The sequence below is a fragment of the Colius striatus genome, chromosome 30 (assembly GCF_028858725.1).
Source record: "Colius striatus isolate bColStr4 chromosome 30, bColStr4.1.hap1, whole genome shotgun sequence".
NCBI classification, from domain to species: Eukaryota; Metazoa; Chordata; class Aves; order Coliiformes; family Coliidae; genus Colius; species Colius striatus.
The window spans coordinates 107,901-179,989 of record NC_084788.1 but is presented as its reverse complement, the minus strand read 5'-3'; the positions used below and the strand labels follow the sequence as shown (position 1 = coordinate 179,989).

The 72,089-nt window shown below is 41.6% G+C and overlaps 2 protein-coding genes across 6 annotated transcripts; one reads left to right on the top strand and one right to left on the bottom strand.

The window, feature by feature from the left end:
- Window positions 1–12,278: 12,278 nt before the first annotated feature.
- On the bottom strand, window positions 12,279–38,809 carry PRRC1 (proline rich coiled-coil 1). Of its 5 annotated transcripts, XM_062016460.1 has the most exons (10): window positions 37,898–38,558; window positions 34,920–34,953; window positions 31,483–31,593; window positions 28,375–28,761; window positions 27,046–27,203; window positions 22,706–22,808; window positions 20,980–21,143; window positions 19,578–19,681; window positions 16,379–16,481; window positions 12,279–13,733 (listed from the first exon to the last, which is right to left on the bottom strand). In XM_062016460.1, the coding sequence occupies exons 3-10, from the start codon at window positions 31,571–31,573 to the stop codon at window positions 13,524–13,526; spliced, it is 1,320 nt and encodes a 439-aa protein (XP_061872444.1). In that variant the 5' UTR covers window positions 31,574–31,593; window positions 34,920–34,953; window positions 37,898–38,558; the 3' UTR covers window positions 12,279–13,523. The 5 variants fall into 5 exon arrangements, with proteins under 5 accessions (XP_061872444.1, XP_061872445.1, XP_061872443.1 ...); XM_062016461.1 differs by lacking the exons at window positions 34,920–34,953; window positions 37,898–38,558 and adding an exon at window positions 38,735–38,809; XM_062016459.1 differs by lacking the exons at window positions 34,920–34,953; window positions 37,898–38,558 and adding an exon at window positions 38,565–38,656.
- An 11,841-nt stretch (window positions 38,810–50,650) lies between these two features.
- PHAX (phosphorylated adaptor for RNA export) lies at window positions 50,651–66,656 on the top strand. The gene is made up of 5 exons (XM_062016467.1): window positions 50,651–50,820; window positions 54,967–55,586; window positions 59,700–59,820; window positions 61,612–61,695; window positions 63,398–66,656. Exons 1-5 carry the CDS (start codon window positions 50,716–50,718, stop codon window positions 63,665–63,667), a joined length of 1,200 nt encoding a protein of 399 aa, XP_061872451.1. The 5' UTR covers window positions 50,651–50,715; the 3' UTR covers window positions 63,668–66,656.
- Window positions 66,657–72,089: the final 5,433 nt, after the last annotated feature.

Here is a 72,089-nt window from a genome sequence, read left to right as displayed (position 1 = left end):
ACAGCACTGATATACTAAATATATTTGCCTTTTTTATACGTATTTCTTAAAAATGCTGAAACTTTTCCATCTAGTTTAAAATCGAAGAAAATAACATCTCTGTTGCATAAGAAAGAAAAGAGTTTTGCAGTTTTTTTCATATTATTTGACTCACTGACAAAGTGCTGTCAACATTGTGAGGCTGACATTGCCATAGCAGTTTGGAGTCAGAGTTGGAAAAGAGAGAAGCAATACTGATAAATACAGCTAGTGGAAGCAATGGGCATGAATTTTAGCTGCTACAGCCTGTATTTTAGACCTTTCAGTAAAGAAGACCTATTTCTAATATATTCTCCAGCAGCTTGAAACAATGGTCTAAATACTCAGTTGTAGATTAGTTATACTTCCCTGATTTTATATGCATTTAAACCACCTTACAGTTGACACAGTGGTACTTTGGAGTGTATTAAATCTGAAATACTAAGCACTATTAAAAACAGCTGGTTTCAATTAATTAGTTTTAAAATACCTGTCTATTACTGTTAATCAAATGTGTTTTGATTTCCTTGGAACAACAGGCTAAAAAATGCTCCCAAAAGTAAAAATAAAAAACATGCAAGGAGAAAAAAAGGAAGTCTTCCTTTTCTAAGGCCTTGAAAAGAGATGAATGTTTCAACTAAAGAACCATTTACAGAAAAAGATTCCTTTAAAGAAGGAAGGATAAAAGACTGGGAGATTTCCTGTATCATCTAGGGGGAAAGATCTCTTTTATTTACTTAATCTGATGGGGTTTTTTTTCATTTAGCTATAAAGCAAAACTGATTAAATTCTACTCCTAAGATGTCCGTGGCCAGATTGAAACTATCCGTCCAAATACTTTCCGTATGTTTGTGTCTCTTTTGGCCAAATCTTACTCTCAGAGTGTTACCAAACAATTTAAGAGAAACATTCAACTGGATTTTACTACATTCCCCTCAAAGTGCAAAAGTTGCGTTTAGAAGTTGTTGATCCCAGTTGCAAGCTACAGCAGAGGGCACAGAAGAATTACGTTCAAGGTATTGTTTCAGGGGCAGCACTTCCTGTGGGAAACAGTTCTCAAAGCCCATCAAAATTTTAGGCAGAAGTTACTGCACTGAAAGAAGCCACATGTCCTTTTTCACCATCACCAAGATCTTCTGTTCACCTTCATGACTGGCCAGGAGATCTCGGATTTTTAAAGCATAGTTAGCATTTATTTTTCTCACGGCAGTCATTTTACCTCTGTACTGCTGGTTAATGAAATTCATTAATTCCTCACAGGGCTAGACCCCGTGGTCCCCTGACATCCAGTGCCATCATGTGGACGTGTGAACTGTTACTATCTGGTTGCTCAGGAGTATTGAGGAGTGCCTGCCCGAAGGCCTGGTGCTTTGATTCTGTAGACATAGAGATCCTTAGGAATGATATTTGTGTATGATATATCTCCCACATGTATCTTTATCACTAGCAAAGATCTAGGGAGAAAAGAGTATGTTCACTTAAAAACCTGAACTTGCAATAATGAAACCAACTGGAGGGGAGCGGGTGTGTGGAGAGGGGGAAAGTTCATACTAGTAAGACGCTTGGAACTTCAGATCTTCCTTGGATATTAAGATCAAGATTTATGTTAGAGATTGGTTCAGCTAGCTGACATATCCTCCCTCTAGGTTTAACTACAAAAATTCTTTCTTGAACGAAAATGGGAGTGCCTTTTGCTGTAATGATTTTATATGGTGTGAAAGCAGCATCCTCTGGAATTTACTGGGTACTACACTTTTCAGTGACTTTCCTCAAGGATAAGGCTACAGATTCCTTCCTCAATAAGGAAAAAAAAAAAGATTTTATCTTTCTTTCCACTATAAATATATGCATACTGTGATGGGTTTCTGTGGAGCTACTTTTTGCTTAGTAACAGTGGGATGAGGTTGCAGTGTTGGTCCCAATAAGCAGTTCTCAAAACATCCCCTGACTCCAAGTTTGGATCCACCTCTGGCCCAACTGGGCCAATCTGCACCTCTGCCATCACTATTTAAGAAGGGAAATCTGCAGTGTGTAGGGGGACATGGAAGGGTGGGACAAGATGGAAGGGACCACACAGACCCCACAGTCAGAGGAGGATGGAAGCAGCAGTGCTGGACCAGAGACCCCCTTTGCAGCCCATGGCAAGAGAACAGCTGTGTCTCCGCAGCCCACAGAGGTCCCAGAAAATAACCACGATTTGCCCTGTTCTTCTAATTAACTAGCGAACTTATTATGCTCAAGTCTGTAATGCTGGGAAAAAATAAATCTGAAATTCCTGCTGCAATGTTTTCTGCTTCCGCAATCACATATGCCTGTTACACAGAACATACGCAGAAAGAAAAGCAGTAATTCTATATTTGTCTTACTGTATCTCTCCTCAGACATGAGATCATTAACAGTATCTCCTATGTCAGAAGTAACTACGTAAACAGGTCATCATCCAACTTATCAGCATCTTAATCGAACCAGTGCAACACTTCAAGGCACTTTCTTGCTGTGCCAAAGCCATATGTCTGTGCTAGTCTGCTTTAACAGAGGAAAAGTACAGCAAAGTCAGCTGTCCTCATCTGCAGAATCCTTCCTTCTTGTGGAGCTCAAGGCACCATGAAAGGCTGGGTGTTATACTTTAGAGCTGCACTCACAATACAATCCCTTCTACACAGCTGTTACTGACTGGGAGGGGAAAAAAAAGGCAAAGCCATCAAATGACAATTTTTATTTACCCTCCTTAAACAAATATATGTTTATATACTATAAACCTATAAAATATCTAATACTTACTACGCATATCTGTGCTCACTTATGCATACTACAGGCATGGCTCAGAGTGGCTGGAAGGCTGGCTGGCAGAAAAGGACCTGGGGGTGTTGGTCAAAACAGTGAGCAGAACATGAGCCAGCAGTGTGCCCAGCTGGCCAAGAAGGCCAATGGCAGCTGGGCCTGGATCAGAAACAGTGTGACCAGCAGGGCCAAGGAGGTGATTGGCCCCTCATACTCAGCACTGGTGAGGCCACATCTTGAATACTGTGTTCAATTTTGGCCCCCTCACTACAAGAACAACATTGAAGTACTGGAATCTGTCCAGAGATGAGCAATGAAGCTGGTGAAGCGACTGCAGAACAAGTCTGATGAGGGTCAGCTGAGGGAGCTGGGGATGTTTAACCTAGAGAAGAAGTGGCTGAGAAGAGACATGATCACTCTCTGCAACCACCTGAAGGGGAGCTGTAGTGAGGTGGTGCTCACAGCTCGAGCTGGTTTCCCCAAGTTTCTGTAGGGTGGGCAACTATAGTTTCTTCACCTGGTGGGCCACTTTAAACCAGGCCTGTAACTGATAGGTTACCAGGGCTGTCAGTGGTGAAGCTGTACGCCTCTGCAAAATAACATCAACATCCACACAAAAGCAGACACTGTAAAACCTGCCCTTGGCTTTGGCTGGAGCAGAACATGGCAGATTTATGGAAGGATTCACACTAAGCAGAGACACACCAGGTAAACATAGCTGCTCTGGCAAAGGGGTCTGACACAACCTGTGATTCCCCATGCTTTCTTGGCATTGGTATCCCTGGCATTGGTAATTACAGGACTGCTTTCAGAACGGAACAAAACGTCTTCCTTTTAGAGGAGTACACAGAAAAAAATATACTGTAAGGGATCACATATCCAAAATTAAAATGCCAAATGCTTTCAGTCCGATACATGCCATGTGCTACCCAAAAAATTAACTGAGAGTACTGAGCTAAGGCAGTCCTATGAACAGTGCTAAATGCACAGGAAGAAGGAAGGAAGCTAACAAAGCATTTGTTCCATGGGAACTTGCCATCACTAAGTCTTTAATGTGTTAGGGTCCTCAAACACAACAGGATGGCTATAAACACATAGACAGGTACAACTTCTATTTGTTCTGATACTTTTCAAAGCAACAGTCACATATAGACACCTAGGTAGAGTGTACAAAACCTTATGGTTACAGATGACCATGATGTTTTCTGCCTCTGAGCAGTTTTCCTACAGTGCTTACTGCACTGAAGATGTGTTGAATATGCAGTTACATCTTTTACCAATAAAAGTTTTCCCCTCTCTGTACCAACCTAAGTAAAATAAAACAATAGGCACTGAAACTATATTAGTGTGCTTGTTATATTCATACCATTCTACTAGAAGTTTGCTAGAATTTCCCCTACAAGTAGCAATTTTCTGAGTAGGTGCTTTGAATGGTTTCCAAAAAAATCAGCAAATTTTTTTTAAAATTAAAATTTAAAGGTAATTTAAAAAAACTAAATTTAAAGGTAATTAGGCAACTCCACAGTTAGAAGGATGTTGTATCAGCAAGATGCAAGATGTTCAACACCGACCGGAGAGGTCTGCATTCCTAACCAGTGTTTATTTAGCTCCTTTTAAATGCCAGATGAGGTCAGCTAGCATTAACTAGAAGAGTGGTTTTGATCACAGCCAGTAGAAAATCAGATTAATTTCTGACGCAGCATATGAACTGCTCCTCCGTTCCCAAAACTACGAGACATATGCAAGCTTAAGTTTCTGAGGATTCCACTCAACTTTTCTATCCCTGGATTCAAACCCAGTTTGGTTTGGTTTTGCCACAACTCAAAAGCCAAAACAAACTGCAAAGAAAACATTTCTTCCTCTTTAGTTGATTGTACGAGACCAATGGTTTGGCATTACTCAGTTCCGCAGAACTCTGAAAAGTATCTTATGATGGTCTGTCTTTAAATGAAGTCAAATCAAAATCATGATAATATAAGACTACCTCTTCAGCCTGCATGAACTGCTGTGTTTCCACTTACGTTAATAAAACAATACTGATTAAAACCAGCAAAGGATTGTGAGTTTGACCAAAACTAGTCATGTTTTACTCAACAGAAATGTGAGCGAGCTGTGGCCTTCCACATCAGGAAAACAAAGTAAACTGTGGGTAATACGAACAGGCTGCACTAAGAGGTAACTAAGATTAGCAAAGTAAATGAAACAGATCACTCAAAAAAGTCACAAAGGTCTTCTGTGGGCAAAATGACACAACTTTCCCTTTCATAGTAGAAGAAGATTTACAACTAGATATTAATAAAGAAAAGATGGCACTGTTTTTGCTTCTTTTGTCTAAAACTGTATGCAATCACACATGACTTCATGCAAGTATTGTGCAGACTTTGCTAGTACTGCTTCATACACACCAGATAACAGCTAGTCATTATTGTGTTTCAGTGTACCAATCAAATGTGGAAATGCATATGTTCAACCCAGTATCTCCTCCCCAGTATCAAGACAGTCCAGCAAGAATAAGTAAGAAAAGCAAAGTCACTGATGCAGTAGCTTTCAAAGTTATTTTGGATAATTGTAGTGGTAAGAGAAGACATGGTGACATCACTATCAAGAGTGGCTGGATTTTGTACCAGCTCTGACTCCCATGATTCCACTGCCATTTACTTCAGACTCTAAGTCCCCCAAATACAGCTTCAATTCCTCATCCTTTTACACCATTTTAATCTATACCATCTTAAATTAGGCTTATATCCTTCTTTAACTTTGTGCTACATACTTCAGGTGTTTTGCAGCCTTCTATGGCAAAAGTACTGCTACCACCACAGATAGGTTCCTATACAGTTACTGGAAACCAGAAACAACCCTCAAAATCCACCTGAAGTCAGCCATGGCATCTGCAAGCATCAGCTTTTTTTTTTTTTTTTTCTTGCTTGCACTTAAAAACCCAGAAAGCAAGAAAAAACTGGGAGCTCACTCCCAAGCTTATGGTAGTTCAAAGTTACTCACTAATTTGTTTGTCAATGGTGGTAAAAGAACCTGCCCTCATAGATTCACAGGATTTGCAGCACTTCAAACAAATGAAACAAAAACATTTTATCCCTCGTGATAATTCTATTTTCTTAGATTTATTAAGACTAAACTTTATATAGCCAGCATCACTGATATGCAATGTCAAAAAAAATAAGCTGTGAAGATACAAAGGACTGCACCCTCACAGGACAGAGAGTTTATAATGCTTACATTGTAATGCTTACAACCTTCTAAGTACTGGGATGTGCATTTTTATAAATACTCCGAGATCTACAGATGGAAAGAACCACATAATGACACAACTATTAACTACAGTAGTTCTCATCACATAGAAACAAATACTAACCTGTCCTTTCCTCTTCAGACACAAGTTTGTGAATTTTGTTTTGGTTTTTTAATACACTTCATCAAAGAACAAATTGCAGTATCTACCTTGCATGTGCATAACTATACTCATTAATCCCACAGTAACATCTTGGGTTCACTGCTGATTGCTGGATAGCCATTTGGCCTGTCTGGGAAGACTTTCTAAACTTGTTGTTCTGCAAGGTACTGGGTTTTACCTCTCATTGGATAACATAGCTATTTCAGAATCTGCTATTGGTCAAAACAATCTACATTATACAAAATAGAATTTCCTGCACTCTTCCAGTTCATGGAATAATCAAAACTTATTTGGGACTGTTGTTTCTGCTACTGTATTAATTAGATCATGAAAACAATCCATAATTACTATCCATTCATGTGTGGTGTACTGTAAAAGCAGACAGAACAGCTCTCCATTTGATACCTGAGGTAAAATTAAATTAGGATGCTTCTCATTGTGGTTAAATGTTGTTCTTTACACAGCCTGTCCCAAGCTGGTAAATACAGCCAGTCAAGACAAATATAGACACTCAGCTGCATAAGACATTAAGGCATGAACATACAGATAGCTGAACTAAGTCTTCTCCAAGAGTTTTTGATGGAATACTGGGAAAATTGAGGGAGGAATTTGACTCAGTAGTTCGATGTATTATTCACAACAAAGCTACCACATTAGTTAATCTTGTTTGATCTTTATCAAATACATGCTGCTTGCACTGATCTCGCAGAAACAGATTTTTTAAAGTTTGAAAGTCTTGACACATACTTTCTAGCACAAGATCTTTTTTTAAAAAACCCTCAAAACTCACATTCACTCCTGTTGCAGAGTATACTTTTACAGAAGGTATGTTTTTGTGATTAATACCAAAAACCCCACACATAACACATAATTCTATGTCATTTTATATTAAATAAAGCCAACATGGCCTCAGAACACCAACTCATCTGCTGTCTCCTTTATTATATGAGGTTGCAGCAAAGTCCATGACTGGACCCACACTTGTATAATGCAAAGAAAGTTGTAAATCACTTTCTCAACACAACTGATTTTAAATTTGCCTGTAATCTTTTTTTAAAGCTACATCTACTTTGATTCCAGGTCATGACAAATGAATCCATTAGCTCAGAAGCAGCAATTGAGTATTTTTTGATCTGTTATTCCTCTGCAGAAATGTGTATTCACAACTGAATTGCCAGGTCATGGTCTGGCTGCTTTCCAAAGTCAGCTAGCTGGAATATTTAAAGCTTTGAGAGAATTCTGCACAATGAGATGATAAATCAAATCAACTGGCATTTTTTCCTTTTAGGAACTGTAGCTCTTTACACCATTACTTTTATGTGAATAGTTTTTCCTAATTGTGTAACTATGGATGGAACATAGCCATAAAGGCAAAGCCAAATGGCCCTGACATTCAGGATGTCACAATGTGAGTTCTTGATAGATTACAGACTGACTTAATTGTTGAAATTAAAATCCATGCTGGCAAATTAACCCAAGTTTGAAGCTATTTTATTCTGGTTTTGAAGTCTGCTAACAACTTTTGATGTGATACAGAATGCTCTCATTTGCTACTCTTTCCAGTGTCTGCCAACAGTAGAACACAAAGAAAGTCTTACTTGTTTTTAAATTTGCTGTTCAAATATTAACAGCTTTAATTATTAACGAGATCCATGGTCTAATTCTGTACTTCAGAATGACAACTGTTCAGCGATAAACTTACTTTGCATCTGCAAAGTTTACATCACATCATACTTCTATGCAAAAAACAGCTAATTTTACTAATATCCTTAATTTTTACAAAAGTTCTTTTCAAAAGTTTACACTTCTAGAAGTTCTTCAAAAACCTCTCACTTGACAAACACTCATTGAAAAGCCTTATGCCTAATGCAAGGGTAAACATCAAAGGCAACTTGTAAACTTCATTAAACACAGATATTCAATCACAATGATGCTTAAACCTCTCTACCGAAAGATTTGCATGTATGTGTTGGTGCTCTTCTAAAGCTGGCCAAAATCAGCAGCAGCAGACACAACAAAGTTACTGCGATCTGATTTCTCAACTACCTCTACCATCTCCTGCATCCAAGGCATTGAATAACAGACAATTAAGCTGTTGTACCTTCACTCCTCACAGCCATTCCTGCTTTTCTGGCACTCACCTGATTGCTTTCATAACCTTTCACACTTCATTCTCTGCCATCTTCCGCCATTTCTCACTGTCTCTTCCCTAAACTGAGAAGGCATGGTAGCTAGCATATTTGTTCAAGAAGGTACTTACACACATTAAGGAGCTGAAAAGAATAAGTAATTTGCTCTTATTCATGGCTGCTGTATCTTCAGTTAAATGAAATCAATTGCAATAGGACTGAATTTGACCCTGGCATATATTTGGAACACTTATGTCATGTTAACCTTTGCTATTCTGTGTTGTATATTCTTAAGGCAGGGCACTGTAGCAATACAAAGCTGGAAACACAGCTTACACAGACACACTTTTGCCATCTGTACCTTCACACAATTAACAAGTGCTTAAAAAAAGCAGAGCTAAGGATTTCATCACAGTCCAAAACTATACAGAGCCCAAATACAAATACATCCCTGTGATTTTGCTCTGCACTATCTACAATAAAGCTCATCTCTGCTGCACTCAATGCACTTTGTTTCACAGGTACATCTGTAACTGTTAAGCACTGTTTTCAGGCATAGTACTACTGAGACAAGTATGTGGCTTCTTTTTGCAAAGCTTCCAACTTGCACCTCTGTTGTTTAACTTCTAATCAAGCTACAGGTATTGACAAAAATACAGAATATCAATTCCTTTTGGTACAGAACAGATGCGAGACGGTGGATCCTGTGTGGAAGAAGCAGTCCATCAAGCAGGATTGTGACCCTGCATTTCAGGTGAGCTGACTTTGGTCTCTTCAAAGACCTGCTTGGAGGGATCTCATGGGATAACATCCTAGATGGTAGAAGTACACAAGAGAGCTGGTTGATTTTCAAGCACCACTTCCTCCAAGCCCAGGATCAGTGTGTCCCCACATGTAGGAAAAGTGGGAAAAGGAGGCAGAAGGCCTCCATGGATGGGTCTCTGAAAAACTTCCCTTCTCAGTTTTGGCCTCCCAACTTTCCAGTCACAGAGTCAGGTCCAACTTTCACAGTTCATTCATTGTGCTACTGGAACCTCTCCGTTCATTCAGTCTCATCACTGCATAGGAGTATTTGTGGGAATATTCCTTAGCTGAGCCATACTTCTACATTTTCTGTTTAGTTTCTTGTAACATTATCCTCTTGTGGAGGATTACTTCTTGTGAAGTTGGACCAAATGGGAAGACTACATCTATTAAATACAAATACCTGAATTTCCCATGTCCATTGACAATAAAAACTACACAAGACTCCCACAACAATCGGGAAAGTTTGATAGTGGCCACTAGGAGTAACCTGTCACAGAAAGTACATGTGTCATAAAATGTCTTTTTAACAGGACAGTTGTTGACATAGCAGTTACTTTCTCTTTCCATAAAACCAATTATAATTTAAAAGCTAGAAAAACACCTTTAGCTTCTCTCTACTTACTTGTCCAAACAAAAATTCTTTACACCGACTTAGAGGTGGCATCACATACACACAATAAAAGAATGTCAGAAGCTTTTATACTTATCAGCTGCTGCCAGCTCTCATGTCTTTAAACAATCCATTAAGTCTTGAAACTATTTTTCAGACTCAGAAGAAAAATCCAATGTCCTTCCTACATAGAAAATCCTTGTGCTGATTTTTCTTAGGATTGATACACTTCTTCTTAGCCTGAAGTTCAATCTGAATTTTTCACAGCTCTGCTGAATACTGCTTTCCTTAACAGCTGAAATCCTGCCACTGCGCAATGCACAAATTACCTCAATGCATACCAACGCATTTAAACATTCTACACGAGAGGGGCTGCACAAAGGTGGCAGGTGTTGCTCCTCAGGGTACCAGGCAACAGCAGAGCTATAACCAACATTTTGAAGATTGTCTCTATTTAAAGATCATGTAGATCTGCTTCAATTTAATGCAAAGTGGAAGAATTTGGCTGCATCTATCTGAAACACTCTTTAAAGAATGGTATTGTAGTGGACAAATATACATCCTGGCATGCACACAGGTATGTGGTTTTTCATAAGGACACCTTTGTCACTCATGGTCTAGAGATTAGGCAGGGCTGAGAAGCACTGGTGCAGTCATGTCACATTCCAGCCTCAAGAAACTGATCACCATGCTGGCAGTGAATGAAAGTACAGTACAGTTATAAACATGTGTAGCAAAAACACCACCAACATCATAGCAGAACACCCAATTATTACTACATTTTGGCTTACCTACAGATGCAGACCATCTCTGGCAGCCTGCTCCCTGCTGGTAATGGTGCTTTTATGTTTAACTGCAGCAACACAGAAACTATAATAGAAGCAAGTCAGGCCAAATCGTGTTTTTTTACGAAGTTATCTATGAACATGTACTTCCGTGCTCAGGCAAGTACCTCCAAAACATCACAAAAGTACTGAACCCAGGAAAGGCCATGGTCAGGAAAAAATTGCTTTCAGTACTACTTGCTCAAAAGGTACAGTAAACAAAACAATTCACACAGCACTTTGAAATGCAGAAATAAATCATGGAAATTGATACAGTTGTTCTCCCTTCCTTCTAGATGTATCCTCAGGATCACTTTCAGCAATCCTCAATATCCTTCATCTTCAAATGTAGGAGCTTTCCTGACATTTTGGTTTTTACATTCACATTTGAGCAAACTTACCAATACACAAAAGCAGCAGAAAGGGTTTCTGCAGCTGCATCTACAGTGATGGCTAGTAGGCAAGATGTCTCTTTACATGTCCAAATGTGTTCTGTTACCCACTTTTCCAAGTTGATTACAATCTAAGTTCAAGACAGGATGTCAGTGTCCTACGTGTTGAGCTTCCTCCTATTACTGCTCATAAGGCAATCCAGCAGATGGTAAAAAGACAAATGTTGACTTTGTCCAGAATTCATCCATGCCAACCACAACTCAGATCCTGAAAAGGGCTTTCACTTAGATAGGAAGCAATTTCAAATTTTATTATCGGCACAGCATAGTGCAGATATTTTTTTCTTTCCCTGGCCTCTCAGGGAAGAAGATGAACCCCTGTGTTTTATGTGAAGACGTTACTTTTTATACATAAAAATACAACGCTCAGTAAAAGGAGGGAACTAATCAAAAGCTGAAAAGCTGAGACATTTTAATTCTTTGGTGATCAGTGAAAACTATATCCAACCACTTTCATCGAGCCACAGATTTTGAACGGAGAGACTGTTTCATTTCATATCCCAGCACTCAGGCAGGAGGAGAAATTACAGAGAGAGAAGAACAGGCAGTCTCTGCCATTTTGGCATGAAGCAAGCAAATTTCTGCAGGAGAATGAAGACCTAAAAATTCTCTAAGGTAGGCCAAGGCAGCCTTGGAGTATGCCACATTAGCCACATCATAAGACAGCTGGAATGCTGAGCCAATGTCACCACAATGAAATACATGCTGCAAAATCGGAAGCTGCCTTCAGCCTGCACTCTTAGTTGCTCAAAAAAGCAGTGAAGGCCACAGCCAGGAAAGGCAGAAAGAAAATGGAAACTCCTCTTCAGTTTAAACTCATGCCAGGGCACATAAACCTACTGATGAATTCATATCCTCTTCCTTTGCACCATGGAGGATGCTGTAAGCAGGGGATAAAGGGCAGATTATACACTGCAGATTATAACTGCAATAAAAGCAAAGACATCTTTACTGAACAATGGCAAACAGAAACCCATATATCATTCTTTTAGTTTATGACACAAAGAAGTGCTCCCAATGAGAGACGTCAAGACTGCAAGTTCTGTATCTCTTGATTTTTTCCAGACAAGAGGGGCATTTAACTATTTGCCAAATTAGTAACTTGACCATGTAAATATCATTTTAATAAACAGATCTCCATCAGTTGTATTAGAAAATAAACCTTTAAAACAGACACAATCCTCTAGGCAAAACATTTATTCAACTAATTTACAGAGTAAGCCAATTAAGGCAAAATATATTACTTGGAAATAAACAAGTTTTCACCAGGTACAAATATGAGCTGGCTTAACAGTACATTGTATACAAAAATGTCCTTTGAAAGTATCTAAGAAAGGTAAAAGCAGAGCAATATAAGCTGAAAAACTGGTTCTTTAAGGCAAACAAAAAGTATTTGTTTATTCTCCATTTCTTAAAAAGAGTATTATTATCAAAATATTTCTTTCACAATTACTTTTATATTTCTAAATAAAGATTAAAGATTGTGTAAGCATGGATAGGCAGGGCATTTATAACCATGAAAAAAATCAGACACTGCTGAAGACTTACACGAGAAACAGTGAGCTCATGAAATCAAGAAGGCATGTGAGACTTAAAAATCTTTAAAAACCCAGTATAACACTGCAAATGATACACATCTTGCCATTTTCCACATTAAATTGATGACAGTCATATCTGGATAGAAGAAATTACCTAATTCCATAGAAAAAAATAGGAGGTTTGGAAGCACTGGAGTATTACATTGCTGAAACTGCTGAGATAATTTCATGTGTATGTTTGTACCTGATTTAAAACTTGACATTTGTGTAGTGTTTTAACTGGACATCAATTTCACTGCTGTTACATGAAACCAGGAAAGATGCAGTGTGGAAAATGAAATTTCAGAATTATTTCGCTTCAACTTGAAGGGGCATAGATTTGTGCTCTTCTTCAGTATCTCACTGCTACATGTTGTGAAAGCAACTCAGTGTCACTCCTCACAACTTCTGCACAGACACCAAACCTATGAGGTGTTACCACCTAAGCACAGGCCACAAGAAAACATCCAAAGAGAAGGCAGTCTCTCTGGATTGAAATGCATATATAACATACCTGTTACGCTGTCAACACATTTTTATTACTAATATAATAGAAATAACTAAACAATGAACTCCTTTAAAAAGGTATACTAACTAAATTATCTTTGCAAATGCCTAGTAAGGTGTCAAATAATAGCACATTCCATTTTACAAACTGCAATGCTATTGTTTCCAGTTATAAATATGATTGTTCTGATTTCCTGTTTTATGAATTTTACTGGAAATAACACAGTAGTTAAAAACTGGAATTGCTCATTTCCACTATTGGAAATTACCTTCACTTCTTAAAAAGTAAAATATAGTTTACAATGAGATTACAAATGTGTTGTATCCACTGAGAATTAGAATATGTAGTTTTCACTTCAATTCTAGAATTAAACCCCAATACTCCTTAGTGTCATGGACCAGCCTTCTGTTAAACGGTCCTGGGTGGTAAGTGCTGTTTATACATTCCTGCTAGAGCCTTCGCTGCACTGTAGATCATTTGTCGACGGGACATGCCAGTGAATACCATGTGCCAATCAGTCCTGTTGACGTTCAGCAGACTCTTCTCAAGCACTTCACCCACTGTCACCAACAGGCCTGACCATCTCAGATTGTAGTCCTGAGGAGTTAGACTCTTAGCCTGTGTAACAGTTGGAGAAGTGGTAATTAGGTTTGAGATGAGAAGTTTTGTTTTGATCCTCACCATCACCAACTTTCCTAAACAATCAACCATTCTTACATCAAAAAGATTACCTGGCAAATTAAAGGGTACCAGAATCCAAATTTCAGACTGCCCCATAATTTGCCCAGCCAATTAAACTTTTTGGATTTGTATGTATCATGATCCAAATAACATCTGAACAGTATAAAACTAATACAACGCTTAAGAGAGTAAAGACTCTGCCATTACCAGAAGTAGTTATCTCTTTTCAAGTAGCCAACAGATGGAATCAATAACAACACATTTAATACAGAGACTCTGACCCTCTAAAGAGTTTAAAAATGGTTAAAGCATCTGAAGAAGGCAAGTAGCCCAATACAAGAAGAAATTTGAGCCTGGCACAAATAAGGACTGAGATAACAGAGGGACTACATAATGTAATTCCCTGAAGCTGGAAGTGGAAGTGAAATAGTGGGGGGAAGTTTATCTGGTCTGACGCTCATCTGAGGTGACCACCTCTGATCATCGTCGCATACAATGAGGGACTGAAGACTGTTAGCCTCAGTATTGCTGAGTATTACTCAGTTCTTCAGAGCATCGCGTATGGGGCCCAATTTTTCATACACATTTCACTTTTGACAAATATTTGACTTAGTCAAAATACATGGACTAACAATTTCATTTGCTTCCAGTACATATACAGAAGACTAGAGTTCCTTAGTGTGTTCCAGTCTTTCTACAAATAATATCTTGCAACAAAATTAGAATATGCCAGCTGCTCCAATTTGAAAATAACTTGTTATTTTCATTACATAGAAGTATATTATATTATGTACTTAAAGAAGTACATAAAAGACAGATTTCTTAAACAAAGAAACAGGAAATTTTCCTTATTAGTCAGACTATTTGGCAGTAAGAAAGTGGAGTGGATGCAGCTGCAAGTAGGGACTGATGACAGTATCTCCATTATGATCCACAATAGCACAGAACTTCATAAAGTAATTAATTGGTATTTTTACTGCTACAAATCAGCAAAGTTCAAATAATAAAACCTATAAATTGCAAAATAGAGACTACTTTGTAAAATAAAAATTAAAGGTATCTTCTGTGCTTTATGTTTAAAAAGCTTATTTTAGGTCATATGAGAGCTCCACAGAGAAAATGACAATTACTAAATTCATAACTTCACATTGCCATACTTAATTTCATAGCACCATAGAATAGTTTAGGTTGGATAGGACCTTCAAAGATCATCTGTTCAGTGATGCTGTATATGCTTAATTAGGGTTGGTTTTTTTTTTCTGTAGCTTCATTTCTTTCTCCAATCATTTTGAAAAGCATTCTTGAAAACTACAAAGAGAGCGCAACATTCCTCCTTTTGCCACTCATCAGCTTTTCAAATTTGTAAGAATTACGAAAAATAAAGACTAAAAATTCTATTAATATTGTACACTGTATTGGAATTTATACTACCAAAAATTTTTTAAAAGTTTAACAGTTACTGTTTGTTTTGAGAAAACAATCCCCTGAGGACATAAACCCCAAACGGTTTTGTTTTGAAACTCTTCATGGACACATTTATTCAAAAAGAATTTTCAGACCAGAGGTAACTAACGTACGACTCATATGTGCTATCAGGCAACATTCAGTGACAGGAGTTTGGAGTAATTCCCAGTGCATGTCCAAAGCAATGTAAACAATCTCATGAAAAACTTCAGTGGTGATATTTAAGAACTGCATAGTACTGTGCTATTTTCAATGGGATGAACCATGATATTTCCAAGATTTAAATCTTTCCATCTCAGAAATTTTACATCTTTATCAGAAAAGCACAGCAAGAAGACAAAATCAGTCTTGCCTTTTAGGTTAAGAGTCTGTGTGTTCATGGTTCAATCACAAATCTGAGTAAGGACCATCCTCAACGTTAGGAATGAGTTTTCAGAATACTACTAAGTACAATATGCTGTCTGTTTGATGGTAATTTACAACGTTATGTATCGAGGCTTTGTAAGTTTTCTTAAAAATGGAAGGGTAAGATCTGAGTTTACAAACTTGTAACTAAATGAAGTGGAACCTGCTTCACTGAACTGCTAGTTGTACATGTGTGCATACAGACACTTCACTATTGGACAGTTTTGTTGGCACTAGATTAAACTCCAACACAACTGTTAAGTATGTTAATGAAAGGCAACCAAGCCTTCAGGTGGACAAGAGTGCTTCCTGCACTACTTTGGTGTAAAGATTGATGAAGGTTCATTTTGAGTCACTGAAACACTTACAATGATATCTCAGTGATAAAAGATAGATTTCCTTTTCAGATAGTACTTTTTTTGTGGTTACTTTATTTTTGGAATATTTCGTCTTTGATAATAGAAAAGTAAAACTAGTGCTTCCAAGAGCCATGTATTGCAGAATGAGACTCCTGATCAGGAACTGCTTTGTCACAAACATTTAAAACTTTTTTGGCAATACATCATCATGATTCAAAAAAGTTTTTATCCTCATTTAATAACTTAAAAATATTCAAATGGAGTTACCATCAGTAAATGCCACTGTAAATGAAATTAAAACATAAATCTTATGTCTCAACTGTTAATCCAACACTGGCGAAATGGAACACTTACCTGCTGAACATACTGCAAAGGTACCGGTGTTGCTTGGGTAAAAGCTTCCAGATGAATTCCATGAATTGGATCCTCTATAATCAGGCATCCAATGTCAAACCACCTGCAGTAATGTGCAAATTAGTTTGAGTATCGAGTATCACTCAGTTGAAAAACAACATGCCAGCGGTTGAACTATGACCATTTAAAAAACTGTACTACAAATGTAGTAAAAATGAGTTTCAAAGTGTTCAAGCATTTTTCAACTAAAATTTGTGTATAACAATTTTTATGCATATAAAATCATACAGCATGTAAATTATGCATGTAAATTAGATGAAATACTGAAAAAATACATGAAATGCATGAAAATCACAGATCAAAGAAAGAAAGCTTGTCAGATGGGCATGTTTGCAGATACATTCTTTTGGCCATATTTATTATGCTACAGTTTTCATACAGTCTTCGAAATAATGTTTCTCATTAAAATAATCTTCCCTAACAATTAAAAAAAATAATCTGTTGTGGTGGTTTGACCCTGGCTGGATGTCAGGTGCTCACCATGCCGCTCCATCAATCCCCTCCTCAGCAAGCCAGGGAGGGGAGAAAATAAGATGAGAGTCTCCTGGGTTGAGATAACAGCAGTTTAATAAAGAAGCAGCAAAGCCTCGTACACAAGAAGTGAAGCAAAAGCAGATAAAGCTGTTACTCTCTACTTCCCATCAGCAGTGATGTCCGGCCACCTCCCGAAAAACAGGGCTTCAGTAGATTAACGGTTGCTTTTGGATGGCCAAAAATGAATCTTGCCCCTAACTCTTCCTGCTCCTCTCCCCTAGTTTATGTTACTGAGTTGACGTCATATGGTAGGGAATATCGTCTTGGTCAGCCTGGGTCAGCTGTCCTGGCTATAATCCCTCCCAAGATCGTGCCCACCCACAGCTATTGGTGAAGGTGGGGGAAGGAATGCTGGAGGGACAGCCCTGATTCTGTGCAAGTAGTAGTCATAATATTGATACCAACAGTAAGCAAGCACTGCAAGAGCTGCTGTGGAAAATCACTACCATCCCAGATCTGTACTTTGCAAAAGAGATGGTACGTACTGTAGCAGACACAGTACAGGCTGGTGAAGGGGTATCGGAAATGGTTACCTATCTAGCCTGCAAAAACTTTTAATCACTTCTCCTTAACAACAAACTAACATCATTGACATGACAGAAATAAAATCAAGGGCAATGCATCATCACTACCTCAGTGTATTCACTTCCTGTAACAGTTTTACAGTTGAGTTGCTAAAGGAGAAACAAACTCCAGGGAAAGCAGAAACAAAAAAATCAAAGCTAATAAAAGACTTAAAAAGGAAAACATTACTGTAGTTTTTGTTTCATATATATACTACATACATGTCTACATATAAACTGTATTTAATTCTTTGAAGTGTGAGAAGCAAGGATGTTGCTACAAAAAGAGATGCAAGACTCCAGTTTTAACAGACAACTCGCTGGGACACATAAGCTTCACCTAAAAGCTCAGTGGAGCAGGACAGGATGAAGTACTTCATTTGCACCATCTTTGTAGCAGAGAAGAGAGCCCTGGAATCCTCTGGGATAGAGAATTACCTCACTTCCAACTATGCTGAGAAAGCTTCATGGTTAAAGATAACTTGTTCCCACTTAATAAAGAAGCTAAAGTGTGAATTACATGTAAAAAAGAGTTTGCCCCCTTTTCTGCAAATAGTATTCAGGACATGCAATTGGAAGGGGATGTAATGTCCTTCAGCTGTCTGACGAACAACTGACAAGTTTAGCTCTGAGTGATCTGTTAAGTGCAGAGCTCTTAGCATCGACCGGTGATTGCTTGGAAACTCCATTTCTTCAGACATGGATAACTACGGTAACCAATATCAGCAAAACATCTGCTGCATTCTTCAAATTAGAACTGCAACACCACAATGCTTACTTAAGAATCAAAAATATATAAATTACTAGCACCATGACTTAATTTTGTTGCAGAAAAAAACAAGGGCCAAAAACAGTTAATGCAAGGAAGCTTACAATTTGCCTATTGAACAAAACTTAAAAGCATTGCACCGTTACTCTTCCCTTCTACTGCAACTAATAATAAAGCTCATTATATTCTTGGGGCCTGTAAGGTGTGGAAAGATGAGCTACCTTTCCTTTTGATAACCTTGCAGTCCTGGCTGAGCTCTTTCCTGTCAAGTACTTCAAGCAATGTCTTCAGATTTAGGAATGAGTAAATTCAAACAATGAGAGCACTTGAAAACAGAGATCTCATATTCACAGTTACGCCTTTGTGGAAATACAACAAAATACCTAAATCAGACTAGATGGAAATAAATCCTAAACAAAAATTAAAAGACTCTCTAATCTTATTTACTTTAGAAAACTCACCATCTATCTTCCACTAAGGATACTAAATGGACATTTAAAAATGGAGTACAGTGTTTGTCAATAAAATAAAGTCCATCACATGAACAAAAATGCAAACATTAGGAAAAAACTTTGCACTAAGCAAAACATAACACTGTCCTTAATGTTTTGGAAATTAATTACAAAGCTACCTCAAAAAGCATATTGTGAATCAAATTGTAGTCTATTTGTGCTGCACAGACTTTGGTTTTTTATTCAAACTAAAAGTAGGAAGTACACTCTTGGTGAAAGGCAAACGGATAATACATTCTCTGACAAAACCATATTACTAAAAATGACAGAATATCTCCCCATACAACTTCAGAGAAAAAGGAGAGTCTGCAGACAAAGAGAGAGTAAAACTATTTGCCAAATTGTAACTTTTACAGATCCTTCATTTTGTCATTTCATCGAATCACAGAATTGTTTCAGTTAGAAAAGACCTTTAAAATCATAAAGTCCAACCATTAACCTCACACTGCCCATCAGTAAACCATGTCCCTCAGCACTTCATCTATACGTTTTTTTAAGTGTCTCCAGCATAACTGCACTGAAGTTTCACACTGTGAATTCTGAAAAACCTGGCAAGGATTGCGTATATTAAAGTCATGAGATGTCTGGACACAAAGTTGAGCATCATCACCAAAATAAAGTCATGACAAAGTAATACCAAAGCCAGACACTCTCCTTTCTCTGCTGAGAGAGATACTGTCAGCAGCTCTTAATAGGCCCCTTCAAGCCAACAAAGAATATAACTCTCCCACACCTCCCCAGAACACATTTGAAGTACTCACTTGTCAGGAAGTAACTCCTCAATGAAGTTTTCTACTGATACAGCAGGCTGTTTTTCATGTATTACTCCCGTCCGACGCAAGCTGTCTATCCTTTCTTGGGCTCCCTAAGAGGAAACATAAGCTGTTATACAAACGTTCTCTGTGAGTCCTAACATAGTGCAATGCTTACAGATGAATGCAAGAAGAACTCTCAAACATACCTTTCAAGTTAAACAGAAAATATAAGAGATTTTAGAGAAACAAAAATCAAAATTCATGAAAAGTCAAAATGGAATTCAAAAACAGTATCAAAAGCTGTCACAAAACTAATTAAATATTCTTAATTACTTTTCCATGAAAAAGAACTAGATTAACGTGCAAAGGATTTCTAACCAGTAATTGTACCAAGTTCACTATTAGTTAAAACATCAGTATATATTTCTGTTACTCACACTAACATTTTTGCAGCTGAAGACTTGTCAGGTTTAGATCCTTTTAAGAGCTTTGGATTGATGTTGTAAGACCAAGGAAAATAATCTCTTTGTTGTAGTACCTACCCAACTAAGATGTAGGAATCATTAACTCCAACCTGTTACGACTCTGAAGTTGTAACAGAAGTAAATACTATTACCACTACAGAGGGAAAGGAACATACACACTATGCTCCTTTACCTCAATATAAAATTGTATCAGGTACCATACTGCTAGGGGGACAGGCTTTACTCAGTTGTGAATACTGCCACAGCAGGTAGGAGAAAATACTTTTTTCTTAAGGAGGAAATTATTTGTTTCCATTTGAGAAACAAGATATCAAACAGTTGTTTTCAGGGTTTCCAGTTACTGGCCAAGGAGGTGGTTGCACCTAGATAGATCAGATGATCATGTATAGTTCTAAAATCTGGTGAAAAAACTTTTTGCTAACCCGTCCTCTGGGCTGTAACAGCTGTTTACAAGGCAATACAGTGAATTCTTATTAACATTTCTGGGCAGGAAGATCCATGAAAAACAATGACTGAACTATCTCTGATGTAAAGAATTAGTGGGGTGACAACTCAGTCTCAAAGTCTTTTAATTTCTAACATTCCCAAAATGGTGTGCTAGTTTGGACTGAGAATAAATGCCCAATATACTTGGAAACTGCCGTAATATCACCATGTATGGTAGATGTAATGGCAATTGAGGAAAATACAATAACATATTCTTGATTTGCTGAGAATGTGCTTTGCAAAAACCCAAAGACTGATTCAACAAGAACATTTAAATGGATCTAATGATCAAGGTGGCAACAAAAAAAGAAACATTTACCTGTCCTACAAATTGACCTTCCCTTTATGGAAAATCAGATTCTTCTGGGTGAATGTTTCCTCTCTCTCTCTCTCTCTCTGCATTGGATATACTTTAGTACTGCTATGTACCAACTTACTTTTAAACCTGCAGCATAGCCCACAGGTTGGGGCGCGATATTAGACTGTGCAGCCTCTCCAGTAACAACAGCCATTCCAAAGACTTCTTGAAAGGCATCTCGAATTGCTGCGACTTTTACTTCTTTATTAGAAGTAACCACTATGTCCAGTTCTCCCCCAGTTTCTGTAAAATACATATACAAAAGCACACATTTATTCTCATTCCTATTCTATACTAGTTCAAAAACACTGTACATCTCAGTTGGTTTTCTCATGCCCTGTACAAAAGTTCTTTCGTGAAGCAGAAGAAATTTGAGTTAGGAAGTAAAAGTTCAATGAATAACTGAGTAATGTAAGGATAGAAATCAGGCAACAGGACTGACTGATTCACCAGAAGGCTACGCTGCCATTCGGCAGGATCTCAACCGGCTTGAGAGTTGGGCAGAGTGGAACCTCATGAGGTTGAACAAGGGCAAGTGCAGAATCCTGCATCTGGGGAGGAACAATCCCATGCACCAGTACAGGCTGGGGATTGACCTGCTGGAAAGCAGCTCTGCAGAGAGATACCTGGGAGTCCTGGTCGATAACTAAACATGAGCCAGCAATGTGCCCTCATGGCCAAGAAGGCCAATGGTATTTTGGGATGCATCACAAAGAGTGTGGCCAGCAATTCAAGGGAGGTTCTGCTCTCCCTCTCCTCTGCCCTGGTGAAGCCTCATCTGGAGTACTGTGTCCTGTTCTGGGCTCCCCAGCAGAAGAGGAACAGAGAACTTCTGGAGAGAGTCCAGCGCAGGGCCACCAAGATGATCAGGGGACGGGAGCATCTTTCTTATCGGGTAACTTACATGGGAGCTGGGGCTGTTTAGTCTAGAGAAGAGGAGACTTTGGGGTGATCTCATTAATATCTACAAACATCTATATGGTGATGTCAGGAGGTTTGGGCATCACTTTTTTTCTGTTCTATCTAGTGACAAGACAAGGGGTAGTGGAAAGAAGCTGGAATGCAAAAAGGTCTATTTAAACACACGGAAAAACTATTTCACTGTTCAGGTGAGGGAGCCCTGGCCCCAGCTGCCCAGGGGAGACTGTGGAGTCTCCTTCTCTGGATGTTTTCAAAACCTGCCTGGATGCATTCCTGTGTGACCTGATCTAGGTGGACTTGGTTTAGCAGGAGGGTTGGACTAGATGATCTCTGAAGGTCCCTTCCAACCCCTACCATTCTGTGAGTCTACGATTCTATGACTGCAATAGAAACCTTAAATACAGTTTGACAAATTGCACATAATCAATATTTACTGTAGCGTTGCATTGCATCCTGTTGTTCCTCTAAAATACTTTCTCAGCTGGTTGGTTTCCTCACCAATTCCCTATCCCACTATCTCCTCATTAGTTAGCTGCTGGGGTATTTTCCCTTAAATGTGGAACAATTAACTACTACTCAGTAATTAGGTCATTTTCCACTTTACTCCATGTATTTTTGATTGGATTGGTACAATAGTACAGTAATATGGTTAGTTGGATCACAGAGTAAGTCCAGATGAAAAACAGCTCAGACAAACAAAATGCAAATACAACCAATAGTTTCTTCTCAGCCTTATAAGTTTCCTGGCCAGGTTCATCTACATGCAGACCAAAGGCAGTATTGGCACAACTAGGGAACGCTGCTACCAGACTGCTGGAAGAAAATACACAACAATGTCTCTAACATTGACATGTATTACTAAATGGTTCGGCACAAATACTTACTGATATATGGAACCATGCCAGGATCCAGCGTTGTGATCATGGTCTCCACTGAATGTTTGGTTTTATCAAGAACAGATTTTACCATGGGATTTTCAGCTACACCCTAAATTTAAACAAGTAACATTTCCATATTATCTTCTGGATTGTTATTTTTCCCCAAAAAACTCAGAATGTTACAACTAAAAGTCAATCACACAAAACTCAAAGGTGTTTTAATTATCACATTTATACTTTGCAACTATTGTTTTATCTCATTCTTCAGCTATAGGATACAACTATCAAGTGCATGACAAAAGCTCAAACATCATGTTGACCATTCTCCTCTGTACTAACACAAAAATGATTCCATCAGTGATTGTGGGCAACACACTTGATCTAGTCCTAGTCTGGGACCAGAAGCCTTAAGCATTTTATCAAAGTTGTAGTTTTCCAATGTGAATTATAGGTATCATCAGACTATATAGCTAGATTTAGACATTGGTAGCTGAAGCTGAAGAGTGTCTCTTTTCCAGCCTTCTTACGGAAAATAGGAACTATTTTTGAATGGTCAGTTACTAACAGATATTTCTAAAGAAACTTAGCTGAATGTCCTCCATTTATAGATTCTTAACATTACTGGAAAAATATTCTACATTCTGCAGCCAAATCATAGATGGCACTGCTGACAGACTTGAAAGTTCATTAAATATAAACACAAACATTGTCTTATGTCTTGCAAATAGTCTTAATCGTCTATCTCATCAAAAGCTTATTTAAATTTCAGATAAGACCACAGACTGAAAGAATTAAAACATAAATGCTGAATCCTTCAAAGATAAAGCACTGGAAACTATTTTACTCGAACCCTTTATAAAATCTCTTTAGTAAACAGACTACTTTTATTCTCATACTAAAACTCTGTATGTCTGTATTTGTTTCAATTACAAGAATTACACTGGACAGCACGCTGCAGCTAGTTTTCCAAAAAGTGCTTGCTTCATACACCTACACAGTATTTCGGAAAACTGCAGAATTACACAAGTTTTAACTATCTCAGAACAACTTTTTCTCAGTAAAGATTCTTTCCCATAAATTATGGAATAGTTTGGGTTGGAAGGGACCTCAAAGACCACCTAGTTCCAATTTCTATGCCATGGGCAGTGATACATTCCACTGTATCAGGCTGCTCAAAGGGGCCATTCAATCACTGAATGCTTTGTATTTCTTTGCAGCAAGTCTAATAAAGAAAATAAAACCAATCCACAGTTCTACAGCTATTGAGATATCTATTATATGGCTACTAGTAATGACTATCTTAGTTTGTTGCTGGGTTCAGGTACTCTTCTCTCCACTATGCTGAATACTAAGCCTTACTGTACCATTCAGTAAAGAAATAAAAAAACCCCTCACTCTAGCACAATTAAGCTTTTTGAAGCCAGAGCCCACTGTAGCCACTTATTTCTCATGAATGTAACACAAGACTTCTGAATGGTAGCATTCACTCAGTACCACATATGCTCTTGTATCTACGGTATGCCATTAAGAACAGGGAAGTTTACATTACTTCCTCTGTTCTCTCCAAATGTAAAGCTTGTCTGTTGTTTTAACAAAAAGTGAGTGAATGCTGTGAGACCCTCAGGAACATTTTAAGTAGAAATTTCCAGTTCTAGTATCTTTCCAGTACTGCAAAGCCAAACTTCTCCTATCACCAGCCTCACTGCCTAACAAACACAAAGTCATTATACATCTTCTGCACATAATCCAAATCACTGTAATGGACAATCTTCCACATTGGCAGAGCTCAATCACAAATCCTTTGAAAATTGAGGTCCTGGCTGTCTTCATTGCACAAACAGTCAAACATGTAAGCTGTCAGGTGCAATAATCACAGTAGTATCCAACATTCTCTCTGATATATTATGGACCAACCAGTCTCAAAACTGCTATGAGACTACTTAGCCATCTTTGGCAAATCAAAGGAAATGAAACAGTTTCATTTGATTCTAGACCAGTAATTTGTCTATTTTAGATAGTCCCAGTCTTAGATATTACCTAGCTTAAAGGGAATCTGAAAGAAAAGTGTATGATTTTTTTAAGAATACTGGAGGAAAAACCATAGTTCAAACTATTTCAAGAACAGAAATAAAGATAACTGCTGCAACTATCATGTAAGCTCTTCAATGGGGAGTCCAAGATGGATGTCTGTTATAATAACCAGTTAGTGTCCCCGATTCTGATCTTTAAAAAACACTGAGTCTGATGTATTCTTACATACATTAAAGTCTTGGTGGCTTCAACTAATTAATGATTCCTCATTCTTCCACCTAGGAAATTCTCACAAAAAGGTCACTGAATACACAGAGCACATGGAACACTACATACTTAAAAAAAAAAAAAACCAACTAGATTTTGTTCTTAAAGTCAATGATACAGATCTTCTTCACAGATAGAAATAGACATTCTATGGATCCTACTGGTATAAAGGCAACAGTAATGTGGATGACACTTTTCAACTAACTTGCAATTGCAGGGTCTGGTGTTTTCAAAAGCGGTACATGATCACATTACAAGAAAAATGTTCTCTTCTGGAACCTTGTCATCTATTACAAATATTAAGAGCAATATAACAACTGCCAGAAGGACATTAAAAGGAGGAAAGACGATGTGATTTTACGATCATGAGAAGACAAGTCTCCTTGAAAATGGCAGTATGACAACTTTGTTCTCACCCTACTGATGGAGGATTAATATCACTCTTTCATATTGTACAATGCTCTGGTTTAGCAAGGAGCAGCTTTTGACTTAGTAACAGGGGGAGCGGGTTGCAGTGAAGACCCGGTAAAGAGTTTGTGGACTCTCCCCCGGCTCCTGGGTTCAGACCCACCTCCGGCCTGGCTGGGCCAATCTGGCGCCTCTGCCATCACTATTTAGGGGATGGGAATTTGAAGCACTGGCAGGAGGTGTATGAGTGATACAAGATGGAGGCGACCACGCAGACCCTTCAGCCAGAGAAGGAGGAAGGAAAGAGAAGCAATAGACCAGAGACCCATCCGCAAGCCGAGGCGAGAATGCAAGCTGTGCCCCTGAAACCTATGGAGATCCATGGCAGGACCGAGAGTTACCAGCAGCTCCATGTGAGTGAGCCCGGACGGGCGAGGGACTGTGTGGGGAGAAGGCCATGGCCCAGGCTGTGTTGGAGAGCCTGCACACTGCAGAGCAGCCCGACACGAGAGGCAAAGAGGAGCTGCAGCCTTTGGAATAAGTGCATGTTGGAGCAGCCCATGCAAGTCTGCCATGCATGTGAGTTACCCCACGGACTTGCAGGGAGGACTCTGGCATGGAGTTCACCCGTCCTGAGGAGAGACAAACGGCAGAAGCTCTCGCGAACAGATTAACTGACTCCCCCCCCAAACCGTTCAAGGGGGGAGGAGGTAAAAACACCGGGATCAGGGCTCTGAGCCCAGGAAGAGGGGAGGTGTGGCAAGAAGGTGTTCTTAAAAAGGCTGGTCGGACTCTTCATTGTTGTATTACTCTGTGTTGTTTTATTTTGGTTATGTTTTGGGTTTTGGGGGTATGGTTTTAGTTGATGTTGCATTAAATTATTTTCTGTTTTCTTTCCCCAAACCGAGTGGCCTGATCTGTTTTGTCCTGAACCTTAAGCGGCAATTAAGCTCTCCCTGTCCTTGGGCAAGTCTCAGCCTCTTCGGTACTCGAGGCTAATCGTGGTCTTTGTTCCCTGATGGGCCTAAACCATGACATATAATTGTCAATACTCCACAAGGAGTAAATTTTCTGTACTATATTCTCTGTGTCTTCTAAGAGAACAGAAAAATCCTACAAAATATCTTAAGACATCTTGTAGGTAAACTGTTCTTTGATTGAAGAATTATGTATTTGTGCCTCTTGAAGAGACTTGTTTTTGGTTTTAAAACAGGCAGGTCTTGCCTCAGTTTATTAGGAAACTATAAAAAAATGAGATATGCAGAGAATTGTGGTGAGGTACAACAGTATATTCAGTAACTGAAGTAAAAATTAGCTTTCAGGTCCTAAAGAAGTTCTAAAGTTTCACTTGACTGAAGAACATGTGATAGAATCTGTTAGGTATGTGTATACCTTCCTGTCACAAGCACTTATGTTACCCTAGAATACCAGCATTTGTGTAGTCCTCCCTCTTCTATACAGAGGAAAAGCAAATGCATTGCTTCAGCAAACACCAGTATTAAAAACAGCCACCTTGCACATAAGGACAGAGAAAAGACAGGATTTATACAGCAACATGCACTTAAAATATAAAGTATCTCTTACTGTAGTCAGTAACAAGTAGCAATGCCTCAAGAAGGGTAACAGACAAAACCCCATACCTTTATAAAGCCCCACAGACCTCCAGCAGGTGCTCCACCTTGGGCAGTAGATAGTCTGGGGTCTTCAGACTCTTCAGGAAAAGTGATTGCAGAACCAGTTCCAGCAGCCAAAGGTGATGAGAAAGTTGCTTGTTGAGTAATAGGATCTGCCAAAACACCTATGAAGAGGGGAAAATAAAACACAAGTGTTCATTTATTTTAATATGTTTCACTTGTTATACTGTAGCAACATGTAATTGTTTAATGGGAAAATGGGCAGGAAGGACAAAAGAATACTGGGCTGACACACTTCATTTCTTTAAGGCTCCCTTGTCAAAGGTTAGAATATATAACAGAGTGCCTGTACATTATGTATAAAATTAAACAATGAGTTTTAATTAGTAGGTTAGTTTAACAGCAGTGTTTTTTCATTGTATTCAAATTTTCAGAATAAGCCCTCAGTAGAGGAAAAAGAAGAATGGATGTTCTTCTCTGAACAAAAAGATAGGAATGTGCTCATACGCAATTAAAGACAGTGGAGTAGGAAATTTTCTAACCCTGAGTGCTGGAAATTAGTAGCAATAGAAAAGAAGCAAGTAAATTAATAGCTTTACATATCTGAATGGAAAACAAAAGAATCCCAAACAGTAGAAAATTTAAACATAAGCTTTTGCTCCATTTCCCAAGTCTATTTTTAACAGATATTCCAGTGCTAGCCCTAATCAAGAGTTATTTTTATTTTACAACTGATAGGTCTCTTTAGACATTTTTCCTAATTCAGACTACTTAGAAGAAGTATCACTAATAACAGTAAAATCCTGGCCCAACATTAAGAGCCAAGTTTCCATGCCACTAGCAGAAAATTACATCAGTTCAGCAACTACAGCAATTGCTTGCATGGGAGGTACGTATTTTTAGCTGTCCTAATGCAATCCAGTGGCTGGAAACAAGAAAATAGAAGCTAGTGTCATGTGATGGACAGCTAGTGGTAACTTTTCAGAACAAAACCCTGAAAATCTGAGATAATTCTGTGGAATAATAGCTGAAGTTGACTCTCTGATCTAAACAAAAGATACATATGTATGTTCAGCTGGGCTTCCCTGTGAAAGTTAACAAAGCTCTCTAAGATTTTTCTGTGCCCTGAAATGCTAGCAGAACTCTACGGAAGATGTCTCTGTGTCCTACACCATGACTGTGTTTTAACAGCTACTCTCTCTTCTTTGGAGTGCAGCTACATTAAGTAAGTGTACCCAGAATAAGAAGCAGCTGAACTTACAGAACTCTATCAGAGTGGTGGAAAACAACCCCTCATCCTGCCTCATAAACACAAAAGCATTGAAATAAAGTTACCTGCAACTGGAGGCGTAGTCACTAAAGGCATCAGAGGGCTCTGTGGTGCTCGACCAGCATGACCTCTGGTAATGTCATAGTTTGAAGACATGGAAAATCCTGAAACAGGGGGACCAGTGGGAGGTGCAGGAAGACCAGCGCCAGCAGTAAAGGTTAATGGAGGAGGTGTAGAGAAGGGGGACACAGATGTACTCATAGCTGAAGGGGCACCAGGAGGTGGGGCAGGGGTTAGAGGTGGTGCAATAGTAGAAACCGTTGCAGAAGGCCCAAGTGGAAGAGAAGCTGAAGTCATCATAGAAGGAGTAACTGGAGTCACTCCAGACGGCAAGGGTGGTGAGTATGCAGGAGACAGTGACACAGTTGGTACAGTAAGGGGACTGGACAAAGCTGGGAAAAAAAAGAGAAAAAAGGAATTTTAGAAATGATGAGCCTTGATCTGAGACACAGGTACATAATCACTCAGATATGTTACAAGTTTTACTTGGTCTGTACATCTCCCTTCAAGGTAAATTTTAGTTCTGCTTGAGTTTGCATACAACACCAACTGCACTAAATTTTTGATGATATTGTAAGCTATACCACTTCTTCCTCACATCACCCTATTTGTCATAAGGATGAGCGAATATTTGACTTCTTTATTTAGAGCAGCTGAAATCTGCCTCGGAATTTCTAGCTGGTACTGTTTTTTCTGAGTGACTGCTTAAAGAACAGGAGTAATGATGATGCAGGAAGTGCCAATCTTTACGAATAAAATGTAGACTCACAATGTCTGAGAGTGGGAGTTACTTCAGTCTTCCACCTTGGCACCCAGAGTCCTAATCCCTCTGCCTTCTCTGCTTCAGTCTGGCCTTCAGGTGATCCTCGGATAACCCAGTTTTGCTCTCTAAGCCAAGTTCAGCCAGAAAATTGGGTCAGAAATCATAAATAACTAATTCTGAGAGCAGTAAGTTATAACTGCTCAAGTGTCTCACTAGCCTCAGCCTAAAGATCAAGGACAGTCAAACTGCAATACTTCAGTGGTGTCCAAATTTAATCACACACATCCTTCAGCACACATCCCTCCATGCAGATTTGCTTATTTACATGTACCATTGAATTTTTATAGAATAGAAATTTTTAAAAAATGAGATAATGCAAAAAAAAATGTTTAACAGTACAAAAAACTTTTCTGCTCCCCATGAAAATTGATTAGTATTCTACTACTATATGTATTATTATGTATATACTACCTATTATTCTTATATATTTATATATACTATATGTATTATTATATTACAGTGTATTAATAATGGTTAACATACTATACAATACCATCATTAATTATATTTTTGTGTGTATGAGCAATGTGATTGAAGAAACCTCATTATTTTTAAAATCTTGAATTAATGGCTCCTGGTATAGCAACTGGAAGGCCTGGTTCCACATTTAGATTATTTTGCTATTTGGTTCTAATGGCTGTCACAGCTGGAAAAGATACCTAACAAAGATACTTTAAAGAAGCTATATAGAAAACCTCCAATGACATGTAATTTTTTCTAATATTCATTTCTTCAAATCATCAGCAGCATTTTCAATGTGTCTTCCCACAGTATTCACTGAGAATTCATTTTAGTATGTGACCACATTGCTTACTGTGGATTATTTCAGACATTTTTACCATATCAGGAAGAATAAACGTTTTCCCAATGTAGGTAGCTTTTTGTCTTCACCATTATGTAAGACATTTCCACAGCCTTCTAAACATTTATAAAGGTTTACTGGAATTTAAGTACTGTAATGGAAAAAAAAGTAGAAGTTTGTTTTCTTGTTCTGTGTAGTTTTTAGGTGTGTTGCTAACCACAGTAGCTTCACAGTATCCTTAAGTAACATCTCAAGGCACAATGCAGACTTGGGGCAAGGATCATCATTAACAATACCAGATGTAAATTTATATTTCAAACAGTTCTCTTGAAGATTTTTTTTAACTTTTCTTGACAATTTTTTGTCAGATCTTGTTAAAAGGGTATCCATGTTATGAGGTAAAAAACAGTGCAAAGTGCACATAAACAGGCATAGAAGGGTCAGCACTTCCATTTGTTTGTTGTTTGTGCTTGCATTATTAGTATTTTCAACCCATGGTCTCTGCAGAAATCTTTCTTAATTCACTCATATACTTTATGAGGCTTAGTATAGCTAAAATGAGGTAACATAATCCACAAATTCATTTAATCAGGCACACAATGTGCAAAGCATTACAATTTGATGAAAGTCAGCAAACAACTGAGGGTACCAGTGTCAATCCCTTTAAGTCATGCAACACTGCACAAATGTGACTCAAGCTAACACCACCAGATCTGTTACAAAATTAAGTACTTGTTATTCTGAATATGGTGTTCAAATTCTTGAAAAAAAAATCAGAGTGTTTGGATGACCACTCGTAGTATTATTATTATATGAATATCCAGGTTTACCACTATCCCCTGCAAGGTTGCAAATTTGTTTGGGTTTTAACTCCCCTTCTATGCTGCTCATCTAATTGCATGCAGTAATGGAAGGTATTATTTGCCTAGCCAAACATCCTTCAAAACACAAATGCATTCACATGACATCATAGAAAAGCTTCAAGAAAAAAGAAAATGTATCAAATATTCTGCGTTAGACACATGCCAGACAAGAAGCACACTTAGAATCATAGAATGGTAGCGGTTGGAAGGGACCTTTAGAAATCATCTAGTCCACACCCCCACCAAAGCAGATCCACCTAGATCAGGTCACATAGGAACACATCCAAGCAGGTCTCAAAGACCTCCAAGGAAGGAGACTCCACACCCTCCCTGGGCAGCCTGTGACAGGGCTCCCTCGCCTGAACAGTAAAGTAGTTTTTCTTTTATTTAAATGGAACTTTTTGTGTTCCAGCTTCATCCCATTATCCCATGTCCTGTTGCTAGATACAGCAGGAAAAAGGGACGTCCCAACCTCCTGACACTTCCCCAACTAAGAAATATTTAAAGTTCTTTCAGTTAGTCTGGAGAACAGCACTGAATTATGCTGATTGAAACATTTTTGATGAATTGTTGTGTGTCAAAAGACAGGAAGAAAATACACAAGTTGCTGAGGCAGTTTCTGTACCTAATGAGACAGGTGCAGCAGCAGCAGCCCCTGCTGTGCTTGGTGGTGGCGTGCCAGGTGGAGTTGTCTCTATTCCACTCTCTTCCATCATTTTCCTTCAGCTATGAACAGCTATAAGGGGGAAAAAAAAAAATAAGAAAGTGCATCCTGAGAAACAAGGAAAAATGTTTTAAATTAAAAAGTAAAGGCTATAACGATTATTTACATTCCTGAACAGAGAAGGTAATTCAAATGCCAGCTCTAGAAAAAAGAAAACTACTGATGGTATTTAAAGAAGCAATAATAGAGAGGTAATTACACATCACAAAACCCATATCCCATTGAAAGAAAACTTAACTACAGGGTAGTATTTGCTGCATTGTTGAGCTGTAGTGACTCAAACAAGGACCTGTTCTTTACAGAGTTAATGAACGACAGGAATGAAAGCCTGGCAAGAGGCAAGACCAAGGTCTCCCAGTACAAAGAACCATGACTATCCAAGAACTTGTAGACCTCTCATGCTTAAGCACTTCAGCAGACGCTCCTGAGCATCACATCTGAGTACAGACGCCTTGCTGAACCTCATGAAGCACAGCACAGCTGGCAACAGCCCAACAGATTACACTGAAGTATCTTTTAACACCTTTGAGTAAACCTTTTGTAGTGGGTCTGGGATGGTAGCGATTTTCCACAGCAGCTCCTGCAGTGCTGTGTTTACTGTTGATATCAATATTATGACTACTGCTCACACAGCATCAGGGCTGTCCCTCCAGCATTCCTTCCCCCACCTTCACCAATAGCTGTGGGTGGGCATGATCTTGGGAGGGACTATGGCCAGGACAGCTGACCCAGGCTGACCAAGGAGATATTCCATACCATATGACGTCAGCTCAGTAATATAAACTGGGGGAGAGGAGCAGGAAGGAGAGGCGAGATTCATTTCTGGCCTTCCCAAAGCAACCGCTACCCTGCTACCGAAGCCCTGCTTCTCGGGAGGTGGCCGGACATCGCTGCTGATGGGAAGTAGAGAGTAACAGCTTATCTGCTCTTGCTTTGCTTCCCGCGGGCGCGGCTTTGCTGCTTATTTATTAAACTGCTTTTATCTCAACCCACGAGACTCCCATCTTATTTTCTCCCCTTCCCTGGCTTGCTGGGGAGGTGGGGGATAAAGCGGTGTGGTGGGCACCTGGCATCCAGCCAGGCTCGAACTACCACAGCCCTTCATTATATACTACTTCTGGAAAAGTAAAGCTATATGCTTATTTAAAAATCTTAAATTTTGTATAAAGGCTTAAGACATAAGGGAAATTTTAAAGAAATAAAAATTCTATATATAGTGAAAAACAAGACACTCACATTTTTCACCATACCCACAACATCAGCAGCTATTGAGGACTGTTAGATTATTTCCTTTAACAATTTACAGAGGAAAGGTCTTAGATAATGAGCCAAATAGTCATGTGTATATAAAAAGAACTCCACTTACAAAGACACAGGGGTATTCCTCTCTGTCAAGGAAAACCACTCATTGCCTCATTGCTGTTTTAAATGTATACACAACTCTTAAGTTAAACATGGAGGAAAAATAACTGTTATTACCAAACTGAAAAATCAAAAAAGGAGGATGTCAATGTTAGTCTTGATAAACTTATAAAGAGTCTCAAAACAAATGAAAGCATCAAAACCACACACAAGAAATTACTGCCCCTCTGACAAACCAGTATGCTTTGTGTAAGATTAAATGTTTGAGCCCAGCCTCAGAACGCAAGTAAATGTGGTTCATGTGCATTAGTCTTCATGAAAACTCTTACAACAGAGGTATTATTTTAGATTCTGAACATCTCTTCAGTTCATTCAAAAGCTTCTCTTCAGACAGGACAAAAGGGTCAGCAATTGCCTGGTGGGGAACAGACTGTCCTTGCAGCACAAGCACATCTCACCATTCCTTAGAAAACTTCATTAAGCAGAAGAATTTGCAATATTAAGATTGTCTTTTAATCAATCTACAGTTTGCATTCCCCCTCACAGAAGTATTTCTAAAGTCATTCTTCTCCCAATTACACACTGCAAAGCAAGAAAGAATTTTCCATTGTGCAACTAAGGTAATCACTGACAAAAACCTCCTAGAAATATTTTATTTTTTCAAGGCTGCTTAATCTGCTGCTTGATTTCACAAAATGCCATGATTAGAAACTCCTGAGAGGTGCTTACCACTTAAAATAATGCAACAGCCATGTAGAATAACTGAAAAAGTTCCACAGAACAGATTTTCAGAAACTCTGTACAAAACTTTTTGAAAGCTTCACAGAGCAATTAAAAAGTGGAGTCCCAGAATGGACAACACGCCACTCAAAAGTAACATAACTGACATATAGAAAGTCAGGAATTAGTAGAAATGCAAATAACACTGTAGTTGCTTTTCTTCATTAACTTTAGAACGAGAAAAGTGAAGCAAGCATTAAACAGAAACAGTAATCCCAAACTTGCCAAAATTACAAGTTGGTTGCTGAAAGCGACAAAAAAAAAAATCTACAGAACTTATTTTAAATTTAAATTTCTTAAAAAGCATAAATACTTTTTTTTTTTTAACATTTTCTCGTCTCACTTGCTAGCCTCTCTGGGAAAGTCAACCATTTGCAAATCTAGCCTGGGCAGGACATGGAAGAGAGAGGTGAATGGTGCAAGTTGTAGTGCTCATTTCCATTCCTTTGGTCTTTGGCAGCCCAGGTATGCACACTTACGCAGTATGTCCTAGCAACCTGGATACCCTCAGAGTGATGCCCAGTCAGAAGCTTACTGCTGTTTCCCTTCTGTTCTGGCTCAAATGTTATCCTTTGACTCTAACACATGCTATACTCTCATGCACCATGTACACCAATCAGTTTTGGTTTTGCCATCAGTTGGAGAAGAGACAACCTCTCTCTATCCTTTGCTGGAAGAGTAGACAAATTCCTTTATTCTCTGACATAACACACCACCAAAATAGCCTACAGTATTTTGCTTTCCCTCTCAACTTTTTCTTTCACTCTTTTCCCTTTCCTTCTACCCATTCTCATGTCAATTAGAAAATCACGAAGCCTAAACATTCCTGTTGTCTTTTCCGCTTAGCTTACCCATCCCCTCACACAATCATCAATCTCACATTAAGTCCTGACCTGCCACAGACCAACATGAAGTCTGCACAAATAACTGCTTTCTATATAGGGAATTTTCAACATAAAACAGCTGTAGTTTGTACTTGCCACATTAAAAACACATAATTTTATTTTTAAAAAAAAAGGCTGGGCTGAAGGATAAAACAGGGGAGGAGGGAACACACAAAAGGAAAGGAAAGCAGAAAGTACTACAGATCTAATTGGAAGCTAATAGCTCATCATGTTGAAAGAATCCAGCACTACATATAATTAAAACTGATCCTACAGGATATACGTTTTAACAATTAAATCTAAATTGCTTACCTGAAACAGGTAATACGTGTAGGGAAGCACATGGCTGGAAAAAGAACACGGCAGGAAAAAAAAAAAAAAAACAAGTAATCCACACTTTTAACAGTGTGCAGTCCTCAACAAAAGTTTCCAATGAGAGTTTCTAACTTCCCTTAGGGTGGCTGCGGGGAAAAAGGTCCCCAGTAAGACCAGACTACAAACACTTTATGACTGCTGGGTGTGGAACTGGACTGTCTCTTCAATTATTTTAAAAAAAAAGGTAGTAATCCTTTGTAGATCAAGCCACAAACACATAATTTGCAGCACATAGCACTTGAAGACTCTAACTCTCAACGAAGTGACTTCCTCTAAACCAGAACACTTCATATTACTAAACTGAAGAGACAAGAAAATCTGACAAGTAAATTGAAGTATTTAGGTGAAAATAACAGCAGTACTGCCATCTAGCGATTTGTGATAATGAACTGATTTTAGAAATCGTAGACTCTCACCATATTTAACTAGAAGAAAATCCTGGTTTATATTAAAGTAAAAAGGAGGAGAAATAGAAAAAAGAACCACAGAAAAATCAGAAAGAACACATCCACAATTATCAATCATCCTTACAATAAACTCTTTAAATAGAACTTTGTTTTTTGTTAGGCTTTGATGAACTATTTGGTTAAAGTAATAATCCTTGTCGGTACTAATGAAGACACCATAGGGATGATGATAACCCCCCACATTACACAAAGAAAATATAGTGTCGACACGAGGTCTAGCCTTAGTTGACTGATAAGTACATTTTACTAATTCTCACCAGCTCAATCTCATGCATTAACCTAAAGCCAAATCTCAGCCATTTCCTCAATTCCCAAATGTTGAAGGCTGTGTATAGTGAAGGGATATTGAAGCTAAAGTTGGGACTGAAAATTTTAGTAGGGCTTGTGCTAAAAGCAGGAATGAAATAATTTGATTTAGAGACTAGAAGTCCGAACTGGCAAATTATTCACGTTTTGATGTATGTTTAATAAGAATGAATTACATTTGTGCTAATATTTTGCAATAATCCTAAATGACAGAACCATACTTTGAAAGCATTCTTCAGATAACCTAAAAACTGAGATTCACAAGTTTAATATAGATAAAAATCACATCATCTAGAAATCAGTCACACCTCAGAGCTTATAATGAGGCCATATTTTCAGTCACCTTTAATTAACCCCTTTGTGGTATTTAATAGATGTTCCTGCTAATAAAAACACACAACATCATACTTAAGAACCCTAAGTACCCCATTCTTTAAACAGTCTAAAATGAGACAAAAATGCATCTGGAATACTAAACTCAAATGTTGTTAAACTTCTCATCTTTAATCACAGCATGCCTAACTTTTGGATTCTGTGGAGCAGTACAGATTGTTAATGACTAAGCATAAGTTGACAAATGTCCAGAATAAGGAGCAGATATTTATTTATTTGTTTATTTGAACAAAACAATCATTTGTAGCCACTCCCAGTGTAACAACTTCTTCAAATAAAGTGTTACATCCCACGTGGCACTAGTCAATAGACAAATTCATGGGCACATATTTCTATTCAACAAGAAAAAAATAATCAAAAGTAAAAAAAGCCCAAGAATCCTGAAAGATTTAAAAAAAGATATCAAAACCACACTAACAAGAAAGCAAGAAAGAAAATGACAAAAGAAAAATCTTCAGCTATTAAGATGAAGTTAACATCAACCAAAAAGACAATACTCTTTCAAACAAAGCAAAACAAAGTTGAACTGTTAGTGTTTAGAAGTTTAATCTGAAAAATCCCTCACTGGCTTATTCCATTTTAGAAAGGGAGAACGTAAAGTCACGGGTAAGATCTTCCTTCAGACACTGATTTGTTAAATACAGGCAATTCCCAGGAGACATACAAAGCCACTGGAAAGGGCATATGGGGATCATCAGTTTAATCACACGGTGTATAATAACTTGTTCTGAAGTCCAAATCCTTAAGCAGACTTAATCAGAGAGAAGAAAAGAAAAAAAAAAAAACCAAACCAAAAAAGCCCCAGAAATCTCTCAAATCTGTTTTATATTTATGGCACAGATACTGTTAATCACAACACTTGCATCACTTCTTCACTCCTTTTTTACCAAGCAGATGCCAGTGCGCCTCAGACCTAACACAACATCAATATAGCTGAAAGCACCAGGCACAACAGAAGGGGTTGGTCTTATCTTGGGACTCCTGAAGATAAGAGTTATCATAGCCCACAGATACCAGAAAAAATAATATACTCCACTTTTCTGAAAGCTGCCTCATCTCTGAGCATTATTTCTTTCCCGCATTCTTAGTGCCATTGCCAACCCTCAGGATTTGTTCCAAACCACACACGCCTTACTGGCAAATATTTATTTTAAAATATCACAAAACTTACCTAGCTCTACAAACTGCTCAGTTCCAGATCTCTGGTGACCATAGTTTGATAATTCCTGCAGTCATGCAGTCTAGCACTCATGCTACATAGGATTACTAAACACCATCAAAGAAACAACTAAACAAAAAACCATACACATTCTACCAGTTTGCACCAATAGCTATGTCCTATGTGATACAACAGCTCCAGCACTTCCAGAGTTTTTCCAACAAAAGAATGCTTTTTTTCATATCACAATAAAAATAAATAAGTCATCACGGTCAATCATGCTAATTTACACCGAAACCACACAGGCTTAGCAGAACAAGCACGTCTATTCCTAGCAGCAAGGCTGCAATGTACAGTCCTGAGGCCAGGCATCCTAACTGCGTGGCACCTGGAGGAGCCTTGGTCTCAGGGGGTGACTCACAAAAGCAGAACAATACACATGACCTGGCATGCAAGGCATCAGGATGAGACAACTGGAAATTCAATGGAGTGCTAGTCCATGTGTGTGCTTGCAATGCCATCAGTCACTCAGGCACCACGGAGTCCTGCTGCAAAGACTCTGATCTGCTCTCACTGCTCACGTCTCTTACCTTACAAGACCCTGTCAGGAGGGAGGCTAGAGGCCGCTGCCGCCCCTTCGAAGGAAGAGAGGGTCCAGAACAAGAGTAGCCAGACAGATTGGCCCTAGCAGGATCAGGCCCCTGGCTGCTCTCCGGGACAGAGTCCCGTGAGGCACTGACATGGTGCAGCGCCAGGTGGGCCATCCAAAGAGGACCGCAGAAGCCTCCCGGAGTTCGGCCTGGGACGTCTCCGCGCGTAAACACAGCCACACAGGCAGCTGGGCCGGCAGCCACCCTGCAAGTCCCCGGCGCTGACGGGCCGCCAGAGTGATGCGGCCTAGGCCAGTTGACCGGGCGGGAAGCGCGGACCCCGTCGCCATCCCTCCGTCTCCCCCAGGAAACGCCTCAGCCGTCCTCCCGTCCCGCATGCCGCAGCCTCCCGCGCTGCCTCCCGCACCGCCGTCTTAAATTCCGAACCTGCCCCAGCTGCTTCGGGCCCAAACGACCGCAACCACCACCCAGGAGAGCGGCGATGCCACCGCTGCGGGACGCGTCCACCGCCCGGCCTGGCCCAGCCCTCTAGCCACTCCCTCTTCGCCGCCGGGGACGACGGATGCCAACGCATCCACCTCTGCCCGCCGCGGTCCCACCGAGCCCAAGCGCCAAAGCCCGGAGCCCTGCCAACCCCTGCGCTCGCCTCAGGGATAAGCGGAGCTCCGGTAACCGCGGGCGACGAACGGAGGCACGAACCGCCTCCTCCGCCGACTACAGCTCCCGGCAACCGTAGCGGCTGCCACGTCTCCTTGCGGCGCGCCGCCTGGTGGCGGAGGGAGCCCCCCGCCCTGCCCCTCCCTCCGCGCCGCTTACGCGAGCCTCGGCGCCACGAGTGCAGGGTGGCGTGTGGCGGCCCACGTCGCCCCTCGCGTCGGGCGCGCCGCTTCCTGCCGCTCTAAAAATGGCTGCGCCGGGGAGCAGGGCGCCGCCCCTGCCACGTTCCCGCGCGGGCGCCACACGGCGCCGTGGCCCAGCGGCCTCTGCCCGGCGCGGGGCCGAGCGTTGGGGCGCAGCGCCGGAGCCGCGCTCCGCACGTGGGCACGGGCTGCGCGGGTAGCGGCAGCCCGTCCGGCGAGACAAAACTGCACCGCGCGTTTTAATTCTGCAGGAGGCACGGGGCGTCGGGTGCCTTCGCCTGGGTTTCTAATTACGAGGATTTAAGGAGTATTTCAGTTGCATTCACTTGTATTGCACCATAACCAGAAAGCACAAGGCTGGCCTCCTTGCGCAGCTGCGCATGAGAGGAGGGCGAGGGGTCCCGCGGGGTGCTGAGGAGATGTGGTAGCATTTCTGCGGAGTTCACTCAAAGCAGGGTGCAGCTCTGCTGGGAGAGGCCCTACAGAGACAACGAATGGGGAGAGGTGCTTACCACAAACCCCTATTGCATTCCAATTAATTTGGCAGAAGCCCATTGCTTTCCAACGGACCTCAGATAATTTTGGGTGGTTGGGCTTAATTCCTGAGTGATATCCAATCGAACAGGTTACTGTGATCGAGTTTTATGTGTTCTCGGGACCAGAGTTAAGACTCAAAATGGAGTCAAGTGGTAAACTACTTTATTTTGCCCACAACAAATAACAATGTAAAGAGAAAGGGGGAAACGGAAAGCAAAGAGGAAAAGTTCCAATAGTCACCACTACAAGTTTCATAAAACTATATGTTTGATTTTCTAACTAATATTGTAAGTTTAATGACTTCCATAACCTAAACTTATCTATCTAAACCTATCTCATCTATCAAGTCTATGGTGCGGTCCCTTGGTGATGGCCTCCTGTTGTCTGGAGAGGCCTCGGGACTGTCAGCCCTCCTCTTTGGAGCTCGCCGGGGCTGTCCGGGGGAGCATTCCCTGCCCCGGCTGGGAGTGGAGGGGCCAGGCACAGCCTCCTGGCTCCTCCTGGGGCACTTCTGGCTCCACAGAGATGACAACTGGAGCAGAAGGGTGGCTGCCAGGACCCCGACCAAGGGCAGCGCTTGAGGTGTGATACAGGACACCCAAAGGGTCCCTGCGTGCCCGTCGTGCAGCACGCTGTTGGTATGTTCTCTGGCGATGGAGGTTGCGGGCAGTTTGGTGGCCGAGAGTTCCTGTGATGACGTGCTCCTCGAAGTCACCATCTGACCCCACCGAGTGCAGGATGGACTTCTAATAGGGTGTCCTCTTCGTGGCTGGAGAGGCCTCGGGGCTGCGAGCCCTCCTCTTTGGGGCTCGCCGGGTCCGTCCACGCGAGTGTTTCCTGCCCCGGCTGGGAGTGGAGGGGCCAGGCACAGCCTCTCCTGGCTCCTCCTGGGGCAGCTGTGGCTCCACAGAGATGGCAACTGGAGCAGAGAAATGGCTGCCAGGATCCCCTCCAAGGGCAGCGCTTGAGGTGCTGGGCAGCTCATCTGCGCTGGCGCTCACAGGGCTGCCAGCAGGTTCTGGGCTACCAGCAAGAGACTGTCCCTGGGAAGCAGCAGGGCCAGGGGCAGCAGCAGAGCCCGGAGCAGCTGCAGGGCTGCCCTCCCACCCGCCCAGCAGATCCGGGGCCTCCTCACTGTGCTGTGGCTCAGCAGCACGTGCACTCTGCTGTGACAATGTCACTGTGTCATTTTGGAGGGAGTCCTCGGGCATATGACCTGTATCCCTTCCGTAGATCTGCTGGAGGGCTGTGACAATGTCTTCCCCTAATTCCATGTTAATCTGGTCGAGCAAGGGCTCCAGGGACTGGTTGAATGTTGGATGGAACAAGTGATAGAGGATGCCAAAAGCTACCATGAGTGACTGTTGTGCAGCAGACTGTTCGTGTGTTCTGCTCTGATGGCTGTTGTGACTGGCTCGGTGGCTGAGAGCTCCTGTGATGACGTGCTCCTCATAGTCATCATCTGCCCGCACCGAGTGCAGGATGGACTGGATCATGCCCCTGCAGATGGGGCATCGGGGGTTGATCTCAGCCCACCTCAGGATGCACTCATAACAAAACTGGTGGAAGCATGCCATGACATAGGCAGCATCATTCCAGCTGCCCAGGCAGATGGGGCAGCGGGTGTCCAGCCCCGTGGCCAAGCTCCCCACCTCCTGTTGTGGGCTGTGGGGAGCTGGGGATGTGGCGCTGCTCCCTGTCTCTCCCGGTGCTGCAGCAGCGGGTGTCACGCTGGAAAGGGAAAAGAGGCCAGAGTCACTGGCTGGTGCAGGGAGGGGTGGCAGAACTGCCCAGGTCTCTCAAGAAGGAAACCCATCCAGCTCCCCAGGCTGAGGTCTCCACTCCCAGCTCACCTCTGCTGCTGCGAGCGTGTCTCCTGCGGGGCCTGGCTGCCTGAACCCGGCAGGGCCGGGGAAGATGCTTCATCGTCTCTGGGGTCGGCCATGGTGTTCCACAGAGCAATTCCCCCAGCACGACACCAGCACCAAGGCCTTGCTCAGCACCCCAACCGTCGCAACCTGCTCAGCTGGAGTCTGGGCACAAACTGCCTGGGTGAGACTCGATGCCTGGATTTAAGCAGTGGGGGAAGTGAGGTCACAATCCATTGCCAAGTGACATCAAATTCTGTCAGCTGGGCACTCCTCACTCTGTCCCTCGGTGACAACAGAACCCATTGTTTTCTGATGTCACAGTCTGTTGCTCGGGGACATCACAATGGGCCCCTCTCACCCCTGGTGATCATCCCGGCAGTGCTGTGGCCCCAGCACGTGTGTATGGGGCTGAGTGCAGCTCCACTGCCCACTCCATTCCCTCATCTCTTGTGCTCAGCATCACAGCCCCAGAGTGATGCACAGGGCAGCACCAAGTCATGGCTTCACACAGGGGAAGCAATTTGGCTTGCAGCGGGCAGTGCAGGCTGGTGGGAGAGCAGAGCCCTGGGATATGGGGGCAGAAGCTGCAGTGAGGAGGAGGCCAGGCCTGGGATGAGGAGTGATGGGGCACAGTCTGGCCCTGGAGACCCTCCAGCTGGAAACGTCTGCCCTGGGAGCAGCACAGAGCTGCAGGCCTGGAACTGGGCAGCACTTGCCCTCACAGGGAACACCAGAAGGGCACCTGGCACAAGTGGAAGGACTCCTCAGCATTAACATCCCACTCCTCTCTGCAGAAGGCTAGGTGTTCCTTTTTTCATCACTCCATTCAAAGTCCAATTCATGCTTGTGTGAAATATGGCGTCATGGTTTAGGCTCATCCTGGGACAAATGACCACAATTGGACTCAAGTCCAAAGGGCAGGGACAGCTTAATTGCTGCTTATGGTCCAGGGCAAAACAGATCAGGCTACTCAGCTTGGGGAAGAAAACAGAAAATAATTTAATCCACCACCAACTAAAACATATCGTAAAACTCCAAAACATAACCAACACAGTCCAACACAGAGTGGTACAATGATGAAGAGCACAACCTACCCTTTAAGACCACCTTCTCCCAACCTCTCCCCTCTTCCTGGACTTAGATTCCTGATCTTTTTCTCCATCCTTAAATGGTGATGGCAGAGGCATCAAATTGGCTCAGCTGTGCTGGAGGTGGGTCTGAACCCAACAGCTGGGGGAAAGTCTGAGAACTTTTTACTGTGTCTGCACTGCAGCCCCCTCCCCCTTTTACCAAGCAAAAGTGACTCCTCGCTAAACCATGACATATGGTAAGTCTGGTATCATCTAAGTGAAGAATAAAAAAATAAAACATTAATTTCTTATGCCCTGCTAACAAAAGGAACTCCCTACGTCGAGTGTTAATAAAGGGATTTTGCTTAGCTGTCCACTGCATGAGGAGACTCAGTGCATAACTCAAGACTTTTCAAATTCCAACCAGAGCGCAATTTCTAAGCATTTCTGCACTGCAGCATACCCCACTGCTGTGTGTATATAGCTGAAAGACTGTTTATCAACTAATTACCCAAGGAAATATATGAATTAATGAAAGAAGACATAAGTGAAATCGATCCATCTGACATTAATCAGAGCTAGTTGAACCCAAAGGACCTTCTTTGAACTAACTAGCATAGTCAAATCCATTGTTGACCACTGACCATCATGGTCTATCATTGAAGTAAAAGTTCATTTTCCTAAGTTCAGTTTGAAGGATGTCTACCATTCATAAAGTAATATATTATATCATAGAATGGTAGGGATTGGAAGGGACCTTTAGAGATCATCTAGTCCAACCCCCTTGAAGAAGCAGGTTCATCTATATCAGGCCACATAAGAACATGTCCAGGCAAGTCTTGAAGACCTCCAAGGAAGGAGACTCCACAACCCCTATGGGCAATACCAACTGGGAAAAACATCAGTTCTTAGATATGGTAGAACTACTTTTTTCCCTTTACTAAAGAATCAATATCTGTGAAAATTCGAGAAGAAACACCAATTTCATTTGTTTTCCTAATATAGGTGAGCATAACACTCCTCTCCAAGAGCAGAAATATAGTACATCTGCAGGGTGCACACATATATGCACACAGTGTGCAGTGTATTTCAATTTCTACAGCACAAACCTGCCCCCAGGCAAAATTACCTCACCTACGTCCGCTCATACCAGCTGAAGATACTGGATGATATTTGGTCCATCTGTCCAATGCTGTGTTTTTTCACATTCATTTTCTCACTCCTGTAAGAAACAAACAAGATTTTTTACGAAAGACTCGGGTCAGACTCTGCAGTCTGGCAAGAGCAGGTGTCCCAGCTAGTAGGCACACCTGATAGATACAATACTCGGCTTTTTATTCCCTATCCCATCCACAAGGTCCCTCCCCTTTTCCCCCTTTGATTAGGTACTCCAAGATTTACAATTTCCCAAGGTGCCTACAGTCCCCTCAGAGCATGTCTGGTTCTTGTCCATGATCTTATCTTGTCCCCCATACCCCCACAGTCTTCACTCGTATCCCTTCTTATTAAAATTTAAAACTTATCAGACAGATGGTTAGCACTACAAAGAAACAGATATGGTTAGAAATTTATTGTCTTAATCTCCTTTGTTCCATCCTGCAAAAACATTTTCTACAAATTCCCCCCCTTTTTAATGCATTTGTTGCTTTTTGCAATGACTTTTCCAGGTTAGACAACATTACTTTCACACTTATTTTTTAACAATAACTCTTCTTGATTTTCTTCTTGTTCCTTGTGAAAAAACATTTTCTCATGGTAAGGTGGCAGTTCCAAGTTTAGATAATGCAGTTTCTATTAATCATTGTACAATTACACAATTAATTGTTGTAACAAAATGTAACACATGGGATTATACAGCATCCAACTGCTGTTAATATTCCCACAACTACTATCAGAAATGTAACCACAGATACTACAATTTCTTTCCATTTCCCAAAACATGATTCCAATCACCCTGTAACAGAGCTATCTACCCTTGAATTCTCAGCTAATTCCTCTGCTAATGTAGTAAGTCTTTGTAATGCTCTGGTCATGGTTCCATCCGGTTGTTTGGTATAAAGGTACAACATTTGTTCCCTAACGTTACACAAACCCCTCCCTTTTCAGCTAACATCGTATCCAGAGCTATTCTGTACTCCTATGCCATTCTACTAGTGGCATATAGTTGTTCTGCAATTCCTTTGATTGCATCCCTTGTATAATTTATATATCTCTGCTGATTATAATAAATATCATTTATCCAATCCACATTTTTGTTTATTGTCAAGTCCTGCTGCTATTTGATTTCGTGCTTTGTGGTTGTCAGGCACTCCTCTGGGGACTCCAATTGAATCAATATAGATTTTGTCATCAAATGACACCCCCAGATTTCTTTTTGGAGTTTTTTTTTTTCTGAGATACATGATCCTCTTTCAAATGTCAGGGTGAATGGAATGGACAATTGAACAAAAGCACATGTGCTTTAGGATTTTTCTTCCACAATACCACCACAGGTCTGCCCTGGGGATACTCATAGCCAAGAAATTTCCTGCCTTATCCTCACTCACGTTCAGTGACTCAGTACACACCTCTAGGTCTCCAAGATACCTAGTAGCCCGTTCACTCTGTCGTGACAGACAAGCTGTGTGGTTACCGGCCACTGCAGAGAAAACAGGAGGTACTTTAATGTCTTTGCCCTGCAGAGCAGGGAATAGCAGTGAGAGAGACTTGCAGCTCTCATTTCCCCATGCAGTCCTTTCTTGGTATAGGGCAATCATACATTTCATTCCCTGTGGTTCTTTACTCCATCCTAATGAAAAGAGAACCACTTGTGCAGTGGGTCTTCCAGAAGCACATGCATAGCAATTACTACGATTCAAGCTTTGCACCTATATATTCAATCCAGGCATCTGCACCTCCATATACTGTTTCAATCCCAAATGTTTGTGTTAAATTCTCTGCTTCAGTTATAGTTACAATCTTTGGGTCATTTGGTGGGTCTCATTGTTTTATTTTGGGTACTCTAGTGGGAGCTGCTATCCTTGGGCTTTGTTCTTTCTTTGATTTCCACACCATAATTCTGAATCTGCCAACAGGATCTGTTCCACTTTTATCTGCTCCAAGTCCATAGGTTCTCTTAGCTAGCAAATCAACTTGACAGTAATCATTACGGGATTACATTCTGAATTGTTACAGTCAGGCTTTAATATCTCTTTAATCATATTAATTCTGGTGTCATATTAATTCTAGAGGTTTTCCTCTAGAATTTGGAGCAGTCCATCCATTAAGAGCAGCTGTGAACCAGACATTATTCCATCCAAGACAAGGCAAATCCCTCTCTGCTTATTTGCTATTCTCTGGGCACAAATACTTATCACGATTACGAAGTTGTCTTTGACTGCTCAAATTCCCACGGTCCAATACTTGACAAGCATCAAACTCTATTGTTTGCGGAGTCTTCCCCTCAGTAACATTTATCCATAGTTTAAACAGATACCACTTTGCCCCCCTGCAGTGATCACGATTCTTTAACGCTATCCCTTGGATTTCCAACAAACAACAGTCTACTATTACAATTATCTCACTTTTTTTTCTTCACCAATTAATGAAATTCCTGCTACCACCACGTCATCAGTTAGTAATATTAACGAGTGTCCTTGTTTCCATTGGATTCTTATTGCTTTTTTAGTTTAAGACACACGAGGTTTGTAGTCTGACATACGTGCCACTGTCCATTCTTGAGTGGAGAGCCTACTGGTCCTCTGAGTCAGATGTAATGAGTCCAGTCTTTTTCAGCCCTTCTTACTGCCCTCTCAGCAGTCAGTAACACCTGGAATAGGCCTTCCCATTGCGGTTGCAGTACAGTTTCTTTTCAGGACTTGATCAGAATCCACCCTCCAGGCTGGAGTCGTGAACTGCAAACTCAAGAGGTGGTGTTTAGGCCAAAAGCCAAAAAGGACCACCCCAGCATCTAATTCTTTTAATAAATGGCTTTGGTTTAAAGAGCCTTAGACAAGGTTCTCTGCTTCCTGGGGCCGTTTCCTCCAGTCGTTTTTTTGTTTATGTTCCTACAAATCACACATCGTTCACAAATTTGTTTGGCCACTGTACATATTCGTATACATACACATATTCTTAAAACTAAATCACACATTGCTTGCATCCCCTAGTGACTTCTTTGATGTAAAATAGCCATTATTTCCCTCATAGCTTGTCCATTTAACTTTCTTTTCCATCTGGGAGAATTCACCTACCCTCCATCTCAACGGATCCCAACTCCCTTAATGTTTCTTTCTCTTTTTCTGTAAATACAGCAGTTGCCTTTGGTGCAGGTACCTGGGGGGTGAGATTATACATACTCACAATCTCATGGCTTAATGTTGCCTCTTTGGCTGCTTCACTGGCCAGTCTGTTTCCCCTGGCCCTAAAAGGAATTCCCTTTTGATGCCCATTCACATGGACCACCACAATCTCATTTGGAAGTGATAAATTCTTTAATACCTGCTTAATTAATTCTCCATGTACTAATACTTTTCCTTTGCTATTGAGTAAACCTCTTCCTATGCTTTTCCAAAACTTTACACCACTTCAGAAGCATACCTAGAATCAGCATAAAATGTTCCTTCTTTTCCTTCTAACAGTTGTAAGGTTCTGTTCAGAGCATATAATTCACGTGTCTGAGCTGACCAGATATTTGGTGATTGCCCTGTTCCCTTTGTCTCTTGAGTCATTCCTTAAATAATTGCATAGCCATTATGCCTTTTGCCTTGCATTACTCTCAAGATCTGTATGTAAAGGTATTTCTTTCAATTCAGGTCACACTGATACCCTATGATATCTTAATAATTGTGCTCAAGGTCCTCACATTCCGTGTCTCCCTTCCATAGGGAGGTGGATGGATTAAGGCACGGGCTGGTATAGTCAAGCTTACAGTTGAGATTTTTCTATTTTTTTTTTTTAAACATCGCCTTTTATTTCAATATTTCAAAATGGGTTAGCCACCTGTCACCCTGCTGGGTTAAAAGAGTTTTCACTTTTTTTGGCAGGTATTTGTTACTAATACCCCTCTGAATGTTAGTTTTCTGCTTTCCTCTACTAAGAGGGCAGTGACAGCTTTTGCCTGTATACACCCCCTTGATACAGGATCCAGAAATTTGGACATTTATATGCTATTGGTTGTCCTTCATACATACCACCACCACCCCACCATCCCTCTCCATTCTTGAGATAACACTCCCTTATCTACTGTGACAAACAAAACAAGGGGTTTATCTAAGGATGATAGTTCTAACACTGGAGTGGTGATTACCCTTTAATTCCTGGGTTAGCTTTTCTTCTCCTTCTGTCCAAGTGAAAACATTTGGCTCTTCATTTAGTAGTTTTGAATATGTTTTCTTTTTTTTTTTTTTTTCAATTTGTTTTCTGTACATAATACACACAGAGGGCCATAGTTAATCACAAACATTTTCTTAATTCCTTTTTGTTTGCATGAGGAGCAATTCCACAAGTCCCTTTATTCTCTCTGGATTAATTATGTGTTTCCCTTCACTAATACAACATCTTTTCTTCTTTCTTCAACTCGGGGCATTCTTCTCTCTCGAAGTGCCCCACTTCCCTGCACTTAAAACAGCCCCTTGGGGAGGAAACAATCTGTACTGCTTGCCCAGGCTGTCCTTTACCTAGCTCAACACTTCCTCTCCTGGCTCCTTTCGTGCCTCTTCCTTGGTTCCATTCTCTTCACTCCTCTCCCTTCAGATTCCAATCACACACATCAAATTTCCAACCCTTATCTGACAAACTATACCATTCGTTCGACTACCATAATCCCAGTCTAAAATCATTCTGAGGCTAAATTAAAATTTCGTCCCATATTCCTGTCAGTTATCTTTTCTTTCTCTTCAGACAAAATAAGCTTCACATCCATTTTAACATCAACTTTAGATAATACCTGGAGGGGAAAAAAAAAAAAAAAAAAAAGGTAACAGCACACACTGACTTCCTTCCACATTAAGGGGTTAAAACCTTCCACAAAAACTCACTCACTGGCTACACAACATTTCACATAAACACACTGGTGGTACAGGCAGTGAAAAAGGCGGATGTTTGTGCAGAGACCAGCTCTGCAGGCACTTCTAGTTAAGAGAACACACAATTGCTGCAGACTTTTTGGCTACAGTCTGGTAAGTATTTAGTGTACCAGCAAACAATTTGCTTTGATATTGCAATATTACAATTTCATTTTACAAATCACATAGTTGTAATTCTATGTCATTATATATGTCATTCAACACCTTCTCACTTTGTTGGGGCTGGTTTCACTACACAGTTAACAAAATCAATTCCCATCTTCCTGAGCCGAAAAGTTCTTTTTCTTTTTCAATAGACAATTTTTTTGGGTTTTTTTTCATTCAGCAATGTTAAGTTGAACTCATATGTTTAGTTTATATTTTAAAAGTGACAATTTAAACAATCCTGTCTGTGACACTACATTTATATTGTCAAATGACAGGGACGACAAGAAAGACACAGACACCAACAAAAAGACCAGTCCCTCTTTATTGTCCATGTCAAAATGTCAGAGAAAACAAGACAATGCATTCAGCCACCACAAAAAGCGCACTACACTCTGGGCAACAACAATAACAAAAAACCCCTCAAAACAAAACGACACACATAATCATTTATATATTATGCAAGTTTTCAGGTGAGCTCACTCAGTGCCAGTAATTCGATGCTTGGAGCCAACAAAATCTAAGGTCCACAAACACATTTGCTAACAGTCATTAAAATTTTAAAAACTTGTTTCCTCATATATTAACAAAATTTGTTATCTTTCCCCATAGCTGCCAGGATGTTTCTTTAGTCTTGCACTATGCCTACCCAACATGAAGCATAGTCTGAAATTCAGTGCCTGACAGGTCATCTCTTGGTCCAGATGAAACAACAATATTGTATTATCTTTTTCTTGTCCCTGTATGTCTTCCAACATCTTTCCCAAGGACTATCTGGAGAAATGTTCCTGGGACTTTTCCCATCATCCCTTTCATTTTCCCTAGACCTAGCATTTGTATTTCCCCTAGGCCTAGTGCTTTTATTTCCCATTCTGATTTCCCAAGACTTTTTCTTTCACTCGCTTTCGCCTTATCTTTCCTCATCTGTTTTCCTCATGGAACAACAGAGCCGCGGGTTTGGACACCCCACTCACTTTGTACCTGTTCTAAGTCTCAGGCACACATGCATAAAAAGTCTCTCAGAATGCCCCAACCACCGTGCACAGAGTTGCCTGGTCAACACGATCGTGCCTACTATTCTTATCCTTCCATCTGTGGTTCATTGGGTCTGCCTTCAAACTTGGTCTCAGGATCCAGTCAGACTCCTCTGGAACCCGTGCCAGTGATCCACAACACCGTTGAAATCAACAGGACATGTCTTCCCGTCCTTCAGCAACAGAGGCTCCTGAGGAAGACAGTGTGGGCTCCTGGACAAGCCCCCATCTGTAAGAAATAAACACGTTTTCTTGCAAAAGGCTCAGGTCAGACTCTGCAGTGAAGCACTTTTATTAAGCGTTCTTGCAAGAGCGGGTGCCCAGCTAGTAGGCACACCTGATAGATACAATACCTGATAGATCCCTATCCTGTCCACAAGGTCCTTCCCCTTTTTCCCCTTTGATTAGGTACTCCAACATTTACAACTTCCCAAGGTGCCTACAGTCCGCTCAGGTCATGTCTGGTTCTTGTCCTTGATCTTATCACCTGTATCTCCAGAGGCTTATCTAAGCATTCATATCCCCTCGTTAAAATTTGAAACTTATCAGACAGATGGTTAGCATTTCAAATAAACAGATATGGTTAGAAACTTGTCTTCAACTCCTTTGTTACAACCTGCAAAAACACTGACATTTTCTACATTCCCATTGTTTTACTGCATCACCAAATACCACTGTATTTGTCACTGCTTACAGAAAAAATTGAGTTTGAACTCCACAACCAGACTTTTATTTGCTTGACACAGATTCTGAACGGCCCTAGAAATTAAGGAAGGCCTTTTCTATCTTGCTCTTCATTCTAGTCTGCCTGAAGTTGTTTGTAGTCCCTGAGGGGGCGATGTTCTTTCACTGATTTAACACTTGGACTGTCTGATTTCAACAGGCTTTCCCTGCCAACTGACCAGGGCACACGCCAAGCCGACGAGGATGGCTGTTCATCAAAATTCTCTTTGCACAGCACCAGCCATCCCCACAAGCGCCACGACCCGCCGCGGCACTTAGAAACACCGCTACAACCGCACCGCCCACCCCGGCGGTCACAAAATGGCGGCGGAGCACCGCCCCCCTCCTGGCCCCGCCCTGCTGGGCCCTGCGCTCCCTTTGCCTTCCCGAGATGCACCGCGCGCCGCGTCATTGCCGCCCCCCCGCCCTATTGGTCAGTCGCGCCGCGGCTGCGTCCGCGCCGCTGCTTCCCGCGAGCGGCCGCGGCCCCGCGATGGCCCTGCACGCACGGGTTATGGAGCGTGATGTGGAGGACGGCGAGCTCTCGGGATCGGACTCCGATATGCCCGGCGCCGGCTCTCCCGGGGACCCGCGGCAGGTGAGTAATGGGACTCAAGCGGCAGGCGCGACCCGGGCTCCGGCCGGGAGCGGAAGACCCAGCCGAGAGACTGCGGCGAGAGGGCCTCGGAGGCCGCTGTTGCCCCACGCCCGGCCTCAGGCGCCCGACGGGCCCGCTGGGGAGCGGAGGCGGCCGAGCCGGGGGCAGTGCACTTGCGGGGTAACCGGGGGCTGCCCAGGACGGCCCGGGCGACTGGGACAGGAGGCTCGTCGCCAGGAGCGACCGCTTTTCCTGGGTCCGGAAATGGGCTCCTTATTCCGGTGCCCGGTGTTGTGGGGAAGCCGTGTGCTGCGGCCGGGTGGGGTAGGCTGGGCGGCGGGGTCGGTGAGCGAAGGGCAGCGCTCGCCGGCGCAGCTGGTCGTCTCACGAACAATGGGAACAACCCGTTGTGAAGACGCACGAAAGCGGTGAGTACCAGCTTTTACTTTTCCTTGGCTTTACAGCTCTTTTGCATCGGTGGATTGCTGAACAGATGATGTTTTATTACCAGATGTCTCATTCTCTTTTCACATTAGAGTGTGTTATGAAGCTTAAAAGGAATTTATGGCAGTGTGGACAGAAAAATAAGATGTCCATGTATAGCCCTGTGCAAAGATGTTTGTTTTCTTCAGTTATTTTCATATATTTCCAATGTAATTCTGGGATGTGTAGGTTGGAATGAATTATTGCAGGTGTGAGATTTTTATGAAGTTTTGGAGTTGTTAGTGGTTTGCATTATGAAATATGTCTGAAATTAAAGGTTTGTGTTTTGTAGCATAATAAATTGAAGGCCTCTGTTTTCTAATAGGGAGAAGAAATGGTGTCATAATATTGATGATAATCCTAAGGTTAAAGAATTTTTAATAAAAAAGGAATATATTTTTAAAGCCGCTGTGATGATATATATCTATGTGTTAGGAAATCAGGGGAAAACTGGACTTGTGAGAAAGGAAAAATGCCTACAGAAGGTTAGTACAGGCAATGCAGCCAAGAGTTTCCAGCCATTGGAAACAAGAGTTCTGAGTTGTCGCTCATGGCACTTTCAGAGGTAATGCAGATTTGAGCAGATTTGTCTTTCATGTTTTAGTTTATCTGACAGATGCATTAGGTGACAGCATTTCCTGAATATGTTTCCCAGAAAGGTTGTTTTAGTTGGAAAAAACCTTTAAGATCATCTAGCACAACCACTAACCTAATACTAACATGTCCACCAGTAAACCATGTCCCTAAGCACCTCATCTGCAGGGGTGCTGACTCAGCTACTTCCCTGGGTAGCCCATTCAATGCTTGACAAACATTTTGGTGAAGAAATTTTTCTTAATTGCCAACTTGAACCTCACCTGATGCAACTTTAGGCTGTTTCCTCTCATCCTGTCACTTTTTGCATGGGAGAATAAGCTAACAACCACCTTGCTACAACCTCCTTTCAAGGAAAGTGAGAAGAGTGGAGAGAGTGAGAATATGTCCTTCAGGTACCTCAGCCACACCTGATCAGACTTGTTCTCTAGACCTTTCCCCATCTTCATTGCCATCTCTGGACACACTCCAACATCCCAGTTCCTCTCTTGGGGGCCTAAACTGAACACAAGATTCACAGCAAGGTTTCACCATCCCTGACTACAGGGAATGATCTCCTCTAGTCCTACTGGCTGCACTATTTCTGATACGAGTCAGGATGCCATTCTGACATTCTGGGTCACTGCTGGCTTCTATGAGTGGCTGTTGACCAACACTCCCAGGTCCTCTTTGGTCAGGCAGCTCTACCCCAAGCCTGTGGCACCACTGGGCATTGTGACCCAAGTGCAGGATTCAGCACTTGGCCTTGTTGAACCACTACACAGTTCACCTCAGCCCATCAATCCAGCCTGTCTAGGTCCTTCTGAATAACCTTCCTGCCCTCAAGTAGATCAACACTCTCACCCAGCTTGGTATCATTTGCAGACTTACAGAAGGTGCACTCAATCCCTTCATCCAGATCATTGATAAGGATATTAAATAGAACAAGCCCCGGAACTGAGCCCTGTGGAACACCATTGTTGACCAGCCACCAACTGGATTTAACTCTGTTCATTAACTATGGGCCCAGCCATCCAGACAGTTTCTCACCTGATGCCACGAGTAGCCAGCATCTTGAGGAGGATGCTGTGGGAAGCAGTGTCAAAAGCTTTACTAAAGTCCAAGTAAACAACATACACAACATTCCCTTCATCCATTAAGCCATCAGCTTATCAAGGAAGGTTAGTCAAGCACAACCTGCCCTTCATAAGGCCATGCAGATGGGAGCTGATCACCTGGTTGTCCTGTATGTGCCATGCGATGGTGCTCAGGATAATCTGTTCTACAACCTTCTCTGGCACTGAGGTCAGGCTGACAGGCCTGTAGTTCCCAGGATCCTCCTTCTGGCCCTCCTTGTTGATGGGTGTCACATCTGCCATCCTTCTGTCCTCTGTGACCTCCCTGGTGAGCCAGGACTGCTAGTAGATGACGGAGAGTGGCTTAGTGAGCACTCCCACCAGCTCCCTCAGCACACTTGGGTGAATCCCATCTGGCCCCATAGACTTGCGTGTGTCTAAGTGGTGTAGCAGGTTAGACACCACTTCCCCTTGGGTTATGTGGGCTTCATTCTGTTGCCCAACCCTGTCTTCCAGTTCAGGGGGCTGAGTACTCTGAGAACGACTGGTCTTACTGTTTAAGACTGAGGCAAAGATGGCATTAAGTACCTCATCCTTTTCCTCATAGTTTGTCACTATGGAAAGGCTGGAGCTTCCCCTTAGCCTGCCTGTTGTTGCTGGTGTACTTATAGAAACATTTTAAATTGTGTTTTATGACTGTAGCCAGATTAAGTTTTAAGTAGTCTTTGGCCCTTCTAAGTTTATCCCTTAATAACCTCATGACATCCTTGTAGTCCTACTGAGTGGCCTGCCCCTTCTTCCAAAAGTCATAAGCTCTGCATTTTTTCCCTGGAGTTGCAGCCAAAGCTCTCTGTTTAGGCAGGCTGGTGGTCTTCCCCATTGTATTCTCCTTTGGCACATGGGGACAGCCTGTTCTTGAGCCTTTAAGTTTTCCTTCTTGAAGAATTTGCAATATCTGTCCTGTAACAATGGGGCTTCTTTTTGTAAAGTCTGTTGAAACTTCCAGGGTCTCTCTCCTAATGAACAAGAACCCTTAGTATGTCTGTGGTGTCTTGTTGGTTTAAAGGAAAAAAAACCCAGTTAGTCTGTGAAGTCTTGCTGCCCCCAGCTGATTGTGTACTCTCCTCATTTAACTAGAATCACAACACACTTAGCTTCTCAAAGTCTGAGCAGGATCCAAGTTTTGAAGGTTTGGTTTTGGAGTTTTGATTGTTTTTGCTTCTCACTTGAATCTCTGAGAACACTACTGTGGTTGCAAATTGCTAGTCTTGACTCCTTGCAGAATCATAGAATGGTAGGGTTGGAAGGGACCTTTAGAGATCATCTAGTCCACCCCCCCTGCAGAAGCAGATCAACCTAGATCAGATCTCATAGGAACATGTCCAGGTGGGTCTGGAAGACCTCCAAGGAAGGAGACTCCACAACCCCTCTGGGCAGCCTGTGCCACTGCTCCCTCACCTGAACAATAAAATAGTTTTTTCTTATATTTAAATGGAACTTTTTGTGTTCCACCTTCATCCCATTACCCCATGTCCTGTTGCTAGCTACAACAGAAAAAAGGGACATCCCAACCTCCTGACACTCACCATGTAGATATTTGTAAATATCAATAAGATCCCCCCAGAGACTCCAGAGAGAATATTAATTTCTGCACTGTTAAAAACAACTTGTGGTAAGTTGCCATGGTGGTTTGGTTTTTTTAGTCTTTCTTAGACCTATGCACATGGTGTCCAGTCTTCTAATAATTATATTTTAATTCAACAATAATTAGGTTAGTGACACCCCTGATAATTGTTTTCTATGCAGCCACGCTGTCTTTCATGTACAAGCACTGAAAATACCTAAGTTTCATAGCATCCTCCTCTCAGCTGTAGTCTAAAAGATGCTCATAGAGCACAGTCCTAACAGTCACATGAGAAAGAATTAAGTTTACTAGGTAATCAAATCTTTGGAATGACTTCATAGCTATTTAATTTACCAGAGTAGTTAAGATAATGGACATTTTTCATTTCAGAAATCACATGATGGCAGTGATTCTGGCAGACCATTCCAGAGCAGCATTTCATCCTGTGCACCAAGTGTTCCTTATCGGACAACCACAAGTGTGGATTCAAGCGAGGAAAGCTTTTCTGAATCTGATGATGACAGCTGTCTGTGGAAACGAAAGCGACAGAAGTGTTTCAACTTCCCTTCTGCTAGATCTGAGCCTTTTCAGCTTAGCCAGAGCCACCAAAAACAAACTGCTCTAGGTGGCAAGAAGGTCAACAATATTTGGGGTGTGGTTCTCCAGGAACAGAATCAGGATGCCGTGGCTACTGAACTTGGGATTCTAGGCATGGATGGTAGTATTGACAGAAGCAGGCAGTCTGAGACTTACAATTATTTATTGGCTAAAAAGCTGATGAAGGAAGCTCAGCAAAAGGAGGCAGAGACTTTAGATAAAGAACTGGATGAATACATGCATGATGAGAAGAAAACATTGCCAGCAGAAGAAGAAAATGGGCAAGGCTTTCTCAAGCGGAAACGGCCTGTTAAAGATAGATTGGGTGAAAGACAAGAAATGAAATATAAAGGAAGGTATGAGATAACAGAAGAAGATTCAGAAGAAAAAGTGGCAGATGAAATTGCTTATCGGTGAGTTTAATAACAGTATTTCTTCATTCTCTAAGTATTGGTAAACTGTTGATGGAAACAAAGGCATGGGGGAAGCTTTTGTAACTGCTAAATGTGCAAGATATCATACCAGATTATGAAAGCATGAGTGTCTTGTGTGTGTTTCCAAAATTCTGGGATTAAAATGCAGCACTTTGGATAGTATCTTTGTAGAAGCATCTGGTAATACTGGTTAATTATTATTTATACTACAATAATTATTAAATTTTGTTTTTTGAGAACAATAGCAAGGAAGAATATTGTTTCTCATTATACAGATGTAATAATGGACTTTTTAAGAAATGTCCTATGGGTCAAGATGCATGTTTCAAGTTGGACACCGATGAACACCCGTGGTCACCATTAAAATCTGGCTAAGTTATTGTTAAGACTGCAACTAATCCCCACACAGCTGCTCACTCATCCCCCACTGGTGGGATGGGAAATAGAATTGGAAGGGGAGAAAAGAGAGAAAACTCAGGGGCTAGGGTGGACATTTTAATAGGTAAAGCCAAAACAATGCATGCAGGCAAAGCAAAACAAGGAATTAATTCACCATGTCCCATCAGCAGAGAGGTGTTCAGCCATCCCTGGAAAACAAGAATAAGAGTGGAAAAGGCCTGGACTCCGCAGGCGCTGCTCAGCAGTGTGCTAGTTTAGCCAGGTATCCACCAAGTCATAATCCCTCCTAAACTGGACAGGAGAGAGAGAGAAATACAGCAAGTGGTTGTGACTTGAGATAAGGACAGAGAGATTGCTCAGCAGTTAGTAGCATGGGCAAAACAGACTCAGGGAGATAAAGGTTTAGCTTATTAAAGAAACAATAAGAACAGGGAGATGTGAAACAAAACTGAATCTTAAAACACGTCCCTCCACCCCTTCCTCTTCCCAGGACTCTCCTTCCTTCTCCCCGAGCTGTACAGGAGATGAGGGATGGGAGTTGTGGTCAGTTCATTACAGATGGATTTTGCCGCTGCTTCTTCTCAAGGGGAGGCCTCCTCACACTTCCCACTGCTACACTGTGGGGTCCCTCCCACAGGAGACAGTCCCTCATGAACTTCTCCAGTGTGAGTCCTTCCCATGGGCTACAGTTCCTTATGAACTGCTCCAGCATAGGGCCTGTCACGGAGGCAGCTCCTCACACACTGCCCCAGTGTGGGTCATCCACTAGGACAGCAGTCCTTCAGGTACTGACTGCTCCAGCCCAAGTCCCTCACAGGGTCACAAGTCCTGACAGCAAACCTGCTCTGATGTGGGCTCCTCTCTTTGCACAGACTCCCAGGTCCTGCCAGGAACTTGCTCCAACATGGGCTTCCCACAGAGTCACAGCCTCCTTCAGGCATCCACCCACTCTGGCGTTGGGTCCTCCATGGGCTGCGAGTGGATCTCTGCTCCCTGTGGCCTTCATGGACTGCAGGGGCACAGCTGCTTCACCATGGGCTGCACCACAGGTCCCAGAGGAGTCTTTCTTTCAGGACCTAAGCACCCTCCCCCCCCTCCTTCTCCACTGATCTTGATGTCTACAGACATCTTTTCACATTCTCACTCCCTATTGCTGCTGCAGTTTAGTAACTGCTCAACAACTTCTCCTTTTCAAATACGTTATTCACAGAGGCATTAGCTCAGTCACTAATTGGCCAGGCATGGGTCAGCTGTGGGTCCATCTTTGAACTGACTGGCCCTAGCTACAGGGGCAGCTTCTGGCAGCTCTTTAAAGAAGCCACCTCTGTAGCTCTCTCTGCTACCAGAAAACATGGTCCAGGCAAAGCTACTACAAACAGTTAGCAAAACATTCATATGTTATTAATGCAGTTTTGAACACAAATCCAAAACATAACCCTTCATTAGCTATTGTCAAGAAAATTAACTCTATTCCAGACAAAACCAGCACAGTTACAAATCCTTGTAGATTACTGGGACTGTTCGGTGTTTTGGAGAGCATAGCTTCTGAAATACACATATTCTGTATGTGGAACATGCTTGTCTGAAGAAAATGTTGTGCTGCTGTTGTTGCCAAGGTCTGTGCCAAAGTTCCATACCAGTACTGAAAGCAGGGCTTGTCCCTTTCAGTGTTTTAAGGACTAGGCTGCAGTTCTGTGCCAGTTTGTGGAAACCAGTGCTGGGGTTACCAAGCTCCAGCCATATGCATGCTTAGCACCGTCCAGCTGGTCTTACAGTGCTGCTGTTTGATTGAATTTGAGCTGAAATCTGAGCTGAATCAGAAAACGTAACTGTCCAAAAGCTCACTTCATTAAGAGTTAGTTTGCAGACAGATTTGTTTTCTGCACCAATTTGCTGCACTATTTCCTTTGAGTTGACACTGACAGGACTGGACCAATGGTGCAAGGTAGGGCACATGACTGTAGTCATTCTTACTTAAATTGACTTATGCTGCCACAATCCATTTTCAGTGGTGCAAGGGAATAAAATAATGTTTCATGGGGAACAAGACTTGCAAGTTGTACTGATGGTTAGCTTGACATTTAAGTAAAACCTGGGTTTATTGATCATTTTGTGTTTCTTATTATATGATACTAGTATTGCCAGATACTGAAATAGAGCAATTTGATAATTATTAATGCTCTTATGAGTTCTCATAACTTCTTATTTATGAATTGACAACTTTAAGCTTGTCCCTTGTAATAAACTTTTCTTTGTTATATCAAGCTTCATCAAAATTAGACAGAAGCCTCTTTTTTCTAGTTATTTTTTGTAGTAGTGGCACTGAACTGCATCAGCAGGACTGTGATTGTACACATCACAGCGCTGCTATTTGATCTGTGCTTTGCCATCTGCCAGGATTTACAAACTTTTGTACTGGCCCACACAGTGAACTGATATAAAGGAGTTTTTCTGACCATCTTGTGTCATTTTTTCCCCTTTACCTCGTTTAGTTCCTGTTAGAGCGCATATATAGGAGGATTGTACAGGGCCAGAATGAGTGGCAGCCATGTAGGGACTTGACTGTTTTAACTTCCTACTACTACTAGGAGAACATCTCTTTAACCAACTATCACAGGAATACTGGTTACAGTAAAGCATCTTATAGGAACAATTCCATTTCTTCCAATAATTCACAATTTATAACTCAGTCCTGTAAATATTTAAGGAAGCATTTACAATCCGGTGCCTTATCCACTAAACTCAGTGACAGTAAACACAAAGTATAAATTTTGTCACCAAAATTTGAGTTTTAATTTCAAGTTGACTTCAATCAAACTACCGAAGCAGCTCAGGTAGCCTGGCAATTCTAAATGGTTGTATACATCTGTGGCCAGACACCTTCTATTACTCAGTCATTCAACATACACAGTTTTATAGCTGTACATCATTTGAAGCAATTAGATTAGAAGGTGGTCTTCAAGAAATTTTGGTAATGATGGTGGTCTGTTGGTCCCCAAAGTGTAAAACCACTGAGCTGTAGTCCTTGGGGCTGTGCTTAATAAGAAGTGTTGTCATTAAAGAATGAGCATTTAGCATTAGAACTCTTGCTTTTGTGGGCCTCTGATGTTTTCCAACAGGAGTATATTCTTGGCCCAGGGGATTACTGCTCTATAACCCTCTCCCACTGTGCAGACTGACAATGGAAATTTCAGTATGAGGACATTGTTTCTAACAAAAAAATACATTTTTATATCATTTATTTTAGTCAACAGACTGTGAGGGTTTGTCCAAATGGAACATGTTACAGGGGAACTTTTGCACTTAGCTGTTGTCAGTTAACTGTAAAAGCCTGCTGTAATTTTAACTGTTAAATGCACAGTAGACTTTTATACTTTAGTTTCAGATGTTTGTACATATCTATGCAGTTTCTTGCTTGATTCAGTCTTTCACACATCAATAGAAGAAAAATAATCACTCTGCATTTTTTTGAAACACATTTTTAAATGTATGCTGTAGAAAAAGTGTACCATAGAACTTCAGGGTTTTGAAATCTGATTCAAGAAACCATTGAAACATTTAAATTTATACACTCCAATTTTAGCAGTTTTATGGCCCACACAATGGATTATTTGTTTTGGAAGTTCCATGATAAATTTTACTGAAGAAATTATACTGCCGATTAAGTGTGCCTTTTTTTTTCCCTCCCCTCAGACTTTGTGAGCCAAAGAAAGACTTAATTGCCCGAGTAGTGAAAATAATTGGGAAAAGAAAAGCTATTGAACTGCTTATGGAAACAGCTGAAGTGGAACAAAACGGTGGACTGTTCATAGTGGTAAGAAAAATGTGATTTTGTGGGACAAACACACACAACTTATAGGACATTTACATAGTACTGTTGAACAGCTTTCAGGCTGGACAGGTTCTCCCAGTTTTCATGGCCTTCCCTTGCCAGGAAACTCACTTAAATGCTAACATAACCTTCCAGCAGGATTTGAGTAAACAATGAGATGAATGAACTTGGAAATTGCCCAAGTTTTCATACTGAGATTAACATCTGATTTGCAGTGATAACATTTTACTGTTACTCTGCCTCCCTTTGGGATCTGTCCCTGACAAGACTGAAGAATGAAGGATTCTGAAGCTTGAAGAAAAACTTACAAAGTTAGGATCCAGGAGAAGCCTCTAGCATGTTGCTTCAATAAGTCAGTTGGATGTTTGACAGCACCGACTTATCTACTGTGTTAATCAGCATGCCATCAGAGATAAGTAAGAGTAACTTCCAAAGGGAATCTGCTGGCTTTATTAGAGCACTATTGGCTTGTGTATCAGTAGAGCAAAACTGAGTACTGACTCCTGTTACAAATAGTAATAAAATCCTATATATAATGGTTAGGTTGTCCATTTCTCTCTGTGTTTTTGTTTTTAATAAATAATGATCCAAAGGGCAAAAATTCAGAGGAAAACAAAAAGTGGAAGGAAACGGTTAAGTACTTTTAGGTGTTTATTTCTAATTTACATTTTCTAAGTTCCTTAGAAGTAGAGAGGAGGACAAAAAAGGAGGAGGGAACCAAACAATTAAAAAAACTCTAGACAAATAAAAAAATATAAACAAATTTTTAAAACCTGGAACACCTGCTCCAGGCAAAAGCAGCAACAACTTTCCAGCTGGCAACTTGTGTTAGAAGCAGTCTGTTTTCTTGAAAGATTAAAGTATTTATTAACAAGTGTTTACCAGGGAGATGAAAGGGCACTGTGGCTGGTGGCACAGGTTCATTTGACTGCAGATCATACTGTTTGGGGATTTTGTGCTGATAGGATGATAGAAGTATGTGGTTTCTCCTGTTTCAGAGCTGACCTCTGTTCTTCAGACTTTTGAATTGTATTTTACTTTGTTATTAAATGTGATATTTTTCTGCTAAATGCAGTGTCCAAGCACTGAAGTAACAGTTCAACTTGAATATACTACAAGTGGTAATTGAATAATAGTATGGTAATTAGTGCTTATAATTTACAGAGGTTTTGACATGGACCACAGCTGTTACACTGAAAAATGCTGAAGCAGGGAACCAATATGTTATAGAGAGAAGCTTAAAAGTATGTCTGTACTTCATATGCCCGATATAGAAATGCAAAATCCTGCAGATATGTGGAAACGTTGCAGAATTGCTGAGCACTATTAAAAAAAAAATCAAGATCTACATAATTTTATGAAATTCTTTTATGATGTTTTACTGGGCTTATGTCTTAAGAGCATTCTCAATATTTAACCTAGTGTACACATCATTGCAGATAGTTACAAGAGTAGTTAGAATACTATTTGCATAATACTTCTTCACTACCAAAATCAGATTTAGTATGTAATTGAGTAGTTTTGTGTTGTGTTCTAAAGTAGGTTTTTTTGTATCTCATCGTTAACCTGTCCAAATATAGCAAGCTGGTAGTTGATATTCTTATGACTAGTTCAATCACAAATAAAACCTGGCCAGAGTTGGGCTTACGTATTGCCTAATAATAGCAGTAGGTTGAGGTTTTTTTTCTGGCTCAATAGCATCTTAGAAACTATTTTTGTATCAATGGTGGCATATTAAGTTCCTTACTACTAATTAACTCTTTCCCTACTAAGAATGGCACCAGGAGAAGAACACCAGGGGGAGTTTATTTAAACCTGCTGAAGAACACGCCCAGCATCAAAGAGGAACAAATCAAGGTAAAATTGTCAGGAGTGCAAATGGTTGTTCAAAGTAAATTTTGTTTCTTTCTACTGGAAGTGTTAGGATTCAGTCTCTCTCATAACTTTTAGCACGTTTAACTCTATATTCTGAAGAAAACAGCTTTTCACATTCAAGTTATAAGCAAAAAGACCCAAAAGTTAATGACTTTCTCTTCACACTAGGCAGGGAGCACAAGTTTTACATATTGCCAGTCACAAAAACCTGTTGATGATGGTGAGATTGTAGAGTCTGAAAAGGTCAACATTGAATCTTCCTAAATTTGTGATTATCCTTAAGTTATCTGCAGTAGTATTTACCCCTTTGGAGCTCTGTGTCATTGTGCAGGGATTGAATGATGTTCTGTTAATAGGATATTTTTGTCCTGCATAGTTACAGTTGTAGCACCAGGCAGTATCTCCCATTAAAATCAGACACTGGTCTGAGCCTAGTCTAAACTGCTCACTGGCTTCATCTGTGCTTAACAAATGAGGTTTGTGATCTTGTAAATATGGGGTGCGAAATAGACTGAGATTGTAATTTCTTCATTCAGTTAAAATAACTTGGGATTTTTTAATGGTATTTGCCACTTCATCTATATTATTTAAAGTTTCTGTAAAAAGAAAGACCTGTTTATTTTTCTTGTTGGTGGCTACAGCTCATTCTGTAAACCATTGTAGCATCTCCTATGTGGAACTGAGAAACAAATCAAAATACACTGTAATTGCCTGGCTAACATTCAAAACACAAACCCCTAAGAAACCTCTTACAGCCTACAATGGTCTCAACGTTTCAAGTTTAATCACTTTACCCCATTAAAGAAAAAAATATTGCTTCTCTAACCCCTCCCAAAAATTTATTTTTCTAGCCCTCTTCCATTCTTTCTGATTGTTTGTCATTCTTCTCTTGCTGATGCTGGCAATAGTTAATGCGGCAGTAGTTTTCACTCAGTGAACTTGATTGATTGTATGAGATGTGGTTTGTCATACAAACCTGTGGGAAGAGTGTGTAATCCTGTCATGAGATTGTCACGTATACTACTCTCACAGATCCACATATCCTTAGCACTTGACTTGTAGGTTTTGGGGAGAAAAAAAGCATTAATGTTTTCTGTATGCAGTTAATGGTTTTTAGGAAATAATCAGGGAAAGACAAACACGTGGCAGTATTCAGCTCTGCTGTGTGATACTCTTTGAAATATGGACAAAACTGGCAACAGTCACACTTTGCAGTATTTAGGTGTTAATGAGATTTACAAATGTTTGACAGTAAAGATTGTGAGACTTGGACTCAAATTTCCAGGCAGCTATGGAGGAAAGTTTTATCAAGTTGTCGTAGAGCTTCTGATGGTATTTTCTCTACAGGCCCCTGTAGTGCAGCAGCATGACTGTCAGGTCTACCAGCCGTTCCTCACAGTTTTTTATCATTAGAAAACCTGATGTGACACCTTAGGGATACTTACGTCCACTTTGAGATCCCTGAGAAATTATGTAATAGAATTATTTTTGGGCTGTTTTCCTTAAGTGCAGTCTATCCTCGTATTCCTACTATCAGTGATGTGTGTCTCAGTTAAACTGTATTGGTCAGCATTTTTAATTTATCATCTTTTTTACCTTTTTTGTGTTTTCTTTAGGAAACACTACTAAAATGCGTATGTCAAACTTGTGGTTTTGTTTGTTTGGTTTTTTTTCCTCTTTCAAGGAAATATTTTATCTGGAAAACCAAAAGGAGTATGAAAACAAAAAGGCTGCTAAGAAGAGGAGAATACAAGTTCTAGGAAAGAAGATGAAAAAAGCCATTAAAGGGCTTAACCTGCAAGAATATGATGATGCATCTCGTGAGACTTTTGCTAGTGATACAAATGAGGCTCTGGCTTCCTTGGATGATCTACAGGAGGGGCATCATGAAGCAAAGATGGAACCTGAAGATATCATTGAAATTGATAATGCTCACGATTTGGAGATCTTCTAGTTAATAATGTTCTTGATAACAAAGTCACTGTAAAACATATTAAAAATGAGCCTTTCGTATAATCCCATGGCTTATTTTCATAAGATGCAGAAAAATGAGAAATACTTAATTCTGAAGAACGTGACATCATTCTTGGGTGAATTTCACATCGTGAAAGATGCTAATAGTCCTTTGTTTGCCGAGTCCTCAAAACTGTTAAGATTTTTCTAGCTAACAGCCCTGCATTACCATGTTTGTTCTTTAGGAGCTCTTTTGAGACACACTTTAGGTTTCACCATTAAGGCTATATTTTAACCAAATATATAGTTTTAATTTGCTGAATATATCAAAGTCATCAAGTGAGCAATGCTCCTCTTTAAACAGGCAGAACCTGTATAAAGTTAGCCTTGATACAAGAGATCTAGTGTTCTTAATATGAGATTGTGTTGACAAGAACAGCACAGTGTTTATAGGATTAAGAGTTGTGAAAACAGATTGGTTTGTGAAAGAGACTTTATTTTAATGGTCAGCCATGTAAATACGCACTGTTGGACAGTGTATGTTTTAAATTTCTGCAGCAGCTTAATCCTTTGTATAATGGTGGCTTGAGCTTCCTACATGTTCTGTGTAAACTTTTTCCATGATTAGACACACATGCTCAACTTCTACAGATCTTTTTGTTTGAAAACAAATAGAACTGAATGCTTAGTAGGGAGATTTTACAAATTGATGTTCCCCTCAAAGGTCTGTAGTCTCTACCTGCAGGAATAAACAGTTTACCCTGCAATTTTTATTTCTATGCTCCTTAAATGTGTGGTAGGATAATGTGTGGCTTGCAGAAGTTCTGAAGCTTTTCTATCCTGATTCTTAGGAAAACAATAGAATACAAAAGATTATTTTTTATGTGATATGACTTTTGTGTAGTATAACTGAAGAACACGTGCAACACTGATACACATGTATGTCTAAAATACTTGGTCACTAATAATTTGGTTTCTGTGACTAGACACTATTTTCCAGTATAAAATGTTTGTGAAATACTAATGAGTTAGTTCACTTTCAACTCCAAAGACAAACCTGCACATAAATTTTATTCACTTGGAGTCCTTAGATTTTAGAAGCAAAGCACATCACTGAAACACATAATGAAGTTATAATACTGAGCAATTCTGTGTTGTCAGGAGCTCATATTTAAAGAACTACAATATTTGAAGAAAGAGTTCTTAATCATATAGCACATTCCATTTATATACTTTACTAAATTTGAGTTTGGACTTTTCTGAATTTTTCTGTTCAAGTAACAGAGCTCCCTGTTGTTAAGAAGTTACGAATGTGAAGCATGCTGGTAGTAGTTACTGAAACAACAAGAAGTTTTGATTTGTTCATTAACTTCCCTTACAAACCTGTAATGGTCAAAGTAGTAAACTGAAAACTCATTTAAGGAAACAGAATTTTGTACTGTTTAATTAGTTTGAGACTGTATCATTTGATCTTGGTTTTGAGAACTGTTTGGGAATGTCTTAACAACCTTCTGGATAGAACCAGCAAATTTTAATAGTGGTTGAAGTAAATTTTTGCAGTTCCGTAATTGCTGCTAATGAGCATTGTGTATTTTTTTTTTTTAAGTATTTTCAAATTTCAGTGTAAGGGGTACTGAAACAATATGTGAAGTCTCCTTTTTAACAAAAGGAAGATTATACAGGGTGCTCACTCCTTCTTTCTAGTGTCTTCACTAACTTACCTGTGCTTATATTCTCTTTGTTTCTCTATTTTTTGAGGGGCTTTCAACAGAGTCCTTTCAAAAGGAAGCAAAAAGCTTTCTGTTCCTCTTTATTTTCTTCCCACAGAACTACTGCAGGAGTAGGAAGCAGAGGTAAGGGTAGAGGTTTTTCTCTGTCAACTGACACATAATTCAACTTGTTTAGTCTGTCTGGATCTAATACTTGCAGACAAAGCAGTTCTGTGATGACAAAAATGAAATATAAGAAGTGGAGTTCTGTGTTCCTAAGTTTCTCTGATGGGCAGGTGTGGTTGAATGAAAATGAAGTAAATTAAAAGGAGATGACTGCTTTAACTAGGACAGTTGCTGTGATGTAGAAGTTGAATTCCTTGTATTTTGTCAGAGTCAAGGTGTGGAGGCGTAGGCTGGGTAATAAAGAGAATTACAAGTTTTTCAAAAGGTGAACTTTTTTCAGTCTGTCATAAAACTTCACTATGACAATGCTCATTTCTTAGCCCCTTCAGTTAGACCACCCTCTGCTGCTACAGCTTGACACAAAAGTCTGCTAAAGGCAGGTTTTTTTAAGTTCAGTTCACTTGCACGTAGAGTGGAGAATTGCACTCATGGCTCCAGTGAGGATGGACTTACTTGGAACACCACTTCTGATCCTAATTTGTGCAGGTGAACGGCAGGTCAAAGATCCAAGTCTGTTGCTGAACTGTTGTGGTTCTTCAGCTGTTCTGGGAATATCCAATCTCAGAGCCTTTGCCTGACTGGTTATGGGATTCAAGAACTTGTAGGACGACTGCAGTTTCCAAGGACCACGTTTTGGATTCAGCAGTCAGATGAGGAGCATGTTGCATGGTGGTAACCTTTGCAGCAGCTGTTGGCTCTTGATAATTTGGACTGACTGCATCCTAAACCCACTTCTGACCTGCCAGGCCCTAGAAATTCTTGCAGAGCAAAGCTTCCCAACATACAGAAAGGACACTTTTGATGCTTTCTCATCACTTTATCTGCAATATTTCAGAGCGGTGGAAGGAAGAAGGAACACAACTGATAGATTTAATATATCCCAGCCAAACCTATTTGTAGAATCACCAACATCCAGACCCAAATACTGACAAAAATGAGAACCATGTATCTGAAGTTAAAACCGAAGACTCTACATGCAAGTTAGGTATTCTAGAAAATACCTTTTGCAAGTTTTGTTTGTTTGGGGATTTTTTTTTCTTGCTTGAGCAGAGACATTAATTTTACAGTTATTTTAAAATAAAAGAAATAAACCAACACTTTTGTATTGTTAAATAAATTGAAAAACTTTATTATGTTGAAAACTTTTTACCCAAAGTAATTTCTTTTCCCTTGAACAGCTACGTACAGTAGTAATTTTTATTATTTAGTTGCAACAGATGAGTTCTGCATTGACAGCCTTCAACTGCTGGTATGTCTTGATTCAACATGCGGAACTTGCTGAAATATTGCTGGGGCTCTGGAAGACTTTTCTTGCAACACCAAAAAAGACTTTGCCATAGAAGATAAAGCCTCCAAGAAAAAATACATGCCTTGGGAAGTGTTAGTTGCTTATATTCCCATGCTTCCAGATACTGGGCAACTGATGTCTCTTGCAGAAAACCCATGACCTGCTTTTTCTTGTTACAAACAAGCTGGAAAGCTATCAGGTGTAATGTTTAAAGGTCTGTCCTGGTTTAGGCCCATCAGGGGACAAAAGACCTGGATTACACTTGGTTACTTGAGAATTGCCAAAGAGCAGGAAGGGCTTCATTGCCTCTCATGGTTCCTGACAAAATACACCATGCTGCTCTTAGGGAACAAAACAGAAAATAATTTGATCCACCATCAACTAAAACATACCACAACACCCCAAAACATAACCAACACAGAGTAGCACACTGATGAAGAGCACAACCAGCATTTTAGGACCACCTTCTCCCCACTCCTCCTCTCTTCTTGGGTTCAAAGCCATGATCCCGGTGTCTATCTCCTCCTCCGCTGAAGGGGACACAGAATGGGTGCTATCACCGAGGTGGTGATGACCACTTGGGGCCCAGCAGGATCAGAGGATGCAATTTGGGTTGCAGCGGGCAGTGCAGGCTGGTGGGAGAGCAGAGCCCTGGGATATGGGGGCAGAAGGTGCAGTGAGAAGGAGGCCAGGCCTGGGATGAGGAGTGATGGGGCACAGTCTGGCCCTGGAGACCCTCCAGCTGGAAACGTCTGCCCTGGGAGCAGCACAGAGCTGCAGGCCTGGAACTGGGCAGCACTTGCCCTCACAGGGAACACCAGAAGGGCATCTGGCACAGGTGGAAGGACTCCTCAGCATTAACATCCCACTCCTCTCTGCAGAAGGCTAGGTGTTCCTTTTTTCATCACTCCATTCAAAGTCCAATTCATGCTTGTGTGAAATATGGCGTCATGGTTTAGGCTCATCCTGGGACAAATGACCACAATTGGACTCAAGTCCAAAGGGCAGGGACAGCTTAATTGCTGCTTATGGTGCAGGGCAAAACAGATCAGGCTACTCAGCTTGGGGAAGAAAACAGAAAATAATTTAATCCACCACCAACTAAAACATATCGTAAAACTCCAAAACATAACTAACACAGTCCAACACAGAGTGGTACAATGATGAAGAGCACAACCTACCCTTTAAGACCACCTCCCAACCTCTCCCCTCTTCCTGGACTTAGATTCCCGATCTTTTTCTCCTCCCCCACTGAAGGGCTCAGGGGGCAGGGAGGAGGGATTTCAGTCAGTCTATTCCTGATAGCTTCTGCTGTTTGTCTCTCCTCAGGGCAGGTGGGCTTCGCACCAGTCCTCCCTGTACCTCTGTGGGGTCCCTCACACACCCAGCAGCCCTGAACGGGCTGCTCCGATGTGCATTTATCCCAAAGGCTGCAGCTCCTCTCTGCCTCTCGTGTGGGGCTGCTCTGCGGCCCACAGGCGCTCCAGCACGGCCTGCGCCATGGCCACCTCCTCACACAGTCTCTGCCTGTCCAGGCACACTCATCCGGAGCTGCTGGTGGCTCTCAGTCCTGCCATGGCCCTCCATGGGTTGCAGAGGCACAGCTGCATTCTTGACACAGTTGCAGAGGAGTCTCTGGTCTGCCGCTCCTCCTTTCTCTCTCCTCCTCTGACTGTGGGGCCCGCATGGTCGCCTCCATCTTGTACCGCTCCTACAGCTCCTCCCAAACATTTCAATTCCCATCCTTAAATGGTGATGGCAGAGGCACCTGGTGCTGGTTGCAATTTTCTCTTCGTCCTGCTCCCTTTTTGCCTTTGTTCCGTTCTTACACCCGAGGAAGCTGCAGGAGCTGGTAGAAGTGCTCTCTGAGCCACTCTCCATCACCTACCAGCAGTCCTGGCTCACCAGGGAGGTCCTAGAGAAATGGAGGATGGCAAACGTGGCACTCATCTACAAGAAGGGCCAGAAGGAGGATCCTGGGAACTACAGGCCCATCAGCTTGACCTCAGTGCCACAGAAGGTTATGGAACACCTTATCCTGAGTGCAATCCTGAGGGACGTACAGGATAACCAAGGGTTCGGGCCCAGCCAACGTGGCTTTATGAAGGCCAGGTCCTGTTTGACCGATCTCATCTCCTTCTAGAAGATCCGCTTCATGGATGAGGGAAAGGCTGTGGATGTAACAGTCTTCCTGGACGTCAATAAGGCCTTTGATACAGTCTCCCACAGCACCCTCCTGGAGAAACTTCAATGGACCTGCTTGGAGATGGGTGAAAAACTGGCTGGATGGCTGCGCCCAGAGAACAATGGTGAATGGAGTTAAATCCAGTTTGCAGACTGTCAGCTGTGGTGTTCCCCAGGCCTCAGTGGTGGGGCCTGTTTTGTTTAACACGTTCATCGATGATTTGGAAGAGGAGATCAAATGCACCCTCAGTAAGTTTGCAGATGACACCAAGCTGGGTGGGAACAGAGCTCTTCTTGAGGACAGGAAGGCCTTTCAGAGGGGCCTGGACAGGCTGAAGCAACGAGCTGAGGCCAGTTGTATAAGGTTTAAAAAAACCCCCAAGCTGCCAGGTCCTGCACCTGGGCCACAATGACCCCAGGCAATACTACAGGCTTGGGGCAGAGTAGCTCGAAAGCTGTCTGGCAGACAAGGACGTGGGAGTGTAAATCAACAGCCATCTGAACATGAGCCAGCAGTGTGCCCAGACAGCCAAGGTGGCCAACGGGATCCTGGGTTGTATCAGAAACAGTGTGACCAGCAGTGCCAAGGAGGTGATTGTCTTCTTGTATTCAGAGCTGGTGAGGCCACACCTTGAACGCTGTGTTCAGTTCTGGGCCGCTCACCACACAAAGGACACGGAGGTGTTGGAGTGTGTCCAGAGATGGGCACCAAAGCTGGCAAAGTGTCTGGAGAACAAGTCTAATGAGGAGTGGCTGAGGGAGCCGGGGATGGTTTAGCCTGGAGAAGAGGCTGAGAGGAGACATGATCACTGTCTACAGCTACCTTCAGAACCAAAATGCTACAGCTGCAGAGAAAACCAACGTGAGTTTCATTCCATGATTTCCGTTACAGAGAAGGTCACTTGCCAATAATCCTTTCTGTTCGTAAAATGCAACAGGTGAAAACAGCTGTGAAAATTCACACCCAAGGGTCAACTGATAAGAGCAGGAAAATCCTATCAATCAGTCAATCATCTTGAGCTGAAAAGTGCCTTTAGTGAGGCCTCCAAATATACCTTTTTTTCCTTCAGGGTTGGAGAGAACAAATCCTGGACTTACACAAATCTATAAATAAAACCCAGAGGACAGGAAAGGACTCTGAGCAATAAATGCACAGGAAGTAAAACCTGAGATCAAATAGCTAACTTTTTGTCATGGTTTGACACGACAGCCTTTTCTGGTAAGGGAGAAGGGGCTGTAAAGATGGCTCCCGTAAGAAGTTGCTTGTAACTCTCCCCAGCTCTGAGCGAGACCCACTGCTGGGGCTGAGCCAATTAGACGCTTCCACAGGCACTTTTTAAGAAGAAGCTGGAAGAGGAGGCTTCTTCTTGTTTCTTTTTTTTTAATTCTGTCCCTTCTTCTTTTCCAGGTGGTGGTGGTGCAAGGAGTAGGAACAGTGAGAGAAACAACAATGCAGACTCCAAGGTCAGTGATGAAAGAGAGGAGGCGGCGTGCTGGAGCAGAGACTCCCCTGCATTCTACGGAGAGAACTGGTGAAGCTGGGATTTGTTTGCATTTTGCCGAAGACCTCACATCAGTGGCAGAGACGTATTTTGATAATGAACCAGAATCAGGGGCAAGAGACTCATTTTGATAAAAGGCGCAGAGAAGTTTGTTAAGGACTGTGTCCCGGGGGAGGGACCCCGTATCGGAGCGGGGGAAGAGAGAAGCAGCAGAGCCCATCTGTGAGAGAGTGACCACATCCCCCATTCCCTGCCCCCCCCACAAAGACGTTGAGGAGGGAGGAGGTAGAGCTATCAGGAGCAGTGAGCTGGGCCCGGGAAGAAAGGAGGGATGGGGGAGGGAGATTTAAAGTGCTGGTTGCAATTCTCTCATCATCCTACTCCCTTTTTGCCGAGTACTGGAGTCTGTTTTGTCCAGAACCGTAATTGGCAGTGAGCCCTCCCTGCCCTTGTCTTAATCCGCAACAACCTTGCTTATCGTTTTCCTCTCATTTTGCTGGGGCCTCTGCCATCCTAACGAGGGTGAAGGGTGAGCAAGAGACTGTCGTGGTGCTTCCGTGCTAGCTGGGCCAAACCACGACAACACCTTACAGTGCTGGGGGTGAGGACACATGGCGGTGCCCCTTTGATGAAGGGATATGTTTTCTAAGCAGAGCGTAAGAAATGCCAGTGCCAAAGCTGACTCTGGAGGAGCGAAAAGAAAGCCTGTGCTCAAGGGCAGCAGCATCTTTCTCAGCTCATGTCACCATAACACTTGAGTAAGAGGAAAGAGGGCCCAGCAGGATCAGAGGCTGCAACTCAGCAGTGCTCTGGTCAGCGCAGAGACACCCTTTGCATCCATAGGGACTCAAATTGGGGTGAGGATCCCTGCGGCAGCAGAGGACCAACACCCACAGCACTGGGGTGCTGGGGAAGAGACGCCTTTGGAGAGCATAGTCCAGGGGTGTCACAGCACAGTGTTTATGTCTTTATTTTCCTTTATGCTTGGTAATTAGATCTAAGAGGGTGGAGGACACTTGAGGACCGCAAGTGCCCCAGCTGCTGGCCCAGCAGGGCTTTCAGCAACCAGGGGCTTTCTTCTAGTGCTTCTAATAGGGTGTCCTCTTCCTGGCTGGAGAGCCCTCGGAGCTGCGAGCCCTCCTCTTTGGGGCTCGCCGGGTCCGTCCACGCGAGTGTTTCCTGCCTCGGCTGGGAGTGGAGGGGCCAGGCACAGCCTCTCCTGGCTCCTCCTGGGGCAGCTGTGGCTCCACAGAGATGGCAACTGGAGCAGAGGAATGGCTGCCAGGATCCCCTCCAAGGGCAGCGCTTGAGGTGCTGGGCAGCTCATCTGCGCTGGCGCCCACAGGGCTGCCAGCAGGTTCTGGGCTACCAGCAAGAGACTGTCCCTGGGAAGCAGCAGGGCCAGGGGCAGCAGCAGGGCTAGGTGCAGGCGTGTTTTCACTCAAGTCTGCCGTCAACACTCCAGTGCCAAAGATGTGCCTCCCAGTCTGTGTGAGCCAGGATCGGAGGGTCTGGAGGAATCTTGGACAGTACTGGGAAAGGTTTGTCCAGTTC

Excerpts from the sequence above, each read along its gene's own strand:
- PRRC1 (XM_062016461.1), bottom strand. The coding sequence starts at position 31,573 with ATGATGGAAGAGAGTGGAATAGAGACAACTCCACCTGGCACGCCACCA. Across the intron at positions 22,809-27,045 it reads GTCTGTGGGGCTTTATAAAG|GGTGTAGCTGAAAATCCCAT; the intron begins GTATGGGGTTTT and ends GTTTAAATTTAG. Across the intron at positions 19,682-20,979 it reads GCTATGCTGCAGGTTTAAAA|GGAGCCCAAGAAAGGATAGA; the intron begins GTAAGTTGGTAC and ends GTTTCCTCTTAG.
- PHAX (XM_062016467.1), top strand. The coding sequence starts at position 50,716 with ATGGCCCTGCACGCACGGGTTATGGAGCGTGATGTGGAGGACGGCGAG. Across the intron at positions 50,821-54,966 it reads CTCCCGGGGACCCGCGGCAG|AAATCACATGATGGCAGTGA; the intron begins GTGAGTAATGGG and ends TTTTCATTTCAG. Across the intron at positions 55,587-59,699 it reads GCAGATGAAATTGCTTATCG|ACTTTGTGAGCCAAAGAAAG; the intron begins GTGAGTTTAATA and ends CCCTCCCCTCAG.